At 40.4% G+C, this 64,667-nt stretch overlaps 3 protein-coding genes across 3 annotated transcripts; all 3 read right to left on the bottom strand.

Annotated features, from left to right (window-relative positions):
• Nucleotides 1–7,088: 7,088 nt before the first annotated feature.
• sdcbp2 (syndecan binding protein (syntenin) 2) lies at nucleotides 7,089–26,721 on the bottom strand. The gene is made up of 9 exons (XM_073469933.1): nucleotides 26,590–26,721; nucleotides 21,939–21,990; nucleotides 20,972–21,068; nucleotides 16,737–16,837; nucleotides 14,453–14,617; nucleotides 12,366–12,541; nucleotides 11,208–11,379; nucleotides 10,153–10,244; nucleotides 7,089–8,716 (listed from the first exon to the last, which is right to left on the bottom strand). Exons 2-9 carry the CDS (start codon nucleotides 21,987–21,989, stop codon nucleotides 8,662–8,664), a joined length of 909 nt encoding a protein of 302 aa, XP_073326034.1. The 5' UTR covers nucleotide 21,990; nucleotides 26,590–26,721; the 3' UTR covers nucleotides 7,089–8,661.
• A 5,597-nt stretch (nucleotides 26,722–32,318) lies between these two features.
• On the bottom strand, nucleotides 32,319–41,026 carry fkbp1ab (FKBP prolyl isomerase 1Ab). Its single transcript, XM_073470826.1, has 5 exons — nucleotides 40,904–41,026; nucleotides 40,709–40,756; nucleotides 36,893–37,005; nucleotides 34,650–34,805; nucleotides 32,319–33,713 (listed from the first exon to the last, which is right to left on the bottom strand). Exons 1-4 carry the CDS (start codon nucleotides 40,938–40,940, stop codon nucleotides 34,677–34,679), a joined length of 327 nt encoding a protein of 108 aa, XP_073326927.1. The 5' UTR covers nucleotides 40,941–41,026; the 3' UTR covers nucleotides 32,319–33,713; nucleotides 34,650–34,676.
• Nucleotides 41,027–44,762: 3,736 nt separating this feature from the next.
• nsfl1c (NSFL1 (p97) cofactor (p47)) lies at nucleotides 44,763–56,344 on the bottom strand. Its single transcript, XM_073470798.1, has 9 exons — nucleotides 56,203–56,344; nucleotides 54,625–54,725; nucleotides 54,377–54,454; nucleotides 52,602–52,767; nucleotides 52,404–52,499; nucleotides 51,585–51,694; nucleotides 51,270–51,407; nucleotides 50,029–50,199; nucleotides 44,763–45,983 (listed from the first exon to the last, which is right to left on the bottom strand). Exons 1-9 carry the CDS (start codon nucleotides 56,302–56,304, stop codon nucleotides 45,821–45,823), a joined length of 1,125 nt encoding a protein of 374 aa, XP_073326899.1. The 5' UTR covers nucleotides 56,305–56,344; the 3' UTR covers nucleotides 44,763–45,820.
• Between the last annotated feature and the right edge of the window lie 8,323 nt (nucleotides 56,345–64,667).

Here is a 64,667-nt window from a genome sequence, read left to right as displayed (position 1 = left end):
TTTCATACCAGGAAGTCAAGCTTTTTTGTCTTCAAAACGTCACTGAGCAGCTTTCAGAGGAATGAATGGGACTCTGCCTCCAACACCGTCCAGGTTTAATGTAATGTCCTTGGCCACTACATCCAAAGATAGCTACAGCAAGCAGCAGTTAGTGGCTATGTGGCTCCCTATAGTTTCGGAGCTACATTAGAATTCTGGCCACAAGTTACAGCTTTAAGAACACCACTCAGACATGTTGATTGTGTTGTCTCTTTTTCCATATCTTTCAACATGGACATTATGTTTTAGGGTGGACTTTACTCTTGTACTCCGAAGCTTCCATTTGAAGCAAACTCAGCCTAAACGTAAAGGTAAACATTTGTTTATACTTCATTTTACAACGACAGGGTTGTAAAACGAATAGTCCCTTTATGCTACAGAACAGCTATATGCAAGAAAGCTATATCAACTATTGAATTATTGGAAATAATTAATAACTAAATTTGGGCTACTTTCATGTCACATAACACACATAGGAAATCTCTTCAAGTCATCTGATCTATTAGGAAAGTCATATACTGATCAGACGCTTGTTTGTAGATACTCACTGGCTCAGTTTGACACTTTGATGCAGATCTGAATGAAGTGAGTTGTGCTCAGTCTGTGCTCTGTGCTGTATATTTCTGCTAACTTAATGCTCTCGTGGTGTAGTTTAACTGTCACTCTGGTAGTGTGTATTTCAAGTCCACTGTACAAGAGTTAGTCAGTCACTGCAAAAAACTATTTGTTCAACAGATCATTCTGTAAAGCATTTCTAGACATGGAGTACTACATGTTAGTTGACACTCAAAATGTAAATGGATAAGTTATCTGGGTTGTAATCACATTTAGGATCAGGGTGTTTTCTTTGCTTGAATGTGCTTTTCAAGAGGACTTTAATGAAAGTGGCATCTAATGGCAATTTCTTCTGTTTGCTGATCTTGTGCAGATGTTAAACTTTATGTGTAATAAGGGCAAAAAGCAGCCTGCAACTGTAGAATTGTCTGACTGTCAGAGACACATGAGCCAAACGTGGATCAAGAAACACCCCGACACGACCAGCAAAAATCGTCCAACACCAACTGAGTTGTTCAGTTCTTCGGTGGAGAAATAAGCAGCATGAATCTTTTTTTTTTTTTTTACTATTTGGTTGACATCTTTTGCACTATTGTTCACTTTATGAATTTGAAGCAATTACTTGAAGTTGAGATTGTATCCAAAGTGTTGTATGTCCACTGAGTTCTGATTGATTGTTCTGTTGGTCTGCATCATCAGTTAAGTTTGACGTAGTGCTGGTGATGAAATGAAACAGGTGAAGAGTGGTTTGCAGAAATTTCAGGTAGATCCTTGAAAATACAACTATAATACATGTTATTATGTCTGTGAATACTGTAAAGCAGTCACCTTCATCCATAAGAGCTGTTGCTTTATGCTCTTTACATTTGACCAACATATGTATCTACAGGTCAAACAAAATAATGGAGATTTAAGTCAGTGCTGTTGTCAAACCACACACTGGCAGAGAATGGGCGGTGTTCATGTTGCGTGGTCAAATGGTGTAATCGTCAGACATCAGCGACAATCAGGACGATCCTTGTTTGTGTTTGATTTTCACTACATCGATCTGAAGGGTCCACATCAACAGTGGCCATTATCGATAGATTAAGATCCATGAAAAAAATTGAATGAAGCCTTAGAGACACGTAGGACCGTCTCTTCTCCACCTACACTTCACCACATTTGCTCCTTCTTAATCTTTCCTTATAATCATGAGTTGTGCACTAGCGCCCATCTCCTGACTGTGTGAACCGCTTGGCTAAAATGAATTAGGAGGCCTAAACAATGTCATGTTTGACTAAAAAGCCATATGATCCTGTGAGGGAACAGGTGTGAGAATGTGGGAGGCGTCCTCCTCCTCTCAATATTAATGTATTGTGAAAAAAAAATGTCTCATGATGAAAGTTAACGACTGTATGTCAGCACTGTACTTTGATTTCAGTCAATCACACTGTCGTGCTGTCATAAAACACAGGCTGATAGAGGGGAGGAAAGGCAGGATTTAGTGAACTAGTGATGCTGTAGTAGTTCAGGCAGCACTCATCTCAACCCCCTACATTTACCTCTATGCACAACACTCATGTAGGTGAGTTTCTGAGCTTGTTATTGAAATGTAGTGCATCGTTATTGTTGTGTTACGGAGACCTCCAAAGTCCTGAAAGATTTTTTTATTATATTTTAACTGGAGGCATAATGTTTTCAGATTGACTGTCACATTCTTGTGAACATGATATCTCAGGAATGCCAGCAGGAAATTTCTACACTTGGACTCAAGATTGAACTGTTTGAATTTGTTAGTCAAAGATCAAGTTGACAGTGGACATAACTCAAGACCTTCTATGCTAATTATGACAGAATTTCACACAAATTGTCTAATAGGATAAAATGATGAAGTGATGATGAGTTTATATCCAAAAGGTCAAAGGTCAACTTCACTACAACATATGAGTCTGGACAGACACGGATGTAAACTGCAACTCGACTGGTTCATCTTGTGTTGGATCTTGTTCACAAGTCATTGTCCTACTCACACAAAATAACAACTTGTTCACACAAGTTATTGTGTGAAGGTGCACTCTGTAGTTTTGGGGAAGACATTTTAATGAAGAGAAAGATCTTCACTGACTGATTTTTTTTCTGCCTAAACAAACTAAATGAACAAACTCTCTTTGTTTTCATGACTGAATAAACAAACTGACCTTAAAGGACAACACAATTTATACTGTTTTACTTTGTTTATATGTGGCGGACCCTGCCACCTTTCTAGCTTCAAACAGTGTTCTGGGGACCTTATTTTTCTCTGAGAACAGCTTGTTTATTCACTTATGGAAAAAAAAAAAATCTAAGTTTGTATTGTTACCTCATTAATATGTAAATATTAAAATTCTGAGGGTGAATTTCTTCTCATAAACTACATAGTGCCCCTTTAATAATTTGTCCTCAAAAGTTGTTTTCTTGTATGCAGAAGATATCCTGTTCACACAAGACATATACTCTACCTTGTGAGTACAAGTTATGTATCTTTTGAGTTATGTTCTCATACACACAAGATACACAACTTATAATTTGAGACATTGTGCATACAAGTTATTGTCTTGTCTTGTACAGATATACAAGATATTTGTATTTGTGCTAAGTTAACTTGCTGTGTTACAAATTTTGTCTTCACAAGTTTTTATTTAAACCTACTACAAGGAACTTTTAACTAGTTATGAAGCTATCTCTATTTTATACTGAAGCCTTGATATGACCTACATAAGCAAACAGGACCATCACCAAGGAGATCGGTTCTTTCTGTATAATTATCATTGTTCTTCTTAATGCCTGTCACATTCGGATTAAATTAAAATCATTTTTATGTTGCGTGCTGAGGATGACCTTAGAAGTCTCACAGCCTGAGGAAAGAATCAGCTCTGTAGTCTGGTGGATTGGCACAGTGTTTACTTTGCTTCACCATTGTCATCTTTTGTCCACAGGGGGTCGCCAGATTCAACAAAAAACATAACGTTCCTTGTAGCTTTAAATTCACAAATTTTTTTCAAGAAAAATACAAATTGATCCACATCACTGTAAATGTACCATTGTTAGCCAAAGGCTATCTTGTACACACAATTTCTTAACTTGTTCACACATGTTGTAAGAATAATAATCTGTGGGCACAAGAAAGGAATGAATAGTGAAGTTCTTTTCTTCTGCACACAAGATTACATTTGAATTCTTTCAGGACTTTGTATTGAAAGGCTTTTTGTCTTTTGCTTTGATATGTTGAACATATTCTGGTGTTTCTAGAATATGACATTACACTTATGTCTTCACTTATTATGTCCTGATAGGGTTTGGTGATTGTAATCACATCCTTGGAGCCATTGTGTCTCCTACATTTTCCTGTTCAGTGGGTAATAAATGTTACGGCCTGCAGCAGCAGCCTTGTTTAGGATTCTGACAGCTGACTCGTTAAACGCTTCAGTTCCAGTAGAGGCTCGAGACTCATCAGGGTGTGATTTATTCATTAAAAGTTAAATCTGACTTTCGTCCAATCAATCTTCACCATACAGCACTTTATCATAACCCAGTCCAAGATTATTGCAATGCCATGGAGGCCATTATCCCAAGAGTGTCACACTCTACAAGAACGTTGTCGTGCCTGGTGACCCGGTTTTCTCTTTCTGTCACATTATACTCCTGAACTTCCTGCTGTAGTGTGAGGTTGTGCCAGTGTACAGTATGTGGGTGGAGGCGGGTGACTGAGTGATTATATACTACGTATATCGTTAGACACATAATGCTGAATATCTCTGGGGGAAGACAGGAGGAGGTGGGGGGTGTTTGGCTTTTTTTTTTTTTTTTGGTCAATATTTGAATGTGTATTGTCATTATATGCTTTGTCTGATTGTCCGTGTGTTCCATAGCCTATGTAATGATAATTAATGTATACAGAGGTTATACCAAGTTCTTTAACATCCTATCATACAGGACATTCAATGCCTTGTATAGGAATTCAGCTGACATCATTGATATCTACAGATAACATCATGTAAATTAACTATTTTAATGGCAATAGTAGTGTGTACAGTAAAATACATCAGTAGGCTACTTCTCCATTCACACTCCCACCACACTGTATAAAGAAAGACCAAAAGCCCCTATATTAAACAGCATGGAGGAAACGTTTCTGTCGTCTTCATCTGTGTGTGTGTGTGTGTGTGTGTGTGTGTGTGTCTGAATCTTATATCTCTATGTTTTCTTGCTTAATATTGTGACTGTTTGTGGATTGACTTGTTGCATTTGTTCCCAATTATGTTGGTTCTAAAGAAAATGTAAGAATCAGAATCAGAAATACTTAATTATCCCCGAGGGGAAATTGTTTGTGCTACAGCTGCTCCCATTCAAAGTTCAGAATATGCAGAAATAATAATAATAGTAATAATAATAATAATATCAATATCAACAAAAACAAAACAAAAATACAAGAAATGTACATATATAGCAGTAATGCCACACTCAGAGCGAGGAGTTGAACAGTTTGATGGCCACAGGCAGGAATGATTTCCTGTGGCACTCTTCGGGTGCATCTTGGTGGGATCAGTCTAGTGCTGAATGTACTCCTGTGGCTGAACACCACGTCATGGAGTGGATGAGAGCCACTGTCCAAGATGACATGTAACTTGGACAGCATCCTCCTCTCTGACACCACCATCAGAGAGTCCAGCTCCACTCCCACAACGTCACTGGCCTTGCGGATCAGTCTGTTCAAACTTTTTGCGTCCGCTACCCTCAGCCTGCTGCCCTAGCACACAACAGCATAGAGTATCCTGAGCATAGTCTGGCAGATGTTGAATAACCTCAATCGTCTCAGAAAATAGAGACGACTCTGTCCCTTCCTGTAGAGGGCATTTGTGTTCTTAACCCAGTCCAGTTTATTATCAATGTGGACTCCCAAATACTTATAATCCTCCACAATGTCCACACTGACCCCCTGGATGGAAACAGGGGTCAACGGCACCTTGGTCCTCCTCAGGTCCACAACCAGTTCCTTGGTCTTTGTCACATTGAGCTGTAGATGGTACTTTTGTAAGAATATGCCTCCTCCACAACCGTCTGATGCAGATGTCATCCATTAATTCCTGATTATGGACATCTCGTCAGACATTAACCCACATTATACCATGATGACTTACCAATGAAAAAATCTAAGAGCATTCATTTTGATTTTCATGTGTTTTCGTGATCACGATCTCAAGTTTTTCGCAAGCAATACATTTGTTACCCTCAGGGGCGTGTCCAAAAGGGGGTCCTGAAATCTGATTGGCCACTCCAAGTGCCACCCTCATATTTGTAAAGTACAATTGGCTATCTGCCAAGTGAAAAGTGGGACCTTAGTTCGAACCAACTATTATTTTGCATCGTCTTCCTATATGTAGCCTTCTTTTAAAGGTATAATTTATTTTTATAGTTACTAGGACTTTTTATCTTTTACATTTCTTAAATGTTCTCATTGTAAGTCACTCTGGATAACAGCATCAGCTAAATGAATGTTAGAAACTGTAAGACACTGTAATACAAGTAAAGGCCCCGCTTGGGCCACCCCAGCCAGAAATAGCCAGACATGCCCCAGGTTTCCCTGGCAACGCCCGAGGGTTTGACCAATAGCTGGTACGCTCATTACCATCCAATAAGGTTCTGATGCAATGGAGACGTTGTTCATTTCTCCAGTAAATAGACAAAACCCTAGATATGACTTGCCAACGGGAGATAAGTTAGTCCACTAAACTCAGCGATTAGCCAGAAAGCTAACGTTTTGCTAGCACGATCAAAGTCAATAACATTGCGTATGGTCGACAAACAGTAAAGATAATCTGACGGTGTGTTTAACAGCGAGCCTAGGTAGCCTGCCATGTCATTATCTTCAAATCAATATCAAGATTTTCACAAATGATAGTCCACGGGAACTGTTGGCAGCAGCCTGAAGTACTGAGCTGAAGGATCGCACTGCGGTTCTTCCTGCTAAGGCCCGCCCTCCTCTGCCTCTGAGTGGTGGCCTTTGTTGGTTGGGTCTGTTAGTTGTAGGCATGAGAAGTGAGACCGGTTAGGGTTAGGTCGAGTATATCGGGGAAGCCAATCAGAGTCAGGGTAGGGCGAAAGCAATGAGCACTAACCAATAAGAGGCAGAATAAGGCAGGGCTTAGAAGAACAGCAGTGGGATTCATTATAAGTCATAGCAGTATGTTCATAGGACAGTGAAGGCTACATGTTGGAGCTTGTGTGTTACAGGTGCCATCCTGTGGTGTTCAGAGGACAATGCACTGAAGGAGACCTGATGGGCTGCAGGGTGTCAGTTAATTCTTGATATACTGACACCTATGGAACTACTCACCTATGAATTAAAGGTACCTCTGCTGTCCATCAGGAATTAAGTGACACCCTGCAGCCAATCAGGATCAAGTATTCATCCAGACCATGGTATAATATACTGTGTATTAGTGTGAAAAGAAGAAAACACCACCAAGCTGATGTGAACAGAAAGACTGTTTATTTGTTTTACAATATTATCTTGGTTACATTCGTATATAAACTTTTAGATTTTTTCTAGCATTTTCTTACAGAATGACAGTGATGTTTATCAGATTGCATACCTAGAAAATTAAAGGAATACATGCATCCAAACATGAACAGCATTAAAAGGAGCAACTTTATATAACAAGTAGAAATTCACAACTGAGAGCACTGCTCATTCTCACTGTGTTCTTCAGTCAAGGAAGGAATATTACAGAGGGACGTCCTGTAACAACACTTAGCAGAGGAGAGCGAGTTCATTGGCTGAACCCAGAATGTGGAATGGGAATGCCTTCAATTTGAGCGGATGATCGTCAGCATCAAATTTAAGCAGTTTCTTATCATACAAGTCTGTTTTCATGAGTTCTCTCATTAACATGAGGCACCACAAACACAATAATTAAAAAAAAGCACAACTGTTGAACTTCACTGCTGAAATGGATACAGGAAAGACAACCTCTTTAAAAGGTAGTGGAAAGTGCACTTAGTGGGTCTGCCCAGCACAGACCCTGTCCAAACAAATACCCTCGAATATTTGTTTTTTAAACACGAGACCATATCCAACAAACACTCTTCAACTGAACGCCAATCACATACAGCACTGTGATCTTACTTCCTTGTGCCTCATAGCTCTTACAGTGTTCGTGGACAGGCTAAGTCCCAGCTGCATAGGACAACAAACACCTACTGCTGCCCCTTTCCCTACACTTTCCCCTGGAGTGTGCACACAGTGTTCCCAAGTACCTACAAATTCAACACATGAGAGTCTCATCATGACTTTTGCCCACAGCGACATGAAATGTGGTAACTCACTTTTATGTTGGACCCCAGGGACCATTAGTGTGGGTGATCCACAAAAAGAAAACATGATCTCATTTTCACCTAAATATGGCATCAACTAAAATCAACTCTTTTGCTAAAACCTATTAGCTTTACTGGCCAAGTAAAAATGACTGTACACTGGAATCTAGAATTAAGTCAGCAAGTGTTTTAACATGAGGCCCCAGATGTTAATTCAACTCAAATTATTAACATACACATATCAGGGGCCAAGTGCAGGGACTGGGAGCACAGCTGTAATCTACATGGAAGGGCTCTGATGACTGACGGGTGGCTTTTACAGCATTTTGACAAGATGAAACGTCACGTGCCAATGATTCATCTCCACAATGAGGAGGAAGCTCTGGACTCATGATAGTGTGCATGGCTTTAAAAAAACATTTTGTACTGTCCAAATACAAAACAGGAAAATAAACATGTAATACTTAGACTACGAGGTTAACATATAAAAAAATCATAGACAAGTCGTCAGAGAAGAAGAAAATGTAGAAAAGGTAAAGAATGTACTGAACAACTGAAGAGTAGAAAGAAGGCATTTTAAGATTATGTTAGGGTGAGAAATGGCGCCAATGATGATTGTGACGCAGGAGGAGGTTTGGTATGAAGAGAGAGAGACAGAGAGAGAGAGAGAGAGAGAGGGACAGATCTGTATAATGAAGACATCCTGACAGTTTTCACTCCTCCTCCTGATCTTCACACCTCTGGGACAGAGTGATCCATGGCTGACCGCAGAAGGCCGGTGGACATCCTGGAAAAATAAATAAAATACCACATCCATGAGCATGTCAGTGAGTCAGAGTCATGAAAAATCTATTTTCTCACTGGGTTCATCCAAGGTCGCTTTCACACCCGTCAGTCTGGACCATGAAATAAAATGATATACTGTTGCCTTTAACTTCCTGTCTTCCTATTCACACTGACTTAATACTAATGAACCAATGGATCCATGTGTGGAAGTGAAATTCTGGTGACTGGCAGCAGCACTTCAGTTCACTGTAAATGTAGTTGCATCAATCGACAAGCCAGAGCCCGGAATCGGCCAGTCTTCAGCATGATCGGCCGTGACGGTGTCTGACCGATCAGTGTCAGATATGTCCCATTCTGTGCCTGTCAAATTTACACACATGCAGCTCGCCGGCCTGAAGTACAGGAAACTAAATGTTTTATGTTGCTCACCTAATTAATGTGCACTCGTTTCAATTTAGCTTAGCGTGAGAGTCATTTACAGTTGCTCTTTCTAAAAGCTTTCTCTCTTGTTCTCTGTTGCCTGTCGTTGTTTTTCCCAGCACTTGCAGAGTCCACTCAAACACAGAGCGGAGCAGAGAGAAGGACGTTAGATAGATCCCTCGCACCGGTTTTTTTTTTTTTGGCAAAGTAAAACACTGCAGCTAAGGGTGAGGAATTACTCCTCTACTTTGAGGATAACATACTTAAAATAAGCTTCAAACAGTGTTCTGGGACCTTTTTTTCCTCTGAGAACAATTTGTTTATTCACTTATGGAAATAGTGAACTTTTCTAAGTTCGTATTATTACCTCATTAATATAGTAAATATAAAAATTCTGAGTTTGAATTTCTTTTCCAAAACTACACAGTGCTCCTTTAATAATGAGTGTTTTATTATAAACATACAATAGATTTTTCCCATTAAAAGAAAAGTTACAAAAATGTTTGCGTATGCTTTCAATTATAGTTCTTAGATAAAAATAATAATAATCAGAATCGATTTTTTAAAAAAAGGAAATTGTAATCAGTGAAAATTGCAATTGGTGCATCTCTAGTTAATATTTTTGAAAGTACCAAAAGTCATCCTGACAATATTGTCGCAGTATTGATATCGAGGTATTTGGTCAAAAATATTGTGATGTTTGATGACCTAGCATTTATGAAAGAGAACATTGTTTTCTATTTAGGATAATTTAAAATTTGAGCTATATAATCATAACGAGAAAATTATTAGATTAAACATTAAGTCATATGAACTGACGGGAAACTCATTGATAGGACAGTTCTGGTGATGTCGTCCTGTATCATCAGCGCTACATTGAGCCACATGGAAAATGAAATTCTGTTGACTGACAGCAGGCACACACAGCACTATAATGTACTGTATGTGTAGTTACAGTGCCATCAGCTCATCTTATGTGATTATGTCACAAGGTTAACTAAAATGTTGAAGTCCTACCTCTTAATCATGTGTTCATAGATGAACTTTGGCATGATGGTGATGGTCATGGCGGTTGGAGAGGTGGTCAGAATGTCCTTGATCTGAGAATCCTGAAATTTTCACACAAACAGTGACATGTGAGGACCTTGTTTGATTAATGAAATGCCATCAAATATTAGGTTTAAAGAGCTAGCAAACCAAAACATAAAGGGACATTTCACCCCAAAATCAGAAATACATATTTTCCTTTTACCAGTTGTGCCATTTATCCATCTAGATTGTTCTGATGCGAGTCGCAGAGTTTTGGAGAGATCTGCCGTAGAAAAGTCTGTCTTCTTTCAAATATAATGTAAATGGAACTCGGGTTGTGGAGCTCAAAGTGAGCTGAAAAACTCAACAGCAATGTCTCTTTCCAGAAAACATGACCTGGTTACTCAAGATAATCCACAGACCGTATTGTGAGCAGTTTCATGTAGGTATTATTTTGTTTCTACAAAACTACACCCACCTGCATCTACTCATGGACGAGACATCTCTACGTCAGATATCCCCATATCTCTGCATTTCACACCAAAACGGATAAATAGCACCATAGGTAAGAAGAAAAATACGTGTTTGACTGTGAGGTGTCCCTTTAACATTTAGGCCTAAGACTAATTCAAAGTTCTCATCACAGGGCAGGATGAAACTACACACGTACCAAGGAAAACACTGGACTAAAAGCAAATTGCAGCTACATTACTGACAGGAGCTAAACACCTTTTCACTTCACATCTGTACAGAGCTGGAGCTGGTGAATGCTGCACTTACTTAAAAATACTGCACTTTCCCGCATGACACTACACACTGCCAGGGTGTAAGCAGACATCCCAGTGCAAAATTCAAATTAGATGCCACACATTTCATAAGCATCACGGATGTTTTGTATTTATTCAAATGTTTTAGTTTTCCATGAAGTACATCTTGCCTTATTTCCTATGTTAATGACCACTAAAGTAAACAGTGAACAGGTCATATACATCAATGACCTAACTACTTCATGTAAGACGCGTATGGAGGAACAAGTATCTGACCTTGAGTCCGATAATGTTTTGTCCGTTGATTTCACAGATGTAATGTTCAGTCAACAAGCCGTTGCGGGCAGCAGAGCCGTCCTTGACCAGTGAGGTGATTTTACCAGACTTGTAGATGAAGCCCACATGGCCTGAGCTGTCTTTGTGCATGGTGATCGTGCGCTGAAATGGCCTGGAGACACACAGAAAGGATTAAGAATCCACTGGTATAGAAAACTACAATGTGCCAGTATGCATGTAAAACAAACTCAGAAACAAATGAGAGAATACGAGGTGACATGAAACTGTTTGATAATGTTGATAAAAACAAAACTACAAGGAGAGCTGAGCAGAGTGCACATGATGGAACAGCCAACAGAGGGCGCCAAATATTTCAGCTTGTAATGAAATGCTGTGAAACTATTTAGGAAACATGACAGGCAGAAAACCTGTTAAATACCAAGATACGTGATTATATACGAACTTAGACGCCAAGTTTGAATGCAGATTGGTGAAGCCCACGCTTATATGGGAGTCATGAGCACCCAGTTATCTTTTTTCCAGTAACTCAAAGCTGGGAAGGTCCAGTAATTAACCAACCATTTCCTTTGAAATTAAGATGCTGTTACTGCTGTAAGTTCGAAAGAGATGTATAAAATTCTGACAATTAGATTTTCATATAAAAGTCAAGATAAGAACATACACAGTAAAGCTATTTGTACATTAGACACATGGATGATGAGTAGTTTACGGAGCAGTGTTAAACCAAAGATGCTCCACATCATGTTGCAGATAGAACCACAGTAACTATTCTAACACTGACACTGAGAAAAACAGCTCCAACTTTTTTTGACTGTCCAACCAAATACATTCTAAGTAGAACAGCAGTTGTGTGCTTATTAAATATGTAGTCTGTGAGTCATTTTTCATGGCTTTAAAATCATGACCAGTTATTTGACCTATGACTCTAAAGATGCAGATAGAAGAGTCACTGGCAGATAGTCTACATACAGTATCTTCTTCAAAAGTTTACTGAGCTGCCTGTCCCGCACTAATAAGCTGTAGCTTGCACTTTGTCTCTGCCCATAATGTTACCTAACATTATAACTTCTTGGAAGGAAATGAAGCATAGGAAACAAGGACATTTTGTCCTACTCCTGTGTACTAAAAACTCCTCACCTGTCCCTGACCACAAGCTCAATGCGGGTCTCGGCCGCAGCCTTCAGGGCCTTGTGGGACTTGTCTACGCTCCAGCCAGCACAGTTCTGCCCGTTGATCTGAAGGACCTGGTCCCCAAAACGCAGGCCGGCCAGGGCCGCAGGGGAGTTAGCCTGCACCAGCTGGACAAACACTCCCTGAGAGATGAAAGAGGAAACGGATACAACATTCAAAATGAGTCCAAGGAATGGAGGAAGAGAAGAAGACAGATGCTGGGAGTGGGGAGAAAACAAAGGAGCAGCTCAAGAGGAAGGAGGCAAGGACAGAAAGAGAAAAGAGGACCTCAAATGTTCATAAAAGAGAGAGAAGACATTAGAATAGCTCTTACTAGATATTTGAAGTATTTAACCAAACAGAACAAGCAGAAGGCTTGTATTTAAATAACCCTTTAAAAAGAATTAGTTACACTGTTTTACTAGATGTCCATGCATTAATGAAATTATTTGATTGGAATGATGTCCTTAATTCTGAGAATTCAGTCCCCTGTTAAGTCACTGTGCTGTGCCATCTCTCCACTGTTAATACACTGAAACTTCTATTTTTCCTCAACCTACTTCAGTCATTCCAAAGGCTGCCCCCTGTATTAATGCAGCTGAGAACAAACTGAATAATTAACTATGTCCAAGAGCCTATTAGCACTCACAAGCTGCCTGAGGACAGAAAAAGACTAAACACAAACTTTTGGCTGTATTCTGTACGGCAGAACCATGGCTCTTTGCTCTTAGTACTGACAATAAACACCATCCAGCCCATGCTTTAGTCACTAACCTTAGCAAGTTACCTTAATTATAGCTAATGTGTCCCAGGAATATCAACATGACTATAAAAACAGGTCTGTTGTGCGTCTTCGATCATTTTACTCTCAGGTTGTAACATTATCAGAAGTGGGCGTGTGTGTGTTAAACAGCTCTATACTACTCAGCACTGTGGCCAGTAGTCGTATATCTTTTTATTAGATTATTCTAGTTAACATCATCAGATTTACACTGGTTTCGGTGTGTAAAAAAAAAATAAACTCATCCTTGTGTGATCATTCATACCAACACAGCACTTCCTCCAAGTGTTTAATCATAAATATATTTTAACTGTGAAACGTCAAGAAAATGAATGTTGAATAATAACTGTTTCACCTGTCAAACTTTTTGTATTTTGTAAAACTAATTAGTTCATTAGTTTTGGTGAAACTGCTGGTGATCAACATGTTGGATCACCTGATACTGAGAAAAATGGTTAAACATTGAATGTTAACACCAGGTGAAGCACAGTTTGATCAAGCAGCAACCTGTAAACATGTTTATAGCCTGGTGCAAAGAACGGTTTTGGTCTCTATAGATCATTTCCCTGCTCATGACAACTGTGTGGGGGCTGGATTTTTATATAACTAACTTATATAATTAAGGGCGTGGCCATTTCAACTGACAGCAGGCTGCAAGCTGTCTGCTGGGCTTCACCTCAGCTAATTCAAAACATCCCGAGTCGAGGAAAGCACAGGGTTGTTTATTTAAACTTTTGGATTAAAACGTGGATTATCTTCACTCTCACTTCTCATCCTCTCTTCAGCAACAAGCCATGGGGCTGCCAAAATCTACTGTAATGTACTGTAATTCCTTCTTAATTGACTTCTTAAATGTAATGTTTACTTCATGAACGTACAGAGAGGAGATGGTAAAAAGAAAAGACAAGACAGGATAACAGAAAGAACAGAAACTAATGTTAAACTAAACACAAACACAGACACACATACCCTAGTAGGTTTCTGGCTGCTTGTGGTGAAATAACACGTTTAAACTCATGCGAATAACTCAAACAAACACCAATAATCCTACTCCTCTTCAGGAACCTATGGGTGAGGTCACAGTGGCTCTGTCCACTGTTTTTACAGTCAGTGAGTTTGACCCAGATCTCAACCCTGATCTTGTGGGGAAGAGCAGAGGAGCTGGGGTGTGGATTTCCCAAGTAACCAGTGTAACTGGGGGTGTTGATCACAGTAGACCTGGGTTGAATAATTAATGTGAGAACAGTGTAAAGAGTTTGTGATGCTGACTCACGTTGTCGATGGCCCTGAGCCGGAGTCCCACCTTCCCGTCCTGGTCCTTACAGAGGATAATCTCCCGCAGCCCTGGGCGGATCTCTGCCCTCCTGATGCCGACGTCTGCCCCCGTGACGGGCCGCACCATTGCCCCGACACCTGAGCTGGTAGGCAGTGCCACTTGCTGAGGAGGGGGAAGGAGGGCAGACAGCAAGGGAGGTGAGAAAATGAAAAGGCAGGTTAAGAAAGAACAAGAGGGGAAGGATTAAAGAGGCATGTTACATTCAGCTGGAGATAAAAAGGAATGCTACATCAAATAGAGGTATGGGGGTGGATTCAATTTCATCTCCTCCACCAGTGAATGAGATCAGGAATGCTTTAGGCACAGCTTTTGAAATCTTCAATAATCATTAATATGTTCTGCACCAACAAGGATGGAATCAAAAAACATTAGAAGAATAACAGTAGAGGTGAAGCAAATGGCAGAGAACACAGATGGTTAAATGCCAACTGACAAACTAGGGTGCTGTGAGAGCCTTGACATCTGCAGGATCCACACATACACACAAACACGCAATTGGAGGGTAGTGAAGAGCTCACACCCTCCTACACAGACACACTGCTCCAGGCCTGTGGTGAGTCACTCAGTAATGTGGATCTCCAGGAACAGAAAACTGTAGCGCTCTGATATGCCTACTAAAAATCACAGCTGTTGGTCTAATGTGAGAGGCTTTAATGTGACCTGAAACTTAAGATGTCATCTCTAATGACTCGTTTTTTTTGGTCCAGTTTATAAACAACAATTTTTTTTAAAAATATAATAAAAATATCAAAGGGAATATTTCATTTTAGACATTTAAGTCTGTGTGCTGTGTGAGGTCTGATAAGGGTCGTTCCACGCCAAGTCAACCAGAAGCACAACTCTTCCCAGTTCATGTCATGGATTTACTTGGAGAAAAAAAATCATGTTTAAACTATTAAATTCAGGGGATCTTGCAATCTGAACTTGGGATCTGTACTCCAAATACTTTTTCAGTTGTGATTTTTTAAGTTTTGCCCTCAGAGCTATATTTCATCATTTTTGTGATTCTCTCCATGTGTATTCTAAGTAAAAACTAACTAACTAACTAAAAAACCCACTTTTTAACATATGTTGACCGTATATTTTCCCAAGTAGGATTACTTTAATTATCCTGAAGTGATAATATTCATTGCGTGTATATGAAAAAAAAATTAAAAGATGTTATATTACTCCCAATTCATTTCATAACTTTTGTAAAATAGCCAGTTTTTTTATGCTTTTCATGACGTCCCAAGTTTTAACATGAATTATTTCAAGAAAATAAATGACATGAACTGAGAGGGCCAAGTTGAGTTGGCATGGAATAACCCATAAATGTCCTCAAGTGATGTTACTTGAGTCAGCGTCTGTTTGGGCTGAAGACTACAAGTTTGAAAATAAATTTAATCTGGGGGTTAGAAAAAGGCAAGATCACCAGACCTCTGTAGCTGCTCCTCATCTGCTGCAGACTAGAGGCTCAAAGCTACATTGGCCGCTACAAGCATAACATACCTGAATATCCAACTGAACTGTTGGCAGTTGGGTTGCATTGTGGGTCATGTAAGAGGAGGGTATTGACATGGAAGCCTTTAGCTTTCTTTTTAAACTGTCCATCATGAGTGCAATGCTAAATCAGCTGAGTGCTCTTTTCATAATGCATCCAGGCCTGGGCGATAAAACAATAGCAATATGTATCAGCTCTGCCTGCCACTGCTCTGCCACCCGGCCTGTTTGCTCTACCTACACACCCAAAGACACACTGCAGCTGCGACAGCCAAAAGTGGTCGGTGTGACCACCGAGGAAAGTACGGCTTACAATCCCCTGCACCAGCTCCACCGCTGGCTGAATGATTTACAAACCAAACATGAGGAAAAACTCAAGCACATTACCACCAGAGTGAGAAAATGAGTGCTGACGGAGAGGAAATTGTGAATAGGAAAAGGAAGGTCAACATGCTTGTATGGCAGTATTTTTATTTATTTGCATGTTTTTCATTGTTGTGTTAACATAATTATAACCTGTGTGCCTTGTCAAAGTGGTTAAATTCAAAATATAAAGGTTAAATTCAACCTTTTTCCTGGTCTTTAAAAAAAAAAAAAAAAAAGGACAGGACAGGACATTAAAAATGAACAGTAATTATCGATATGGGCCGATATGAAACTACACTGTTACATGTTTACATGCATTGACACACATCCCTAAGACACAGACAGACAGACGGACAGACACAGACACACTTACATTGTCAGCCACAGGCACCAGGGCCAGGTTCCTCTGGACTTCATCACTGTTGAGGGCCAAACCCATGTAGTCTCCCAGCTCCTCCAGGTTTGGGTACAAGCCTGGGAGAACAGAGAGAGGAGACTGAGTAAATGACTGAGTACATACACACTGTATAAATGTCTACCAATACCTCTACTTCCTGCTCAGGAACTAGAGGTATGGGTTTCTATTAGCATTTCCATTAAACTGCAGCACTGAAGACAGGACATTTAGTCCATCTGAGTGTACATTTTGTAATGTTTGGAATTTGAACTCAGAGGTGTGCAAACATAGTTATATAACATTGTTATATTAGCTGCACCTAGGTAAGCTTTTCAGCCGAGTCCTTTCCTTCCTTATATTTTATTCATGCCATCCATCACAGTCAGGTCATGCTTGAGCTAAATTGAGCCGTTCATTGAAAGAATACTAATAATGAGCACTCAGTGTCGCAGTGCACTAACACTTTCCTGGAATCTGCATTCAATTCCCTGCTATGACGGAAAGGCCACTATTATCTCTGAGTGTTAGCTACAGTCTGTGTGTGTCCACCCCCATTTGTCTTACTGTTGTATCCATCTTAAAGACATATAAATGTACATACAAAGTGTTGACGCCTTCTAGTGTACGAGTCATGAGGCACTCAGCTGGTCAGGTAGCAGCTTCTTATCTTTTCCTCAGCAAAAACCAAAATCTGGGGAATACTTTCATCCCCATTTATTAACTGTGCCTCTCCTTTGAATCCTTACACCCTATCACATATGCAAGACAGGGTTAGGATTAGGGATGCACCAGTTCTGAAATTCTGGGCCAATGCCAATGTTTAAAATAGTAATTTGGCCAATTAGGTTATGAAACAACCTTTAATATAACCTTCTTTCACAGGAAATGAACCTTTTTTTGAAAAGCGACTCCTTCAAATGCCTTTTAGCATGCTAGACAACTACCTGCTCAATGAGAGGAATTTTTCAGTACTTACAAAGCCTTACAAGGTGATGGCAGGGATGTCACAAGCCGATAGCTCATGAATGTGCCAGCACAAAATTGATGTGACATAACAGATAAACATCGGCCACTGCCATCATGTGATTGCCTTATTTGCATATAGGCCGATAACAGTCAACAAGGTGAAACCTGCCCAATACTGATGCTTCGGCCTCCTATTTCACTGTTTCTCTGCTCTGTCGTCTTCTTCTACATTCCTGTTTGACAATGTGTACCTGTCTGTCCCTCTTCCTGTCTGCCTGCATTACTGCATCACTTTTCTGGCAATAACAGCCTGTCATTGCCTTTGCAGCAGAGCCAGGATTACTGCATTTATCCTGGCAGTGGTAAAAGAAAGGACATGTAAGGCAGTTAGTGAAAAGTAGGAAAATAAGCATAATCTCAGGCAGCCTGTGGCTTCAAAGTGGCATACATGAATATGCATGCTAGCCTGTTATTTATAGTTTGCTAGCCATTTACACTGTTATGTGCTTGGAAAGTATGTGGGAACCTTCATATATGTCAGTGCCAAGAAGAATGGCAGCTGGGCAAAGGCCAAAGAGTCCTGTGTTTGAGAATTGCACTATTTTCCACCAGCAAACAGGAAGCGCCCCTCTGCTTTATTTTGTCTTTTAACTTCCTGTCTATACCAGAGGTGGTGGGAGTGTGCCACATTGTGAAGGTTGATATCTGATCCTTGGTGCCAACCTGCACCTGCATTTTACAATAGTTCACATAAATATACTGGTATAACTGAAAGCAAATGAAAAACCTTCTTCTGACAGTCTTACAAACATTAAAGGTGTCATTTGTAAGAAATATAGCATTTCGAAGGTAGCTCCAAAACTAAAGGGGGCAGCATAACCGCTAACTGCTGCTAACTATACTCTTTGCTGTGGCTATCTTTGGCTGCAGTGACTGGCTGCTGTCAGCAAGTAGTTCAGTTAGCCGTGAAGCTAGGTGGCCTTATCAGCTGACTGGAGACTGTCTGGGTCGTGACCTTGTACCACGGGGGGAGTCCCCGCAGGCAACTGGGCTCAGCTGCATCCCAGTGAACACAGCTGGACACCAGACTGGGACTAAACACAGCGCCTGGGACTGACAGAGGTTTGTTTAAAGACAGGATACAGTATGGAGGTGTTACAGCTGCTCTGAACAGGACTATGACTCCAGGGACAAGAAGACATGGCAGTCGGGTACAAGAGAGGCGTGAAGGGGCACAGGACAGAGAGAGTATCATCAGAGGGCGTAAAAGGCGCATAGAGCCAGAATATTTTCACATCTCACTCGGTCAAAGTAGGTGTAAATATCTCCTTTCTTGACATTTTGTGAGTTAATTTTGTTTAGACTTGTTTCTTCACACTCTGTTGATAATGTTAATTCATTTATTAAGTGTATTAAATGATGACGCGTGGCATAAATGAAATACCATTGAAGTGTACTGCTTCCTCAACACTCCACTATGAACAGTTTATTAATCTGACTTTATCATTATTTATGAATTAGTCTGTATAGTTTTTGTTGTTTGTTTGTGTGTGTGGCTTACGGAAGTTCAAACAGAAATTTCATTCAGGAAACTTAAATCAAGCTTGAATCGATATATTATTCAGTGATGTTCTTTGTTTCAACAACAATGACTCTGCAATGATGATATCAGGTGGCGACAAGCCTAAAGTCAACATGGTTTGAGTAAGTCACTCCAACCACATACACACTCCACCCAAGCACACAGAGATCAGCCACTGTACAGTTACAGGTGACTGCTCAGGTTGTTGGCCAAACATGATAAGTAGATAAACACAGAAAAAGTAAATATAGCTTTATAAAGATGCAGGTCATGACTCATCCTGTCCTCCCACACTACAATCTTAATAAAAACACTCAATGCCTTTCATTATTTCAGAAAACTGAGAACGCCTCATCTTAACAGTTGCCCTCTATTTTTTCCTCATTTATGTTTTGGTGATCTCCTGTTTTATCGCCTTCTCTTTCATTGAAACATCTCACACACACCTTGCATCTGGTATCTAACCACATACGCAAATCCGAAAAAAAGAAAAAAATCTTGTTGGTTGGGGAGAAACTCTGCTCTTTTATTCAATTTAATACTATTCATTGTTCTTGCAATTTACCCTCGCCTGGGTCATTCTTCTCAAAAGTCCATCTTTAAAAACAGCCCTTTAACTCAAATCCCTATTGCCCAAATTTGGCAGTAAATGCAGATCTGGATTCATGTCTCCTGAGAATGTCCACTGGCTGACTCTGAATCTTGCCATAAAGTGCAAAAGTGTCTAATTGAAGCTTTAAGGTAAGGCAGAACCAAATCACCTTTTAAATTATTTTTGTATTTGGCTGGCCTTTAATCCAGTGTTGATGTCAATCAGGCCATCTCCTCTTACCTCCCTCTGTTTCTCTACTCCAAACGCCTCCCATTTCTCCTCCAGTTCACCCTCACACCCATGGGTCTCTCCCTCCTCCCTCCCACTGTCCTTTTCAAATCCACTCCTCCTCCTCTCCTTTTCTCCCATCATGCCCTGTCCCAGCACAACTGCCAGAGCCAGTCTCCATGGTGACTCATAGCTAGCTCTGCTGAGGTAAAAACAAAAGACCAAAAGCCCACAGGACTTTGCATCTAAACAGAGAAAAGAGAAACTGAGTGAGTGGGAGAATGGGAGAAAGGGGGAGAAGTGAGTGAAAATCAGCAGAAAAGTTGTGTTCTGTGATCTCACCGTTTACCCACGTTTAATCTTTTGTGGATGCCTCCTTTCTCTCCCTGGCTTACTGCACAGTTCATGTCTACTTTCACAAAAACGCTGAAAAACTTAAACCCCCGAGCAGAAATACAATGAGACACTGATGGAAACAGAGAGAAATCATAGCCAGTGTAGGGGGCCCATTTACTCCCGTTATTGTCCAAAGACCGCATATCTACTCCTCCCATCCCAGTCCTCTCACTCCACCCTTCTTTATCCTTTCCTAATACTACAGAACTGTTCTCCTCCAAAGAACAGCACAGGCTCAGAAGCACAGACCCCCCACATAGAGACACCAACACATATCCAGCATAAGAAACAAGGAAAAACAGAATCTAGCTACCAGTGAAAGTCTGTCTGTTACAACTTAGAGAAAGAAGGTTATTTTTCCTGAGTGTAGAAAGTGCAGTACTTTGAAAGTTTTTAGAGTAGTATTTAATCCCTTCGTTGAGTTACAATGTTATATGTGAGACTCACTCGATCCGGGCATCCCAGCAGTGGCAAGCTGAGGCTGGTAGGTTCCCTCAGTGATGGCTGGCATGGGGGTGGTTGTCTGGGCAAACTGGGCCTGGGCCTAGAAAGCAATCAGACACAGCAGTCAACTGGAAGTGTACTTAGACAAAGAATGGTAAATACTGTATGAAAGGAAACTGTCAAATGTACAACACAAATGAGAAGAGAAAGGAGAAATGATTGAAGTAGGAAACATGAATTTTCCAGTAGAAATACATGTCCTTTAAAAAAAAAAATATATATATATATATATATATATATATATATATACATATATATATATATAACAGTCAAACTGTGCTGGAGGTACCCTGGGTTTAAGCAATACAAGCAATGATAATCACATTAAATTCAAGGAGAGACACTACAGGTAAATAGGGTACCATTTTTAACTATTACGTATCAGTTGATTACATACATTAAGACAAATATTTTTTGTGTTATACTTTTTCTAAAATCGTATGTTTAAATATGAAAATTAGGCATTATTAAAAATGCACTAATTTGCAATAATGTCCAGGACAGATATGTCAACACTGGACATAGCCAATTTCAAAATTGTTTCAGTTTATTGATATATTAGAGTTAAAGGTTTTTAAGAGGGAATTATGCATATCTCTTCTGACCCCTTTACACCGAAAAATGTTACAATTTTGAGTAATCCATGTGTATTTTTAATCTCGCTGCAATTTTGCTATATTTGCCACATTTCTCAGCTTTACAGGTTGTAGTCATATTTGGTTTCTGCAAACATCGTGCTCACTGCAGAGATTATCACCAAGTACAAGTTATTTCTGTAATCTAGACAAAAATGAAAAAAATAAAATAAAATAAATAAATAAAAATGGAACAGACTTCTACAGACTGCAGAACTAATTATCTCCCCTGATAGATGTCTCTGTCTAAAATCGATTCACCCTAGCACACTTACCTTGATAACCTTGTCGACCTTAAGGTCCTCGAGGGATGGATACAGAGACATCCTGAAGAGAAAACACAAACAGCTATGAGTGGAGGGCCTTGAGAAGGGGGGGTGACATATCTGTATGAGATAACAAACGAGCCAGACAAGCCTCACCACAACGGGATAACCTTATATTACCTTACTGTCATCCATTACCTTTGAACTCCATTAATCCATTAAGTTATATTTCATTTATTAACATTAAGTCAAACCACTCCCTGTGATGTGAAAGGGTTGCCAGAGCAGAGTCCTGAGAACTAAAACCAACTGTGCAGCTGTGCGCAGCATTCAGCCACATCCTGTTTACTGCAGTGGTTTCTGGACAGACAAAACCTAATCAACCAGTAGAGCTGGACTATTTATTTACTTTATTGATTACCATCTGTGATAACAAGAATTACAGTTTAACTGGGGGTGGGCAATAAAATCCACTATCCACATTATCATGATGTAATGAATTTCCTTAAACCTCCAGAAAATGTTGTTAGGCAGATTTCTGTCATCTCACAGTACATATCATATAAACATTACAATGTTGTAGGGCAACACGACTGTTTTCATTATCTGATGATTATTTTCACAAGTGAATGTTTAGTCCATAAAATGTCACTGTCAATGTCAAGACTTGTGAAAAATGCTCCCAGAGCCAAAAGAGATGTCTTCAAACTGCTTATTTTGTCCAACCAAAAGCCCAAGAGCCAAAGACTAGAGATTAAACAATTATAAAATAGTTGACTACTAATTTTTCTTCAGACTGACAAAGCGATTAATCGTCTAATCTTTGCAGCTCAACAATGCTACATTCCTCAATAGCATTTGGGTGAGTATTAAGTGACAAATACATCTATCCTTAAGATAGAGCTCCAGAAATAGAAGAGCAGTGAAAAATGCCTCATCATGTCAGCTAATGGACGGGTGCACACATTATACTGTCAGTATGTGTAAAGGACAATGGAAATAATAGGTGCAATTATTCCGATACGTGTCATGAATTTGTGACGTCACTTTACCCTGGCACAGCATCTTATCATCTTCTCACACTGGGTGTGTGTGTTGACTTCGACTTTGTCTTATTACTGTGAATGACTATCATGTGGACAGTGCCACGCAGGAGGAGGACAGAGAGTAAGAAGTAGCACAAGGTGTCAGAAGTAGGAACATTTAACATATTTCTATGTTATTTATCTACTCTCAAGCTCAACTGCATTGTGCCACTGCTCTTTGGCTCTGTTTTCATGATAAAGCCTTCTGTTGGGGAAACACTTGGGCCTGTACATACTGTATAGGTGTGAAGTACAAGCCGCCACAAAACATAAAAGATGAGTAAACATGGGTGGAGGGGAATAGACATGAGAGCAAAAAGCACAGACAATGGTCAATGGCTCTCAGGGTCCCATGATGTTGTAAGCCATTATGATAATAATGGTGATCTTCGCTGAACTCAGAAGAAGTCATTACCACAGCACATAAACAAAATAGCAGCCTGAAGCAGGAAGAGGAAATGACAGACAGAATCAGTCATCTGACTGAGATTATTCCCACCGCACAGCAGAACAGGCTGAGACACGCAGTAGCACCATAACAGGTTTAAACACAAGTATGTTTGAGTCTGACACCTGTGTTTGTAAATCCAACCCATTCTTCCATTTGCCTTTATATACACTAATGTTCACATTTCTCTAGTGTGTCTACACTTTACCACTGTACAGTGATTTGGAAAGAAACAGAAAGTAGTGGCAGCTTCTCAAGCACCCCACCCCCCCTTTGTTGGTCTTATCTTCTTTAAATAACATCTGTGTAATAATTTCCACACGACTGTACTCTGTATTTGTGCAAATTCCAAATAATGTTATATGAACTTTAAAATCCATTACCTCACTGCATGGAACTTATTTTAATGTTTAATACAGGCTACATGAGGCCACACTGAGCTGGCCACACACCATGACAGATCAAATCAACTGATGGATGAAACACTGACTTTAATAAGGATAATGATGGAAAAACTGTGTTTAATGCAGATTGGTCTCTTCAAGGCCAAATGCCAAATCTTAAAAAACAAGCTAACTGCACTTTAGACTTTCCAATCCTTTTACTTTAACATAAAAACAGTCAATATTGGCAGAAGTTTCAATGATCTCTTACAATTTTTTTCAATATGCTTTAACCACTGTGTGTCACAATAACAAGTCATGTGGACACATCTGTTTCTCAATAAGTAACAGGAAACAGAGTAAGAAAGATGACATTATGAAATAATTCATGTGACCTACAGGTCGACATGATACACAGAGAAGACAGCACTATGAAAAATCAAATACAGGTCAAGTAACAAACACAGATTCACAAATACTATTCACTTCATATTTTATAATCCCATCACGTATAATTAAAAAGGTATTATACCATAATCATTGACTTTAAAAATAGTGGACAGAGCCAATGTGACATCACCCAAAGCTTTCTGAAGAGACAAAATAAAACTTGGTTGCAGGTTTTTCTGCCCAAAACAGCCAGACTACCTTACTCTAATAAGCTGCAAGATGGCAAGTAACAACTGGTGCTGTGTGGGTGTGTGTGTTTTTGCGTTCAGGTTTTTCTTTGTGAGAAAACACTGAGCACTCACCAGAAGCCAAGTTTCTTTTTGTTAACCTTTCATGAAGTAAATAAAACCACTTTTTAATCCAAAAAGTTGAAAAGACAACCTCTGTGATCTCCCTAACTCCCGTAGTTTATTCCTCCAGCAGCTTCTGGCTCTGCCCACAGCTGTCTCCTCCGGAGCTCGCCAGCTAAAGTTGGCTATTTTAACATGGGGTTTCGTACAGGGAGTGAGTCACTTTGAGAGGAAGCCTCAAGTGGCCATTCAAGGAATTTCAATTTTCAGTACTTCCACGTTGGCTTCATTTTTCATCCCCGGAGGTTACCTCTTGATCATAATGTGCCAAAAGACCATCACAAACTCTATTCAAATAGAGTACATATAGATATATGAGTCTACACTGATCAGTCATGTGCACACAGTGGTAGGATATGTGCTTGAACATTCATTTTCACACGAGTCAGGGGAAAATGCATTGACTCCCTAAAATAAACAAATCATTTTGACCACAATCACATTACTGCCACATCTCACTCTCCAGCTACTCCAGCCAATACTCTAGTCTGTTATTCTCAGTCCTCACAGACAAGTGCATCATTGTGTGCGAGGACACAGAGAGGCATTTTAATACCTTCTAGTGTTTACTTTTCAGCTGTGGTTGGTTGCTCGCTTTATATTCCTCCCTCATTCAGACCAGCCGGCCAGAGGTATAAGTGAATAAGCCTGGAAAAAATGAGTGTTTGGGCAGCTCCTGTAATGACATAACCTAATCCTTACTGCAGTGCAACTGAAATGGACAAGTGACATTCTTTGAAAAGTAAAAGAATGTACATTTCCTAAATTGTCAATTAATTGTATAAAGCGCTTTTCTACCTTTAAAAGGAGGATTTTGCCTCTCAATAACCCTGTCACAGACTCAGGGTCAACTTGGGGTTCAGTGTCTTGCTCAAGGACACTTTGACATAAAAACAATCGGAGCCGGGAATCGAACCGCCAACTCTGTGAATAATGGGTGACGCTCTTTTTTTCACAAATCTGTATTATAAACAGGCAAACAGGTAAGAGAAATAGGGGCTGTCCTGTAAAAGCAGAACTGAGAGCAGTTCAGGCGAGGCTTCACATCACTGTTGTCCTCAATGCTACTCGGCATGACAGTATGTAGCTAGCAAAGCGAAATCTTTGGTGGAAACTGAAAAGGAAAGAGGGGGTAACTTCAGTAAGCCCGAACGAATTGCTTATATACAAGAATGTGGTCTTCTTGGCAGCTTATTCCGGTCTATTGACATGGCTGGGAAAGAGACAGGGCGAGTGGGAAGCAGGAGGAGGAGGAGGAGGAGGAGTGACAACGGTAAAAGGAAACACGTCTGTACTGCTTTGAATTGACCCACACCCTTTCCACTGTAGGCTTTAAATAGACCATGTTGTATTATTTTGGTTCATACAGAAAACACAGATTATATACATATACTTTATACACAGGCATCATGAGCTATTGTATCAACGCTTAACACACGAACTGCTTTTGTCTCAGAGATAAAACGTAGGTAAGTTGGGACCTCACAGACGTTAGCCTAATCATAATAGATTAGGTATTTCCATTATGTTCTAATGTGGAGAAAAACGCCAATAATTTCTAAAAGGGGACTCCTGTCGTCTTCTTTAATATGACTGATCAAGTTCCGACATGAAATGCTGCAAATCAACCTTGGCTAACGTTACGGTGCCTCAAGGCACAGTCATTAATAATTAACCAACCAATTCACTGCTAGCTAGTTGAAGCACACAGACTAATAATTAGTAGTTAGATGAAATGCGAACATATTGAAAAGAAAAGGTATGAAAACAAAGTGGTGCCCTTAGCTGAATCCTTAAGCACACCGTCTTTGTTCCGATATACACAGCAGGGAAGCAAAGAGCTAGCCGTAACGCTAGCTTGATAGGTAAACGAAACCTGGATGTAACACTTCCCGCTACGGAGGGTTTGGTAACGACACAACGCTTTTGTAAAGACAGGCTCACCTTTAATGCCTTGCTTGTAAATTCAGCTGAAACACGTTGGAATCTCAGACAGCAGCAAACTCCTTTATTTTTCTGTTTCTCTCCTCGGCGCTGAGACGGCACTGAAGGGGATTTCTGGAAAGTGATGTCACTGCTGGCTTCCTGGTCGTGCTAACCACGTCAATCAGTGTTGACGTCGTAAGCCACGCCCCCTATCGGTCACATGAACCTTGACTCATGATGACTATTTTATAGCCGTTTATACCATCATGACCTACCTAAACCTAGTGGGGGTAATTTTGCCTCAGCTAAACGCCATTTTGTGTCTTGTGCTTTGTTTTGCTCCTCTGTGTGTTCTGTCGTCGCACTCTGTCAGGGGTCAAGTAACGGTAGGATGCATCAGCCCAAATCTATGTGACAGCTTTGTCTCTACTCAGCATGAAAATGGGCAACTGTAGGCCCAGACCACACTTTACAATGCCCTAAAGATTTAACCACAAAGCTTTTCCACAGGAACACTTGATACAATGTTCTGACTGCAGAAACTGGGACTGTTTCCCCAAGTTCAACCAACTCCCAATGGTTATTTTTCTTTATTGATTGATTGGTTAATTGATTTAAGTGCCCAGCACATGGTACCTAGCCCGTATTGTAAAAAGCAGCCGATATCACATTAAAATATTAGGCTTAGGTAAAATTGTCAAAAGTCACCCATAATAATAGTACTTGAGGAAAAGTCTCTGTGGTATCAAATGTAGCCTATAGGCCTAATTAAGTATCAAAAGCACAAGTAAAAGTCAATTCTATGTCAATGTATATACACTGCTCAAATAAATGAGGGTAACAACTTAATCACACAGATCTTGATGAATTAATTATTCAAGTTGAAAATCTTTACTGATGTACACTGTATAATTTGTTGAGAACAAAATGACGCATTAACGGTCAATGGAAACCAAAATCATCAACCCAATGAGTTCATAAAAAAAAAAAATTAAAGTTAAAAATTTAAATCAGAGGCTGATCCAACTCATAATGTGACTCAGTATTGTGTATTGCCTGTATGCACTCCCGTCAACATCTGGGCATGCTCCTGATGAGTCAGCGGATGGTATCCTGGGGGATCTCCTCTCAGACCTGGATCAGGGCATCAGTGAGCTCCTGGACAGTCTGTGGCAGTACTTGGCAGTGTCAGATGCACCGATACATAACGTTCCATTGGTGCTCAATTGGATTTATGTCAGGGGAACGAGAGGGCCAGTCAATGGCATCAATGTCTTTGTCATCCAGGAACTGCCTACACACTCTGGCCACATGAAGCCAGGCATTGTCCTGCACCAGGAGGAACCTAGGGCCCACTGCAGCAGTGTAAGGTCTGACAATCACTCTGATGATTTCATCCTGGTATCTAACAGCAGTCAGGGTACCGTTGGCTATGGCACGGAGGTCTGTGCGACCCTCCAAGGATATGTATGTCATGCTGGATGATGTTACTGGCAGCACAATGTTCACCACGACGTCTCCAGACTCTTTCAAGCCTGTCACATGCTCGGTGTGAACCTGCTCTCATCTGTAAAGATACGTCGGGCCCTCGTGCCTCCCTCATGGAGTCTGTTTCTGACAGTTTGGTCAGAAACATGCACAGCAGCAGCCTGCTGGAGGTCATTTTGTAGGTCTCTAGCAGTGCTCCTCCTATTCCTCCTCGCACAAAGGAGCAGATGCCGGTCCTGGGTTGAAGCCCTTCTATGGCCCTTTCCAGCTCCCCTCGTGTAACAGACAGTCTCCTGGTATCTCCTCCATGCTCTTGAGACTGTGCTAAAAGACTGTGCTCTAAACAGACAGATTGATATCCCTGAAGTTTAACTGACTTGGTGTTATACTGTGACAATTAAGTGCTCCCTTAATTTTTTTGACCAGTGTGTATACACGGGTGGACTCGGACAGCAGCGATTGTCCCTCATGTCTGCGAAAGTGCCCTCTTGGATGCCCTTCCAATGGACAATACCTGCACACTGGTGCCCCACCGCAGACAGCTGGTCATTTTTTTGCCCCTGCCCAAGTTCGACACTATAAATAAGCTTATGCAATGTCACAACATTTATTTCTGTCCAGAGTTGCATTCATTTTTCACCAAGATCATCCAGCACATCCCAAAGATTCTCAATGAGGTTCAGGTCTGGACTCTGTGGTGGCAAATCCATGTGTGAAAATGATGTCTCATGCTCCCTCAACCACTCTTTCACAGTTTGAGCCCGATGAATCGTGGCATTGTCATCTTGGAATATGCCTGTACCATCAGCGAAGAAAAAATCCACTGATGGCTGCTGAACCTAGACCTGACAACTGAAGCCACCCCTGATCCTAACACTGCCACCACAGGCTTGTACGTAGGCACTAGGCATGATGGGTGCATCACTTCATCTGCTTCTCTTCTTACCCTGATGCGCCCATCACTCTGGAACAGGGTAAATCTGGACTCATCAGACCACATGACCTTTTTCCATTGCTCCAGAGTCCAATCTTTATGCTCCCTAGCAAATTGAAGCCTTTGTTTCTGATTAGACTCACTGATTTTCTGAGTTTTCTTAATGCTAAACTGCTGTTTAGTCCCAATCCTGTGAGTCCTCTTCACATTGTGTGTGGAAATGCTCTTACTTTCACTATTAAACAGCCTTGTCTTCTGTTGATTTTCTACGATTTGATTTCACCAAACCTTTAAGTTATCTCTGATCACAATCATTCAAGATTTTTTCCGACCACATTTCTATCTCAAAGATGATGGTTCACCACTATCCTTCCAGGTTTTAATAATGCGTTGCACAGTTCTTAAACCAATTTTAGTAGTTTCAGTAATCTCCTTAGTTGTTTTCTTTGCTTGATGCAGGCTGATAATTTGACTCTTCTGAAACAGAGTAACATCTTTTCCACGACCACAGGATATGTCTTCTGACATGGTTGTTTAAGAAATGAGAAGCTCCTCACTGCATCAGTTGGGTTTAAATAACCTGTGTCGCCAGCTGAAACATATTAATCCTTGCAGACTTTTTTATGCCAGGCAGTATACTGTATGCTATGGGCTGATTAGTTATCAGCCTCGCCAGTAATTGGATTTGATATTCAGCATTTTTCAGATTATCTGAATAAAAAAATAAAATTATATAATAATTTCTGCTAAAATCAATACGTCTAAAAATATGTCACTTTGGCTCTGATGCAGCATGCAATCTGCAAAGATACTACTAACTAAAGTTATTAAATGAATGTAGTGGACTAAAAAGTTACATTTTTGCGTCCAAAATGTAGTACAGAAGAAGTATAAAGAAGCAGAAAAATAGAAATACTCAAATAAAGTGCAAGCAACATTGAACTACAGCACTTGAGTAAATGTACTTGGTTACATTCCATCACTGTGCCCTGCCCATATTGGTTTACACGAGACTTTACATCTACAATCGTGGGTAGAACCTATTTACTCAAGTACTGTACTTGAGTAACATTTTGAAGCACATATACTCTAGTTCACTTAGAGCTACCAGATTTGTAACTGATGACACCAGATCTGTACAACACAGGAAGGCACATTTACACAAGTGCAAATTTCAAGTCCTTCTCCATTATGGAAATCATGTAGACTGCAAGAGGACTAGGACTTTTAATTTTGTTGTTCATTTGAACTGAAATCTCAAAACTTTAAATGGGGCATTCAAACAATTCAGTTATGCACTTCTATGAAGTTGTGCAACTCACAGGATACAGATTTTTTAAAAAGAAATGGTCATTACCAAAAGCCACAGAGGGGCTATGATTTAGTCGCCATACCTGTAGTAAAGCTCATGTTCCAAAAAAATACTAGGTACTGCATTTCCCATGATGCAACCAATATCTGATGACATCTCAGTGTTATTTTCTCAGATTTGAAAAAAGCTCCACAGAGGACATTATGTGATGATTGTTTACTGTTTTGTTAACCACATAAGATTATAGATTTAACTTGATTTAACAGTGGTCATTGCCAAGGACATACAGCCTTATTTATAGTGTAAATGCAAGGAGCATGGCTGCAAATCCTGCCTCCTGTGGTCATTTAAGAGTCAGCACAGCACTGAATAAGGTAAAGGTTCATTTATTTGTCATTTTATAACACCAGGGCTTTAAAATTGAACTGAGTTTAGTCCTGTATGCTACATAACAGAGAAAAACAACTGTTATATATAGTGGAGTGTTGATGATTTGAGGAGTCTCCCAGTCTGAGGAGAGAAGCTGCTGGTACAGCAGGGAGTCATTCTGTATACGTTGTCAGATGGCAGCAGGGTGAACAGACTGTGGCTGGGTGGCTGTTGTCTTTTAGAATCTTTAGGCTCTGTGCAGACATCTCACTTCACTGATGTCACTGATGCTCTATAGATGGTACCAGTGATGTTCTGGGCGGCTTAAATCACCCACTGTAGAGCCGTCCTGTCCTGGGCAGTGCACCAACCATTCAGTTCTGTGATGTTTCCAGTCAGGATGCTTTCTATTGCTCCTCTGTAAAAGTTGAAAAGAACTTGGCACCAGAACTTAGTCTTCCTAAGTTACCTTAATAAGTAGAGCCTTTTCTGTACCTTTATTTGTACCAGGTTAGTGAGATGTGAAGGCCAAGATCAGTTCTCTGTGATGTTGATTCCCAGGAACCTAAAACTGCTCCACCTCAGCTCCACTGATGTAGGGCTGTCCTGCCCCCGACCCCACCTTTTTCCCCCCCCCTAAAATCAACAATCAGCTCCTTGGTTTTGTTGATGTTGAGCGGTCGATATATTTTCATTCCTCTTTTTGTTGCCCATTAAAATATCAAATAATGAATTACTTTGTAATTTAGTCTATAAATAAATTAGTAAACCATTTTGACGGTTTAATGCATATTTTTATTGCATTATTAGTGCATAATTTAATTAATGAAATGCTGCATTACTATTTCTGTGACTCTCGTCACCTCCATAGTATTATATTTTAAACTTGATTTCTGCATGATAATTGGTAACATAAGCTGTCAGGTACATGTTATGGAGTAAAAAGTACAATATTTCCCCTTGAAATTTAAAGTATAAAGAACAATGAAAAAAATAATTTGCCTAAAACAGTGAGTATTTTAATTACATGTAAAATTGTCACGTCACATTTAATGCAAAGTTGTTCTATCGTGTTGATTCAAATTGAATAACTTAACTTAGTCTGATTAAATTAAATCATCAGACATATATATCTATATATATATATATATATATATATATATATATATAAATATATATATATACATATATATATATATATATATATATATATATATATATATATATATATAAATATATATATATACATATATATATATATATACATATAGATATAAACCTTATGTGTTTCATTATTACATATAGCATTAAGGGCATCTTCAACATACACATGTATTTGTATATGTATTTTTCAAATGTTTATTATTCAATATTATACATAAAAGTAATGCACTTCAAATTGATTATTGTCTCCTGTAATAAGTCACCCGTCTAGTTTTTTAATTCATAGACATTAACTCAACATGATGCTATTTTCCACTACTGTTAATTAGATTGTGGCATGGCTGCTTTTGCTGTCTTGTTTAAAGACCCAAACATCCACCACGAGTCTATTATTGTAAAATATCAGAACCATAAATAACGATTTTTAATAAATCACTACAGTGTGGCAGTACTGAGAAAATAGACAAAAAAACTCCATAGGAAAGTGGAGAGCACTTCTTTTATTTTAAATATGTCATCATTGGTTTAGCCTGCATACAGTAACGTATCAGCAAATAACTACACAGTACAGAGGTGGACTGCTGCCACACCAGTTGCAGCTTGACCAATATGTAACATCGATAGCCACGGTCAATATCTGACAGCCAGGCCAGCAAATTCCTTCATTTAAACTCCGTTTAAAACTTTTTTATTTGAGATACAAAACCACTAGGATGCCTGTGTGTCAGCATTTGTATTCTACCACAACACAGACTTCATTAGGCAGTGTGGTACTTCACTGACACTGGCAAAAACAAAAAAGAAAAACATTATCTATCATCATAGGTTACACATTAGTCTGTTAAGATAGGAAGTTGGCATCTGAAAAATACATGATTGTAGTTGTTAGACAAAATAAGGTCGGGGGAGGTCACAATCTGATTGATTCCTCAACCCCCTTTTGTAAATTTCAAGCATTTCCCTTTTCTTCTAAGAAAAAAAACAGCAATCCAATTGATGTGCGTCAACGCAAATCCTGTCTTTGCACTGTTCAACCTTTGTATGGCTTTAAATGGGGTTTAAAGACTTCGCGAGATGTGAAGGTAATAATAACGCAAATGGGATGCAAAGCTTTCAACATGTACATACTAGGGTTTCCATCGGGCATAGAAACATGCAGACAGGGCAAAGTAGCAACCATGTGTCTGGTGAGAATATTGAGGCACGCATTAAAGAACTATCTACAACTCTGATTGGTTGTCCTTTGCGCCAATTACCCGTCTCTAGAAAACACAGTGGTACTCTATAGTAATGGGCATTTTCTAAAGCAAACTCATTTCCTGTATTGCACCATTAAGGGCTCCCCCACCTTCATATTTCACTACAGGTAGCCACTAAACTCAACACTAGGCCTCATCTCGCTAACGGAAACTCACTTAATTTGTTCTGTTTAAAGCTCGACAGGGATACAAATGTGTGCTTTTCATCTTCTTTTCTACTTTTTTTTCCTGTAATATAACAAGCACCAGCTCTCAAACAGTATAATACTAGTATGCATTGACTCATAAAGAATGAATGTCGCTGCTAGTGGTTCATTGGTATTTTGTACTTCTCAGCGTAACCATGCACAACCAATACTTCAAAAACACAAAGAAAAGTAAAGAGCGATTCAAAAGAATTCAAGATTAAGAACATGGAGGTTTGTAAGGTTATGGCCCATAGTTTTTAGGAAGAGCAATATGATGGAAGAATATAATTCACTCAGTCACAGAGACAAAATAACATAAACTGTCATAGTTTGATGAAATAAGTGTTGGAACTATAGACTCAAGCCTCTTATAGAATCAAGTGCAGACTCTCCTAGCTCCTCTCCAGGTCACCCAGGTAGGAAGTCACCTGTGAAGACAACAAGAAGGAGCATTCAGGATTAAGAACAAATAACACGATGCATCAGGTAGACCTCATCAGTGACCTTAAGAAAGACAGTGATACCAGCAGGTCTGAGGCAGTCCTGAAAAACAGGTTTGTTTAGCAGACAGTTTGCATTTAATGCATACATGTGAAACTATTGACAATTTAATCAAACTATTTTCTTATTGCTATCGATGATGTGTCTATCGTCCATACGTTATTATGGATCCCACTCATGTTCTCGCAAGACCTGCCCTATTTCATCTCTGATTGGTTGGCTTTATTGGTTGCATCCTCTATGCTTGACTCAAACTGTTTACTTACACAGTAGCTCTGGTAATGTCTGTTTTCAATGTCTCATAAGCTGTAGTTTTGCAGGTAAACACACAACCTCTTTGGGCCCCTCTACCAGTCTGCTCCTGTCCGGGTCACTCATCCTCTGGAGCCGCTTTTCCCTGTCAGGGTGTCTCTAAGGTCGTTAGGTAGAGTGGACTGACAGGCTGCCACCAGGCTGCCCTGCAGCTGCTCCGCCACCCAGCCTGTCTGCTTCACCTAACGAGCCCAGAGACACTGCAGCTGGGACAAACGGTTCGCTGCATCAGCTCGACTGCTGGCTGGTTGTTTTACAAACCAACCGCGAGAAAAACACAAGCCCAACTCATTAATACCAGACAGCCACTGAACATACAGCTCAAAAACCACTGAAAACAGACATTACCAGGTTATTTGAGTAGGGCGGGTCTTGCAAGAGTGGGATCCGTAATAATGCATCATTGATACATATTGCTACCATTTTATGGCTGAGGCCTATTTAAACCTATCCCCCAGAATGATGAGCCATCATGATATAATAATAATAATATATATATATAATAATTAATAATTAATTAAAATAAGATCTTCTTAGTGTAGGTTACTTACACAAACAAAAAAAACGGTGAATTTGTTTCATTCCAAACCCAGCAGCTCAACGTCAAAGATGAGGGTGGCGTTAGGAGGAATGATGCCTGGGTGGCCTTTATTTCCATAAGCATAGTCAGGTGAGCAGGTCAGCTTGGCCCTTTGGCCAACACTCATCTGGAGGGACGAGGAGACAGATGATGCAAACACAGGAGAGAGAGAGAGAGAGAGAGAGAGAGAGAGACAAAAGGGTCTGTCAGTTCACACCTGACATTAGAATGCGTCTCGAGTGACCACCGCTCTGTTTGCAAATAAACAGGTACATCACTAGGACACACAAAGATTATATTTTTTACACAAAGAATGAAAGTACTTAATGTATAATATATGCTGAATTTACAAGAAGACCCAAATCATTAAGAATTTGTCATAGACAGTGTTCAACAACATTTATAAAGTTTATCCTAACTCAGCAACTCACAAAATAGAGCGGTTTGTTTAGGGAGTCTGGGCACTTTCTCCATGGACAACAGTGAAGTAGACTATATTAGTTACTGTTAACTGTATTTGTGTAATGTGACATGTTTACCATCAATAAAATGTTGTCTTCTTTCATAAATGTGATGTAAATGGTGAAATCAGTTGCAACAGCTGCTAAATGTTGGCAGGTAAAACACACTTTAGACATCAAAGCAGAGTGATGATGTGACATACTGACACTTTTTACAAAGAAAGAAACGACTTAATGTATTGCATTTAATGCTGAATTTACAAGAAGGCACAAATGATTTAGAATCATCCGTAGCTGTTTTGCAAAGTTTTTAAGTTTCTCCTCAATCAACAACTTTCAAAATGGTGCGATTTGTTAAGGGATTCCGGGGATGTTGCAGTTACTTATTGAACGGTTGGATGTGATGCTAACATTGTCTGCTGTTGTGGCTTATTCTTGTGGTCGGGCGGAGGGACAGTTGAGAAGGTGGTCCTTCAGTGTGGCCCGAGACCACCTCTGAATATGGTCAGAGCATTTACAACTGTACTTTGAGCTGTGATTGGATCACTCAGGAACGATGTTAATTACCAGGTCTGAACAGGGCCTGATTTGGATAGTAAACCACTGAGGATGGTTAAATAAATGGTTATGTTACAATCATCAAATGCTTTTTTGCCAGCTGCCTTATTAAGATATAAATAGACTGCTGTTGTAAACACAGCATATAGAGAACAAGCAGCTACAGGATGTGCACACAAGCAGCACCATTCACTAACTACCTCATCTAAATGCTGCAGGGCCGAGCGTGTGAGGTACAGAGCTGCGTCCGTTAAAGGAAACCTCGGTCAGTAAAAACTTGGGAATGGAAGCATGTCAGTACATGAATGCATTTCAGGAGTTGAACAGACGACTCTAGCAGTAGTTTCTTTGTTGCAATCCAAATCTTTTCTGCCTCTGACTCGTGATTGTTAGAGCTGCTTAGTCACATGATGTTTTTCTAGAATCCGTCTGTTCCAGTGGGATTAGTAAGTACACTGCGGCATGTCTCTGTGGGGATGAGTGCCACCTGCAGAATTTCTATCAAAGCTAACATTTAGATTCATCAAAAATCTGACTTAAAGGAACAGTTCACCAAAAATTACAACTCAGTCATTATTTACTCACTACCATGCTGATGGAAAGTCAGGTGTCAAGTTTCATAGACCACAACACATTTCTGAAGCTTCACAGCAGAACAGAGTTGCAGCGTTCTCCTAAACAACTGAAGTAGCTGGAGACTTGTTTTAAAATGTAAAAAAAAACAACCAAAATATGTTTATAAAATGGCTTCATACAGCTTGTCCAATGTAATCCAAGTCTCTGTAAGATCCCAAACTGATTTGAAAAGACATTACTTATACTCTTGAGTCACGGACAAACTTGTTCACGAACTTCAGATGGTTTTAGTTTAGCATCTACCGTGAAGATTTCAGCTTTAAGAAGAGTGTATATAATGTTTTTCAAAACAACTTGGGGTGTTGTGGCTTCCGGACACTTGATTTACGATGGGCGGGCCGTTTTTTTTTTTCTTTTTTTCTGGCCTTTCTTTACATTTTAAACCAAGTCCCCATCTACTTCAGTTGTTTAGGAGAATGCTGCAACGCTGTTTTACTGTAAAGCTCCAGAAATGTTTTGTGGACTGTGAAAACTTCCCCTGCCTTGCCATAATTTCCTTTTTTGGGTGAACTTCTCCTTTAGTTGTGCCTTTAGTTGTGCTTCCGGCTCTCCAGCCTACCTGCACTACACCCTCTTCCCAGCCCCGGATCACTTCCTGCTTGCCAATCTTGAACCTAAAAGGCTTGTCTCTATCACGAGATGAGTCAAACTTCCGTCCGTCCGTTAGGGAGCCTGCCAACGAGAAGAAGAACAGAAGCACAGAGTCAGACAGAAAGTGGAGCAGCTGCCAATGTGTCCTGTGGGCGACAAATCCAGCCATTACCTCTGAACATGCACAGCGTTACAGGACTCATCACTGAGAGAACTCCTGCTGCAGAAACTGTTTTGTGCACAGATCAGATAATGATAAAAATGACTGACTCTCTGCGCAGCTACATTCAGAATAAAGAAGCTGTATTTATAACATTTGAACAAATACATCTTCCAGACTTGTCTGACATCCATCTTCCCTGCTGTGTGTATATTAGGAGCGCAAATGAAGAGATTCCAGGGATCTCAGAAATAGCCGCTGCAGCTGTCTGCAGGGTGGGTTTCAGTGTGACAGTCAGGAAAACGCAAGCGTCAATCTGCAGAATAGCACCCCTCCAAGACTATTTATGCCAGCGCTATTACTGTTATTAGCACCGGCAAGGCTGCATGTGTGTGTGTGTGATGGTTTGGTGTGCTGTGGTGTGACTGTGTGTGTGTGTGTGTGTGTGTGTGCACGTGTGTGTTTGTCGTGTGGGAGAAGGTGCAACACTGCGTATGTTGCTGGGCACATCAGGGGGCGGCTGGCAAGATGCAGGCTGTAATGCAGGCTGTGGAGTGGGTGTCCTGTCCTCCTCTGGACATCTAGAAAGCAGCTTCATGAAATTATGTGTGAGAGCTGAAAGGCCCAAGTATCAAAGCCAGAAGACTGCATTTCCCATCACACCACCAAACAACACAGGGCTGGCATTTTCACACGGTGACCATTTCCTGCAGACAGAGCCTCTCCAAAAACTGCAGCAAATCCCATGTTTTGATCTGCACTTGGGACGTCTACATTTAAAAAGGCTTGTGTGATGGAATATCCTGTTTCATGTCATAGTTCAAGGCTGCTTCGTAGGCTGACGGGAAGAAAGGAAATCCTGTTTGCGGGATATATTTCAAAAGAAATACCTACAAAGATGAAGAAATACTTCATTGTGCAAGGCCCAAATCGGGTCTTACTTCAGGTTACATAATCTTGAAGCAAGCAGGCTTGTATTACAGGCTGAGTTATGTCTGTCCCACCAGGCAAGACGACTGAGACGGGCTTTGCCAAACTAAGAACAGGTGCAGACAGATATACATTCTAGTGCGCTGGTGAAATCACATTTTGCTGCTGATGCTACGTTTTTTTTTTTTACTGTATTTATTTCCACCTAACGCCATGATCAGGTCAAAACTTTAATTATTCTAATGCTTTGGTTTATGAGCAAAATGAATAGCATTCCCATCAGCCTCAGTGAGACATGGTTGTATCTTTCCTTTCAACATTTTACCTGCAGGACTGTTCTGCTTTCTGGCTGTTCAGCCTTTTGCTAGTTTATGGCTGTTTTACATTGGAATGATGGCACACATGGACATGGACTGTGTGTGTGACAAAGAGACACTAAGCCAAGACTCCAGCCATGTTTTTATACGTTTCATTTCAGTTAATGTCAAATTTTGTCAAACTGACACCACAGTGCAGTGAATACATACATAATATCTGCACTTTGGGTCCGTTTAACGTTTATCCCAAGGATGTGATCCTTGAATGCAGCCTTGACAGTTGGTAAGACAAGCGGCTCCAGCCAGCCAATCAGACGCAAGATGAGTCGGGCTTTAGAACCAGCCCCTCTCAGACAACCCAAAACACCAACAGAAATAAAATGTTCCATTTTTCTATCCAATATTCCACAAATAGGAAATTAAAATCTTAATTATACAATGATCTGACGAAGAAAAAATACAATTTTAGAACATTTAATAAAATCTTCCAATTTTGTATTTTTCATTTTGCAAATGGAAAACTGAACTGATAATTACACTGACCACTTTGCCTTTTAGGGTTATTTGTGTCTTCAGTCACACAGATACTGATACTATCGTAATTGTGGGCGACATACCATGATTCATATTGTGAGTTACTCCATGATTCGTAAATGCATGCTAACACTAAAATGTGAACATGCTAAACATTACACCCGCTGAGCATTATCATTGTGAGCATGTTAGCATCCTAATGTTAGCATTTAGCTCGAAGCACCACAGTCCAGCCTCACAGAGCTGCTGGCATGACTGTACACTCCTAGTGTCGTTATTACAGAAGTAAGGCTGAAATGATTAGCCGACTAAACGCACAGTATGTCTTTTTTTTTTTGCCACTAGGAGTCTCTCAATCAAAACAAATCACAAGTTGTAAGTAGTGTGGGATCATGGGAGTTGTTGTCTTCAGAAAGTTACAAATGTTCCTGGACAAGGTAACTTTTAAAAGTTTGAAAGTAACGTCCTACATTGGTCCACAACACAATGTTCTCTGCGGGATGGGACCAGGCGTAACTGATGTTCGTTCGATGAGCGTTTGGTTCTGGTAAAACGTTGATAATAAACCTGCAGGAACGTTCTCATTTGGTCTTTCAAAGACATTTTGGTCCCTCTTAATGTTAAAATTGGGACGTTAACGGGACATTCCTGGGACATTTATCGTTTAATAACAGTGCTGTGTATACACACACAAATCTAAGTACACAAATCAACAGTATATGACAAAGGTCTGGTTGTTTAAAATGTTAAAGCAGAAGTGTTCCATATTTATATCTTTAATTGACTAGCGGATTGATTAACAGACTCATTTGATATTGGATTGTTTCAATTATTTTGTCAACAGAAATTCACAGATTTCATCTTGGGAAATGTGAATATTTTCCGCTTGTGTGGACTTTTAGGACAATGACCTGAATATTTGGGTTTGGGACTTTTGGTCTGACAAAACAAGACAATCATCCTATTGAGCAAATGATCGATTGATTAATGGAGACAGGCTTTATCCTGATCAATAATGAAAATACTCATGAGTTGCAGCCCTGGATATAAAAGAGCCTGCTGTAGATTAAAAATATTACAGGCATAATACAGTGAGTGTGCCATTATTGCAGTCGCCCAGACGTTATAATCCGCTCAACCCCCCCTCCAAACTCCAACAAAGACAGAAAAGCGCTGGAAAATCAGACAGGATTTAAACCCCGCTGTCTGCCCTCTGTCTGTCTGTCTGTCTGTCTGTCTGGGCCTCTGAGTGAACCCTACGGCGGAATCCGTCTGCGTCTCCTTTTTTTTTTTTAATTAACTCTCCAGACAAGACAGATGACCACATTACCCTCTGGTCTTGATGAGACTCTAACGGACCGCTCGGCCCGAACCGGAGCGCGCATGATTTTTACGCAGCGGTGAATCCAGCGCGCTGTCCCCGGGACCTGCTGTGGACACGCTCACATCGGACACACAAATGTGCTTCCAGGAGAGTGAAAATGTGGGGAAGGGGTTAAATTTTCATGCAGCCCTGTCGGTGACTGACAGTCATGCCTCTTTGCCCTACTGAGAAATCACTGCCTGGGAGGTTTGAGGGTGAAAATGTCTGCTGTGCGTAGTTTCTGTCACTCCACGGCATTTTATTAAAGTGCTCTGTGATCACGCTCCTGTGAGGATTTACAGTTTTTGCAGTGACTGTTGCAGGATTAACATGCTGGGATATTTTTTCATACGGGTGTAGAGTGGACAGTTGCCCACAACCGTCACTCCACTTGCACGGCCTCCATGAGTGCAAATAACCCAGTGGAGCCGCTGAATGTGCACAATATGCAGAGTAATAAGTTTCTTATTACAAACTCACCAACATAATGCACCACACACGTCTGTCCTTTTTTGGGGAAAGTCCTTCCTGTGGAGAGAGACCAGAGGCGCTCAGTATAGCGGGCACACTACGCAATTAAGGCGGTGTTTCTGCGGCTGGATCACATTATGCAAAGAGATAAGTGCAAATGTGCACCAAACACCAACACGTTTGCTCCCCGTGCAGCCTCCTTACCGTCTCCCGGGGTTATAGTCTCGATCTCGACTCCCATTTTTTAGCGACGTGTTTGTAGAGCTGCACCCGGCAACACTCTGCCCGCAGTCTGTCTGTCTGCTCCTCCGGCGGATGTTCTCAGCTGTCTGTCTCGCTCTCCGGCTCCGCTCTCTGCAGGCACGCCAGCGTCAATCACTCACACTGCACAGCGACACTTCCGCCCGCAGCCTCCAAAGTAAGAGCCGTACAGAGCGCGTTCATGGCCCCCTGGTGGTCGCAGGAGAGGTCCACAATAACATGAATGTTCAGGTTAAAGGAAGAGTTCAGACAAAAATTAAAAATTCAGTCATTACCTGCTCACCCCCATGCTGATGGAAAGTCAGGTGAAGTTTTATAGTCCATAAAACATTTCTGGAGCTTCACAGTGAAACAGCGTCACAGTGTTCTCCTTAACAACTGAAGTAGATGAGGGATTAAAGGGGCACTATGTAGTTTTGTAGAAAAAATTCAAACTCTGAATTTTAATATTTACATAATAATGAGGCAATAATACAAACTCAGAATTTTTTTTTTTTCCATAAGTGAATAAACAAGCTGTTCTCAGAGGAAAATAAGGTCCCAGAACACTGTTTGAAGCTAGAAAGGTGGCAGGGTCCGCCACATATATACAAAATTTAAAAAAATGTGAAATTGTGTTGTCCTTTAAGGTCAGTTTGGTTCTCATTTCTCATTATTTTTCAATCACTTACTGACATGCTTTTTAGATATTTTAGATAGGTCCGTCACATCCTCTGCAGTTGGCCTTGTAGTTGTTCCTACAATTATAACAAAAATGCATGGAATCAGCCTTTGGCCACTGTGGGCCCAGTTTCTGGACCAAGTCTGTCTGAGGATCTGAGAAACACATTTGAAGGTGCACTGTGTAGTTTTGGGGAAGACATTTTTATGAGAAGACTGAGATTTCTATGGCTAAACAAACTAAATAAATAAACTCTCTTTGTTTTCATGACTGAATAAACTGAATAAACAAACTGACCTTGAAGGACAACACAATTTATACTGTTTTACTTTGTTTATATGTGGCGGACCCTGCCACCTTTCTAGCTTCAAACAGTGTTCTGGGACCTTATTTTCCTCTGAGAACAGCTTGACAGCCCACTTTTGGAATGTTTGTATTATTACCTCATTAATATTGTAAATGTTAAAATTCTGAGTTCGAATTTCTTCTCCAAAATACATTGTGCTTCTTTAAGGTACCTCGTCTTTTATTGCTTTAGTTTTGAAGTCTTGATCATTGGTGTTCACATTATTGTGTTTAATTATTTTATTTCATAATCCTTTTATTCATTTTTAGCATTTTATTGTTGTAATTCTTAAGCATGGCAGATTGCATTTACTGTTGTTTTTTTGTTTGTTTTTTACTTTTTCCTGTGCTATTGGAGTTGATCAAATGCTTTTATTTTGAAGGCACAGTAAGTATGCTGTATTTTTTGTATTTGTGACTAACTTGACATTACTGTGCTAACTGTGTGTATGTTTTGCTTTTTTTTGCTGCTCTGCTCTTAGTATAATTCATTTAAAATACCAATCTCTAATCTCACTGATTCATCATCCTACATCAGCATCATGTTCATAAAATGCTGAAAAACAGGCTAGAAACAGTGCACTGACTGCAGTTTACTACAGAACACTGCAGTGTGAAACTAATGGACAGAGAGCCAGCGAGGCAGAGGCAGTGAGAGATGTGGCTAATTTAGGTGAACAGCTCTGAGTCAAAGCTTCCTCTCGTCCCAGCAGACACTCTGATACTCTGCTCACATCTCCACAGCACATTTGCATCCATAGCAACGGCTGCATCTTCCTTCCTGTGGAAAACAACAGCAATAAAATAAAGTGCTTCTCATATCCACAGAAACAATTACAATGTAGTGAGGAATTAAACTAGATCATTAATGATCTCTATTTATGAGTCACGTTTGAGCTGGAGGAGGGCATATTCACTTGATTTTCTAACTTTCTTCATGGCTCGTTAAACTGCAGCTCAGTTGTTTTCGGGGGTGTGATGCTGCTGAGGTCACAAAAACATATAACTGGCGAGTCATGGAGTGTCCATGTGGGTGTGCACAGCTCCGGGATACATGCTGGTTTAAAATACAATAAAGAACTCCAGATTATCTTTGTTTTATATCTTTTGTCCGTGTTTTGAAGATCAAGTGAGGTGATCTCAGACTTACTGGATACAGACACAGCGCACTGAGTCACTGTTAGTGTGATGGAGTGGAGACAACAAAAGGAGGACCAATGACAATATGTGTGACCAATACTCACAGATTACACAAAGTTGGACAGGAAACACACTTGTCAGTCATAAGTAATGTGTAAGTCAAGATGTGTTTTGCATTCAGAGCTGTCCATAGGCTAGCTATTGTACTACATGTGCTGTAACTATGCTTCAGTATGTTTGTGCCAGATGTTTTTCATCAAAGCATGCTGCCATCAGATTCCTGACATGTGCATTATGGTCACGTTTGAGTTGCTTTGAACACATCTTTATGCAACATATGAATAATTTTGTATTTCATCACAGGGGCTACCAGAATCAACAAAAAAGCAAAGGTCCTTGTAGCAGCTTTAAGTGATGAAACATTGTGAAATACAAGGTTACATTTATGTATCTTTTAACAACGCCAAGGTTGCTTATGAGGAAGTCCAATATCCAATTAGAGAGTGTGGTACTCAGGCCCAGAGTTGGTTTTTCCAATCATTTTTATGGGTGAGATTGTATTAACTGCTGAGCTGAAGTCAACACACAGCATCCTGATGTAGCTGTTTAAATTTAAAGGTGTGTGAAGACTGAGTGGAGGGCAGTTGATATGGCATCCTTTGTGGATCTGTTGGTTCAGTACTAAATACTTCATTACAACAGCTTCTTTTTTTTGTTTCAACATATGATATGAAGTAAATGTTGATAACACAATATCATGGTTATAGAATAATTAAACCATCAGTGTTTACATTGGTTTCCTATAAACCTTGCTATCACTATACACTTTTGTTGGCTAACGGGCATGCGCTCACCTGGGAAAATGAAGGTCCATCTGTATTACAGACTAAATGATTTAATTAATTTTTTTGTCCCGTGTTGTTCTTAGTTGTGACTCTGAGGAATCTGGTGCCAGTTTAACTAAAAGTATAATCAGGAAAATGTACTTTAAGTATTCCCCTGTGATTGTCTTTCTATTAAACTGTATATTTTATCATTATATTATTAGTATTATTATTATTATTAATCATGCAATCATTATGATTGAGCAACATTTTACTGTTGTAGTTGGGTGAGGTGAAGCTCATTCTGAACTATTTCAGGACTGCAACTAATGATTATTTCATTATGAATTAATCTTCCCATTAGTTTCTCCAAAAGTGAAAAATTGAGTCCAAAGCGACACCTTCACAATGTTTGATTGATTGAATGACTAGTACAAAACACAAAATTAATTGGGGCTTGATAAATAATCACCAGTTATGTGGATATAATGACTAAGTATTAGAACAAGTAGAATAGTCTGGTAAGTTCAGAAAGCTACATTACTTAACTCTAATAAAGCCTTTAAATCCAGAAAAAGACGACATCTCACGATATAACCACATCCAGAATCTAAGACAAAAATTTGTCTCATATCACAGTAATAATATGTTATCAATATATCGCCCAGACCTGGTGTAATACTGACACCAAGACATTTGGACAGAACCACAATCTCACATTCAGGAAACAATCCAAAAAGTTGTCATTGTCAGTTGAATTCATGTTTCTCTCACGTTATGAAAGTGATAAATGTCCATTTCCCCACCTATAATAAAAACACAAGACAACAGGTTCTTTATACATCAACCATAAAATGGATTTATTTTACCAGAGGTCCAAACATAATTGTGTGTTGCCCCAGGATGCATAGAAGATGTCAGTGTGTCATAGGAATTCCACTTCCACTACTACAAACCAGTGTTTACAATCCTTATGTTCTTATGCTCAAGCAGTGGTTTGATAATAAAGCCATGTGTAACTGTTTGTCATGCCACACAGTATCAAAATGCCACTGTCTAACTGGGACAATCCTACAATCTGTAAAGGAAAAGAAAGTCAGAGGGAAAAAAGGCAGTTTAAAAAAATAACTCCATCTTAGTTTGAACAAAGGGACGGGTGTAGTTCTGCAGGTGAGCGTAAGGCTACTGGTATAGGTTGGTTTGGAGAAAGAAAACCTTTTGTTTTGCAACATCATTACTCTTCTCTCTCCAAAAGGACTATGTGGAGAGAAATGGAAACGTGTACAAAACCACACTATCAATATGACCTTTTACTTTAAGACTAGTATTCTTTATGTGGTTCTGGTTTTGTGCTGTTGAGACTGAGTCAAACTAGGAGTCTGCCGCTGCATGAATCTGGCGAGGCCCCAGCACCTGACAGTACAGCTGAAGGGTCAAATGAAGGTTAATAGAAGAGGAAAAGTGTGGAGGGAGTTAATGGAAAAGAGAGCCAGGTCTAGTGAACATCGCTGCAACCAAACCACTCTGCAGAAAGCTCCACTGCTGCTGGGTTAATTAAACCACACTGCTGTCAGGTAAACACATCCCCATCAAAAACACTATTCAACAGCATCTGTCGGCTTTCCAACAGCTCTTAAATCAACTCTGTTCCATTCTGGAAGATTTTTAGTTCCCCCCTCATCACTGCCCATCACAGACCACAGAGAGGGGAGGGTGAGAGTGGGGGGTCTGGGGAGCAGAATGTTATGTATCACTTTAGAAAAAAAAATCAGAAATTAGAAGTCCATACATAAGTCCATGTTTTCTCCTCCCTCAGAAGGGGCAGCAGGTTTCACAGGGCTGCAGTTACTCAGCCACACCACCGCGGGGGGTCGTTCCTACTCTCCCCCCTCACTTTAGCCGCTGGACAATGACAGCGTTGAGGAGGTCGGCCTGCTGCAGCGTCTTGCTCTCGTCCGTCAGCTCCATGTTGGGGAAGGTGGTCATGAGAACAAACTCTCTGGCAGCCATGGCGGGCCGGGCGGCCACCACAAACTGCCGCAGGTCAGACACCCTGAGGGACACAAGACACGACAGGAAATATGGCTTTTAGTACAGTTTATGTAACAGGATGAAATGCAGTCAACATGATCTTCATTGACTAAACAAACTCTCTTTGTTTTCATGACTGAATAAACAAACTGAAAGGACAACACAATTTATACTGTTTTACTTTGTTTATATGTGGCGGACCCTGCCACCTTTCTAGCTTCAAACAGTGTTCTGGGACCTTAAATGTTGATCAAAAATATGCTAAGAGTGCTATACAACAAAGGTAATGTTAATGAACTTTGTCAATCCTGCCATTATTCTTTGTCTTCTTCTCAGGGGATAACCATTACGTTTTGGACCTACAGTTCTCAATGCCAGAGGAATGTAAACAGAAAGTAGATTGTACAATACAGTAAATGTAAAGTAATGTTGCCATAGAGTCAGTTCGTTAGCTGCGGGCTACAACTCAACCTTCTGTTTTAGCCTCTATTTGTTTACATTTTGGCAAGGAAGCATCAGTAAAACTATGCTGAGTTAGCTATTAGCAGTTCCTGTTTCTAATGTACACATGGACGTACAGACGACTGTCACTGGATTACTTTGATACTGAAGAAAACTAAAAAATGTAATTATTGGCTAGTTCTGGATTGTGAGGGAGCATCTTGTTTCTGTGACTTCTAAACACATTTATGAACATTTGTTCTCTGTTGCTGTTGTAGTGTTGTCAGGAAACTGGAATGTCTAATACCTTGAAAAATATCAATGTTCAATAGCATGGGGAAATATTGTCACAACACAGAGGGCCTAAAATTTAAAATTTTTACCAAAAGAAAAACATAACAAATCTTGTTTACTGTGCATTAAGCACAACAGCATCCAAGTTAATTTATTTCCGGTGGAGGTGGGGCTATGTGGGTGCAGGGGTCAACTCGCTGCATTGGAGGAGAGTCAAAAAGCAGCTAGGACTGGTGTATCTATACTGCATAATATGAGAATTGAAACCGTTTCATATATTCAGAACTGATATGTATTGATAGATCAATATTTTTGACAACACTACTCCATCAACATGAGATATAATGCTATCCACGGGTACTGTACGTCACCCTGAATCTATAAATGTGTGTTTTCTGTGACTGAGAGAAGGATTTCTGATGCAAACTGCAGCAAACAGGTGCTGAGTGTTTGATTGCCTCCATGAATTACATCTCTCTCACCTCACACACAGTCTTGTTGCCTGGTTTGGACAATTTAACCAACTTGAATATACCAGTTTGGGCTTTTCACCTTTAATAAAAGGTGTCTACTATATTTTAACTATGTTGTTATGTAATCATAGTTTAAGTTGTAAACAATTCCATACAATCACATTTTTTCTTTCTGCTCATGGACCAAACTAATCATTGTTGCATTCTTTGTAATTCCTCGATTTTAATATATCAATAATAAAGTGACAATTAATGTAAATTACGAGTTAGTCTTTGTTATGTTCTCTCTTCTGTTTTCTTTGACTCTGTATGTTCCCTGATTGTTTCAATGTAGCTGATCCCTTTATGGGGCTGTTGCTTGTCAGTTAACTGCAGTTGAAAATGGCTTCAGATAAAAAATTAAATTCCCAACGGTGAAGGTTACCGTTTAAGTTTTAATTACCATGGTAACCGACGCGGTCGATAACCACGGTGTGGAAAACTCGCAAGATACTTTATCCAAGTCTCCCTACGCAGGCGCAGCGTGCAACGTGAGCTTGTTATGTAGTGAAGAAGACATGGCGGAGGGAGGACGTGATAGTAGCGGCCCTCAAGGCATTTTTCTGCCTTCAAAGAGAACCAAATCTGAAGTCTGGGCGTATTTTGGTTATTATGATAATGCTCAGGGACAGCTGGTCGAGGATGGCAGCCCTATCTGCAGGAGCTGCAAGAAGAAAGTTGTTGCGAGGGGCGGCAACACATCCAATTTACTTACTCATTTGCACGACCATCACCCTCAACTGTTAAGTGAATGCAAGGTAAATTAACCTTAAGCTCAGGTGCATGATGTGTGTGTATGTCGAGTTTTCTCTGTCTAATTTGCTGTTGTCACTAATGCAAACTGACCAGATAGTGGTATAACTGAACGAAGTTGATCCGTGATTTGGCACGTTATCTGAACCGCTTATTAATTGTAGATTTCACTTTTTAAAGTCGACCTAATAATTCCCCAAATATTGATGCAGAGCTGCAGTGAGGAGGATTTGAGACAAACACGTACTGGCTGGACTGAGTTAGTGAATGCAAACTGACTGAGATGATTGACTTTCATCTCAGCTCCGTTCACCGGAGCAGCGTCTACCTGTGGCTCAGCAGCCATTTGACCAATCAGATTGACCGAGTCCATTGACAACAGACGAGCAAGCAGACAGAGACAGACAGCCAATATATATATAAGTAATATCAGAAATATATAATACCTGTGGATTATTTGTAGAATAGACTATATGTAAAGAATAATATAAAATGGTGAATATAACAAGTGTCTAGATAGAGATAAGAGCCAAAATAGAGTATTCATAATTAATTTAACAATAATCCTTTTTGTTTTGATCTAAAAGATTATCCAACCTGTTTCTCACAAAAGTGATATGATCTAGATTGTGAGTTTTGTGATCTGTTGGTTGCACCCTTAGTATTAAGTAACAATGACAGTAATAATTAATAGTGACATTTTCTATTCATTTTTTTCACAGAGAGGGTCTGCTGGCCAATCGAGTGCTACTGTCAGTACATCTCATTCTACCTCTGTAACACAGACATTACAGGACGCGTTTCAAAAACAGGCTGCTTATACCCTAAGCCTTTTAATATATAATAAATCTATTTAAATATAAATCTTGGTAAAATTATTTCAATTTATCAGTGTATCAGTGTTTTTTTAACATTTTGAAGACATTTTAAAAATACCGCGGTATACCGATAACCGTGATAATTTTGGTCACTATTACCGTGGTGTGAAATTTTCATACCGTTACATCCCTAGTTGAGCTGCATGCTAAGCTGGACCACATTGCCAACAAAACAGGTACAGGTTCAGCTCAACTGAATGGAACACTTTATAATGTCTCCCCTACTTAGGTGACTCAGAAGTATGCTAATTTAGAGAATGGTGATTAAGGAGAATGGTTTCAGATAATAGCTCTGTTATTTTTCTGCTCAGCAACCTATCACTAACTGCTGAGGAGGAAATTCAGACCAACATACAGTCTATCTTTTCATTTTGTCTAGTTACAATTTTGATTAACAATAACTAAAAAAAATGAAATGATCCGTTTCTGTCAGATTACTGACAAAACCTTTTGGTGCATGTGTTCAGCAGATCATATACGACATCAGACTGCGTCCAGAAGATGTTAAACTTGTTTTAAAAAGTCTTAATCAATAATATTCAGAATTAGACACGTCGTTTTTTTCCAATTGTGGCTACTGCAGGGTCAACTGACCCGGGAGTAAATCCCAATAATATACCTTCACATTGCACACAAAAGCCAGATGTTAGCAGAGTGTTAGTGGGTTTTTTGGTCACTGTGAAAGGGGTATAAGCAAACAACAGTACCAACGTCATCAGGTCACATCATCTACCCAACTCAATGTTTTTGATGAAATGCCTGACATAATCAAATGCTTGCAGGCCAATGATAATACTGCTTGGTTCTGCGACCATTGACCACTCCCGTTTTATATCTGAGCAGTCCTTTAACATCAGAAAAAGACACATATGTAGTGAGCCTCCGTTATTGATTAAACAATGCTTAACTGAAATATCCACTTGTTTTCCACATTTGATGCCCCTGCGCAAAAAACCAACACAAGCATTTAAATAAAGTTAAGTCAGGTCAGTAAAATGAACTCTTCATATTAAGTTCTGTGAAACTGAGAAACACACATCAGATGTAGTTTGTCACTCTAAACATATGTCGGTCTGCTGTCTCAAATAGGCCAGGAAACACTACCACAGACCTGCAGAAACATACTGTAAGTGGAGCTGCCTGACCTTTGTACCTGCCAGCTTCGAGCTGAAAAGACTGAATCAATCACCTGTGGGTATGGTTGAACTTTTGGACCAGCCTGCCGCCGTCAGCCAGTCGGATCTGAATGTTAGTCACAGGTTGGGAGGGGTCGAGGGTCACAGAGGAGATGGCTTGGGCCTCATTGGCAGCCTGGTCCTGCTGGGAGGTGGCCGGAGCTGTAGTCAACTCTGGGGTGGCACTAGAGAGGAGGAGAATGGAAAAAGATTAATTTATTGTGAACTGTGGTCATGATGACGGTGGAAAATACAAGAGAATAGCTCGCACCGATACTGTTTGCAATTACTTTTCCATGTATCTTCCATGCTGAGATAACATCAAGCAAGATGCTTAAAAAAGCCTGGTTATCTCCAACAACAACCTATCCAACTAGATAATTACATGAAGATGTCGATGCCTCGTTGTTCCACGTAGGAGGGTTCAACTCTCTGTGAACTAGCGCTGCGCTGGCTGAAGGCGTGCTTACATCAACAGCAGCTGCAGCAGGGGACCTGGGTTCCAGATCAAACACGCTACACTCTTCAGCTTTCAGATGAATGTAATGTTTGACCAAGTGTTTCATCAGGTTAGACGTGCTGCTCTGGTCAGCTTTGTATTTTGCATTACAAATGGCGTTGCCCTGACTCACTGTGACTTGTTGCAGGGGGGACGTGTCCCTCTCTTTCGCTTTATAGCAATAAAAATGTGCCCTCAAGTACCAAAATTTTGCACAGTGAATTTAACCTGAATCGGTACTAGGTGGCACCAATGTAATTTGGTGGTACACTTAAAAGTACTGAGTTTGGTACATAACTCTAGCATTAAGTCTATTATTAGGTAAGCTTATTGTAATTATCAAATATTTTATATTTCAATTTATTGGAAAAAAATGTAATTTGGAGAAATATGTCTTTCACTGGACATTGACAATTTGACATTTATAGTGTTTTGCTTTTATGATTTGGGCTCTTCTCAGTGTTGTTACAGTCCCCTGATTTGACTTAAGGACTAGATACAACTCTGTCCCTGAGATTTGAATGAGCACCAACAGATTGATTAGAAACATTCAGTCATTTATCTGGAATGAGCCCTTGCAGAAAGCCATGTCCCACACTGAAGATGATTCATTACAACAAGTAAGACTGGTTTACCAGCCTTTGTTTACACTTTGCATTGTGTTCAGCTGCTGCTCTGTCTGTCATATTTTGCTGAGGAGAAACAATATAGAAGAAATATCAAATCAAACAACAAGACTGCTCATAAAAATCTCACCTTCCCAACTTCTGTCCTTCACCTCCAAAGGCCCTGAAGGCAACCTTTGGTTTGCTGAAATCCTCATCCCTGTGGTCCTCCATGTCTAAGTTGACCTGACCTCCTCGAGACCGCTGCCTCAACTCCAGGGGAATCTCCCTACAGGGGGACAATCAACAGGTGAACTGAGGCCTTAATCACATGCCATCAGTGCTCTTAATGTGTGCCCAGAGAACAATCACTGAAATCAGCACACAACACTTGTATCCATATAAAGGACACATTGTGTCATCATGATGAACCTTTCTGTGAATTAGGACAACTTAATAATCTCACCCCCTTCTGATTGCCTCAAGGAAGTTGGCATTGCCAGGATCACTGTAGTTTCTGAGTTCACCATTATCCAGACTGAAACCTGTCTTCCACAGCTTCAGCACCACGTGTACCTAACACACACACACACACACACACACACACACACACAGGTTATTCTTCAATATGAATGAATGATATTTGGAATAATGATTAGAGGGTCTCCTGGAAAATGATTCACGAGACTCCATCGGATGTAATCAACAGAAAAACTAAGAAGCAATGCAAATGAGAAGTCATGTGTTCAAAGAGGGATGCTGTATTGTAGTTGACATGCTTGTCAACTACAATACAATACAACTAACAATATTAAATATTTTATTTTGACTATGGCATGCTCCAGAACCAACTTGAGTATGATTGACAGACTTTCTGAGATCAATAACGCCCTCGCACAGCATTAGACACACAGAATCTGAATAAATATAATGAAGGGAGTTACAACAGTACACCACTGACTGCAGAGTAGCGGAAGCAAGATGCAGAGTTGAACTTGCAGAAAAAACGAGTGCCATAGGTGTTGATATAGACTGTCTACTTTAAAGACATAGGTATATATATATAAAACAGCAATATAAAGAACAGAATGACACCTGTGACTGTGACACATCCTAATGTGTACAGAAACACAAGTGACCAGCAGCAAAGTAGGTTGACTGATCACTTGCTCTATCGGCCAAAAAAACACCAAGAGGGCTCGACTAGTGTCTTTGATGCCAGAAAGAAAGCTTGGTCTGCACAAAAGCAAAAAAAAAAGAGGAGCCATCATGGTTTTGTACTCACATCCTGCTGGCTGTTAGAGGAATGTCTCTCTCCAGCCACATAGGCTGACTCCTCTTCAGGAGCTGCACCTAGCCTGTAGCCTCCACCAAGGAAGGGCTTAATGATGAGAGAAGACAATAAAAACAAAATGAGAGACTATACAATTGACAAACGCAGTGTAAAAGGAAAACAACATTGATCTTGTAAAATTCACTTTACCTTGGATTTGCTGGGCTCTCCTGGCCCTCTCCCAGTCCGGTCCAGAGGCACAGCTCCATGTTCCCTGGCCCCCTTGAACAAATCCTCCACCACCTCATTGGAGCTCTTCTTCTTGGGAGGCCCAACGATCTGCTGCCCACTACGCTCTGATCCCCCCGCAAAAAACCTGCCACGGTGTAAAAACAGATGAGATGGGTCTAATAAAAACAGAAGTGCGATCTCAATTCTGAGATTGCGTAGGGTCCATTAATACGCCAAAGGTGACGTGTGCCTCCTCAAAAATGTAACTACACGTCAGGGCTATGGCAGCTATTGAGATACTATGTGGTAGGGCTGCACAATATATCATTTTAGCATCGTCATCACAATGTGAGATCACAAGAACTGATTGGTCAGCTTGGACTGCTTACATTTCCCTCTATTGCCATTTTTAGAGCAAACTTAGTGTGTATATGCAGGTTAAATGTTGGATAAACCTTTCCCCTTTGCCACTGGCAGCAGATCATATACCTCATCCAGAAGATGTTAAACTTGTTTTAAAAGTCTTAATCAATAACATTCTAAATTAAACACATATTTTCTTTCGGAGCTGATGATGGAAGTTGATAAGGAGTGAGACTTCTCGCTTCTTTCTCATCTCTGTTTGGAGTTGCACATACACAGTACTGATCAGGCAGCTGGTTGATTCAGATGCTGACATGGAAGCCACTGACAATGTAACACTGGTTACTTTCTAATAACTAATTTCAGACTCTTGACGCTTTAAGTAGTGAAATCGATTATTTGCTGTTTCCCTCGGTCCATGTCCAGTATTTTATTTGATATCAGTGCTTTGTTATGTTACAGTGCTTACTGTCAGTTACCTGGCAGGACGAGATCTTAACACACAGAGAAATTCTGCCTCAATACAAAAACAAATATCAAAACCATCAAAGACTTTAAACTGATTCGGGGAATGTAAATTACAGATAGTATTATAAAAGACTTTAGATAACACAATTATTTGTAAGGAGCTTACGATACTGTCTGTAATAAAAATGATCTAAACAGACATTAGCCGGCCCGCACAGTCCACTCACAACCAGCCTGCTGCACTGCCCCAGCAGCAGAATCTGTTGATGCTGCAGAAAAGCACGACCAGCTCACAGTGAACGAGGTGAGACCAAAAATAGTTTGGTGCATTCTGGAATCACCCCACTAGGTGTGACTCTCTGCCATCCAAAAACTGTGAGGATGTGCAGCTCAGACACACAGCTGTGTCTACAGCCTTGAACAACTGTCACAGCCATTTAGGAGGACTAGAAAGACCTCCAAGAGCTAAATTTACAGCGTACAAACAACTGAGCAGTAACTTTATTGATTAACTTGCCTGTAAGTCCACATGTAATCTCCATATCTCACTGAAGCATCCCTGAGCATGACACATGATCGATCTATCCTAACTAATCTAAGATCCTGTATAGATCAGTTGAGGTTGCTTTTGCAGTCGGTTAAAATGGACCCTGGTCCATTTCCCAGTGAGTGTGGTTTGTATGGCCTAGTGTGAAAGCTGTCAACCAAAACCTGGTGAGGACCAAACAACCGGACCAACACCGCTTGAATGGTGGGTCTCGGGTGCGGCTTGTTTGTGGTGTGAATGCAAACAACCCAGGAACATCACGGTGCACTAATGATGCTGAACACCCTAAATCATTGCCTAAAAAGGGCAGATGGCTCTTGAAAACAACGTATTTGCCAACAAAAGATGAATGGACAACACTGGTAATGAAACCTACCTTTGGCCTTCCTCTTCATCGCTCTCCTCCTCTGCCTCATGCATCAGATCTCTGAAGGAGGTCACTCTGGGCTGAGAGCTGAAAATAACAAAAACATGGGGTTGACACACTGCAAAAAAAAAGTCTTTCAAGTTTACTGCATGTCATTATGGCCCAGGACTCTTTGTTATAACTGGACTTTGCTGGACAAAGAAGCAGCTTAAGTGTGCCAACAAATCAAGATGTGGTATTAATAAAAGCAGCATTACCTCGGCCCTGCAGACCGGGACACTGAAGAGCCTCCTTCAGGTTGAGGAAGTGTCACTATGTCGTCATCAGCTCCATCCTCAAAGAAACTGGCGAGCGCAAGCTGGAAGGGGGGACAAAATTTGTCTGTTAGATTTGTGGCCAACTTGATCCCAATGTCATGAACAAGTGAGCAACGATAATCTCACGAGATCAAGGCAACTGCAGTTTTTAGAACCAGGCGCTGCACCAACTGCAAGGCCCAGGGCTTGATGGGAAATGCCTGGCTGTCACCTGATCTAAAGGCTTCATTTAAAAAAATTTTTTTTTTTTTTTTCAACATTAATCTGATCTGAAACTTTTAATTTTTGTTGAATTAGAGGGATTTTGTCTGATTCTGGCTGATCGTGAGGTTTAGTAGTCAGAGACACTATGCAATCATATAAACTGCAGACAATGTATCATATGCAGTCTATATTAACATTGGACTGTACTGATTATGATTTTTGCAACACAGCATCATCACATCAGATAAATAATGAAAGCTATTGTCTTGTACTTTTTCTTCTCAGAGTTTTACTATTACTGTTTTGAATGTATTTAAGTAGTTTGAGAGAAACGTGTCTATCTGGCCGATATATATACAGCAGCAAACAGATATGAAGCTGATTTACATATGAATTTATGTAAAATGGACCGTGAGCTGAAATCACAGATCGCCTGTATAGCATTTTAATGGGCTATTCGGTTAAAATTAAAACAACTGCAGACTCCGTACAAACTTAAATATGAGTGAGATCATTTTAATACATTGAAATCAGATATAAAAGGGGTTGTGCGTGATATTGTAACTTCCTGGACAGACTGCTTGACAAACGCTTCTACTTACCAAGCGAGTGTCCTGTGTTATTGGTGACTATTATTGAGTTCATCTGAAAGCTAGATAACTTTTGTGTTTATACTTCTATACTGGAGGTCTTGACCCTTCTCGGGCCCAAGAAGACAGCAGATACAAACATTTAAAAATAGTAGCCCAGCTAAGCTAATACATCAGTTTCATTTTTTTCTATTGTCACTGAGCAGGTGCTTCAAATCACAACAATCATTCAGTTTCGTTTTCACTATGTACTAGAAGTGCTGAGGTTCGTGTTTATTTTCTTACTTAACGCTGCTAATCATCACGATAACACTCCACCGGGACAAATGACAATGCAGCATCACAGGCTAACCAATGTTAATTGCTAGATTAAGTTAACATGTACTTAGCTTTACGCTAACGCTAGCTAGGGTGGCTCAATGGAGTCACGGCAGATTAGCGTTAGCCAAAACTTAATGGCAAACTGCTTTGTAATAAGACAACAGGAATGAACCGTCATGTAACAGTGGCTGTGTCAGTGAACTAAGTGTACAATAGCCTTGCAGCTGGTGACAGAGAGCGGCCAGGCCATTGTCAAAGGGTGACTTGCACAAATTACCGGCAACACAGGCTAACGTTAGCCGGCGAGCTATTCGTCTGACACATGTTATCTCACCGCTGTTTCCTTCTCATTTCCCGTCGGATTCTCCACCACAACGGCAGAGAAAATGCACAAAGGGCGTACCTGCAAGTTCCAGCCAGCGGACTCCAGGAAAAACCGGGCCCGCTCTTCATCCACATCAGTAACAGCAACGAACTCCCGAACAGACTCTTCTTGGCTCGCCATTTTGATTTGCTCCTTCGACGACTCGTCCGCCTCCACCTGAGGAAACAAGCAACAGATGGTGGTTCCTATCCGGTTTGAGCAATGGACCGTAACAAAGGGGACGTGGACAAACATATTACACTGAAAAAAATGCCTTAAATGTGGTTTAAAATACACTTGTATTTTGTAAAAGAAATATGAGAGACTCTTTTAATTTTATTCGTCCATAGTCTCTTTTTGGTAATCACGATTTGCTGCACTGCTAACATTATTCTGGCCGCCAGGTGGCAGTGTATCCACAGGTTACACAACACTACATTATCTCTATGAGCACTCTGATCAGAACAAAGCTCTCTTGACCCAGGTGACAGAGGAAAACGTGCCAGTGTGCCTGGATGCATATGACTGCATAAAACTTACTTTTCTATATGTTTGACAAGAGATAGAGAAGGACCAGTAGATACACATAACATTTTATTAAATCATACTATGTAACAAATGATTACACTGGTTTAGGCTTTATATATGCTTAGACTATGTTCAATTGTTATAACTACTTTTCAAATCTTATTCACTTTATTTATAGTTAATCTTCCACTTTCACCATCCACTGGGTCCGCTTTCTTTAATGCATTTTGATTTCTAGGTTATTATAAATGCATCTGATCCTGCACAGACATCCATCAGCTCATCTCGTTTCATTAATCCGATCATCGAGACGTGACACCTCAGTGTGAGACCACAGAGCTTCTAATACAGCGATCAGATCCTAATCTGCATCTTATCACACTTTTCAGCTCCTTTCTCTTCCTCTTGTGCGAGATAACCAGGAAACAGATGCTGATTGACAGAACTGTTTCAGTGAACATGTGCCTCTTTCAGTATGAATAGCAGATGGAGGGAATGTTCCCGTGGGAGATACCTTTGTGCCCCTGCGAAGGTGTCTGACGGCAGGCTGGTCAGATGGCACAAAGTAATAAGTACCAGACAGATCGGGAGCATCTTAATCGTTTCATCGGGGGGAAGGGTTGATGCAGTTTTCATGCGTTGGCTGTTGGTTGTTTGATCTTCAGGGCTAATTAATCCGTAGCAATGTGAGAAAACCATGTTGTCACCTCACTTCATGAAGCACAACCCCCATCTCTTCTCAGATGTGCACAAAGAACAAGATAAAAACAGACATACAGTGCATTACACCGGGGAGGTTTAAGCGTGGTGGTTAGACATTGTTTCCCCTGAAGATGTTTTTAGCTTCAGGGTCTGTGTAATGAGGCAACAGCACCCAGATACAGGGCAAGAGAAGGATGGAGACAAAGAAGACTTTGGTGAGAAGAGAAAGATGTTTAAACTGACAGACTGACACATTAGGAGCAAGAAGAAAGTGTATGTGAGAGAAATTGAGAAAGAAACAACACAAATAAAGCACTCAAGACAACAGTGATAATCCAGAAATAGGTATGGTGCAGTACTGTGTACCTGAAGCCTGTCACACACTAATGTGAGGAGAAAGGACACAACGCAATGATCACAGTCAGCCATAACACAAGTGATGGGTTGACAGCGGTGAATGTAGCCTCAGGAAACCCTGAAGGCGTGTGTGTGTTGATGTATGTGTACATATGTGCTTAATCTTCCCATGAGATCTGATGCTGATGTTGTCATAGTGTTATGTTACCACCAGTATATAGTTACGAAAGGTTAGAAGCAGAGAGCGGACACTGACGGTCTGAGGCTCTGAGACACAAAACCATTACACACTTTAAAGACAATGCCAGGAACTGATTCAGTAAACATCATGGAAAGAACATGACAGTGTATGAATGTGATTAAATGTAGTCCCCAGGGGATTACGAGAAATAAGTTATCGGACAAGATCTGAATGGTTCAGTTTATTGGTTGAGACTGATAAGCACAGGCTTTTTGCACATATGACAAACTGAAACAATGTTCAAACCCAGAGAAATCAATAAGTTTACTCAAAGTAGAGGTGCGTTTCATTTGGTCGCCTGTCACTGTAAGGTCCAGGAGAGAGTCAGAGAGTGAGGAAGGAAGTCGAGGAATGAGACTAAATATAACATGGATAAAACTTTAAACATTACCTCATCTATGAATATTTGTGCCTGAGTCACGTCAGCAATGGTGGTTCCTTAATGCTGTTTCATTGTGTTACTTGTGCGAGTTTAACAAAGGGATCATCCAAGTTTGTTTGTCACAAACGGCCAGACTACTTTACTGTACATTAGCTGTAAGCTAGCGAGCAACGGCACTCACTGAGAGTGTGTGTGTCCGTATGTATGAATGCAGGTCAACCTCACACTCAGTGCAGCACTCACCAGAGACTCTGGTTCTCTTTCTTCTTTTTCCCCCTCATATCTGTGACATTACATTCAGAAGGCTAAGTGAATTTCTCCTCCAGCTCCAGTTGGCTTCAACATTACAGAACATAAACACCTGACAATGGAGGTCACCTTCTGAGCAGAACATGGCATAGTGGCTACACTGGCCCAAAAAGCATTTTTCCCATACTGTCACTAGGGTCGGCTGTAGCTCAGGGGGTAGAGCGGGTTGTCTAGTAGTGTAGTATTAGTGCAGTTGGCACCTTGCATGTCACATCAGTGTATGAATGTGTGTGTGAATAGGTGAATGTGACAAGTGTTGTAAAGCGCTATGAGCGGTCTGTAGACTGGGAAAGCGCTATAGAAATGCAAGAGCATACACGATCAGGGCAAAAGGAATCAGAATCTGATTCGTTCAACCCAATAACATTATGAAAGACTAGTCTGACTGGCTGCTAATTGGTCAGGTTTACTTACCGCAGTTGCCAAATCCAGCAAGAATGTAACTGAATGTGCAACACTGAATTTGTCATTTTCACTTTTAAGTGTGTGTACGAAGGAAACAAATTAGATAGAAGATGTTAATTAGTGAGCTATACAGGTGTTTGTCAGCATATTTATGAACTTGATTGAACCAGGTCAGCTGTTTCTCCCCGCTTCCAGTCTTAATGCTAAGCTAAGTTAAGGTAAACACCTCCTGGCTCCAGCTTCATGGTTAGTGCAACTATTCTTTAACCCTCCTGTTACCCTCAAATTTTACTTAGACCGTTTATCCTTGGGGTCAATTTGACCCCAGCAATTGAAACATCCAGAAAATTATCATAATCAAAGTTGTTTCTCAAGTTTATATGTCAGATACTCTATGTGTATTTGTTGACTACCTAAATAGCATTTTATATTAAACACAGCACCCCAAACACCTTCTTATACATCCAGAATACCTATAACGTAACTTGAGAAATATGCGGAAAAAAAACGAAATATCTTACCGGTTGACCTAAAATTGGATCAAGGGATGTTTTTTTGTGTGTTTTAAGTAGGTCTGTTTCAAATCCTTTTTGCAAAACAGTTACATCATGGCTAAAGACTATTTGAAAAGCCAAGTTATTTTCAAAGAAAGACCAGCACAACCGTCTTGTGAGAGTATTCAGATATTCTGACCTCTTGCACCTTGCCATAAGAAGAAAAACACACTCCTGTAGTAGGTTCTAGTTTAACCTTGAGCAACCTGCAGGAGGTCAGTAACCAGCAGAGCATCGTGAAAGTCAGGTGAAATGGCAGCTCATAAAAGTGAAGCTGTTGCAGGAGGTTGATTAGGACTAGCATCCATAAACCCACAGACCCAAGAACATTCCTCCACCTCCCTGTCCCCCACCCCTCTAAATCACATACACACAAGTTGTGCAATTACCCTGCTCTTCTTTCCTTCCTCAGGCAATAGCATCGTGTCATAAAGAGAACCACAGCATCGTTTATGACTCCTGACAGTTGGTTAGTGAAGGCTGGTGCTCACCCCACCCTGATCACAGCCTGTCAGTCTCAGGAAAGCACCTAACCTTTTGACCCAGGGGCACTTTGGAATAACACTTTATGTAAAGCAAAGGGGAAGAGAAACTGCATACAAACCTCTTCAGAATAAAACAATCTTATCTCTGTCTTATAAAATGTAATGTGTGGAGTTTTTGAGCATGCTCACTACACCTGTTGACTGATACTGACCTGGAGAAAAAGTGTGTTTTGTACACCACTTAGACATACAACTACATCACTATAATTTGTTTTCTTCCTCCTGCTTCAGGAGTGTCAGGCAGAACGATATATCTGCCTTACCTCAGGCAGGCAGTAGCTAATGGTGACAATGCTGTCTGAGGGGTCAAGGCCTTGTGTTAACCTAACGACCCTGCTAAAGGTCAGCAGTGTCACAAGCCATTGGTTCTTTAGAGACAAATCTCCAAACAAGACTGCACATGATGTATGAGCAGCAGACATGGGTGTCGCTGAGAGAAACGTGGATTAGAAAAAAACATGTTTGGCAATAAATCCTGATCCAATTGATTCTCTTTGTTGCCACACACAATATGTAATTACTGCCACTAGTCGCTTAATCGAAACAAAAGGCATTTGCTGAGTGTTGTGTGGGGAGAGCTGGCAGATCTTCTGGAGGAATAAACACCCAGTCATCAGATTCTGCTTTTATCTAGAGCCATTTACCAACGGGAGGAGAGCTCTGAGATTACTTATATGTACTGTAATGTTGACTGCTGACTGGAGCAGGAGGAGAAATAGTATACTTCATGAACGTAACATTACGGAAAGAGAAAGAGAACCAGATTCTCTGGTCAGTGCTGAGTTTAGTCAGAGGTTGACGTGAATTTAAACACAAACACACACACCCTCAGTGAATGCCGTTGGGTGCTAGCTTACGGCTAATGTACAGTGAGGTAACCTGAATGTTTGGGGTGAATATAGACTCACGAGGAACATTATTATTTATGCCATGTCATTCACTAACTTCCTTTCTTACTCTCTGACTCGCTTCTGAAGGTTATGGCAACAGGCTACCAAATGAAATGCTCCGTTACCTTGAGGAAACTTGTTGATTTCTCTGGGTTTGAACATTGTTGGAAACATTTAGGAGAATGTAAGTACACAACAAAATATATATCAAATGTCTCGCTGTCTTTAGACATTTTAATGCAGAATTCTTGAAAATTATATTTTTAAGACCTTAGTCTATATTGTGATTTTCCTTGCAACACAGCTTTGTGAATTTCCCTCTAAAGGTTGATCATCATATTCATTCTTTCAGTGTAACACTGAATCCATAGCCATCAGGCTGCTATGATCTCTTTGTTATGTTTTGTCACAAGGAGCCACAGGATTTTTGGACCCCGCGCTATGATACTCATTCTGCTTGTATCAATGTCATCACCAACGGTGGTTTAGTCTGTTGAAACCACTCACAATGCTACATTGGTATTTCCCTTTGGGTGAACTTTATAGACAACCATCATAGAAGTCCAGGTGAAGTAAGCTCCAACAATGGCTGCCCTGAGGGTCGTTGTCAACGTGGGGCTTTGTTCCCACCCATCAACAGCCTAAGCATAATTACAAGCTGTCAGACCCATTTCTTAGGATCCGGCTGACATAATACCACTGGGACATACCTTACATCATTCTGTAATGTGTTAAACATGTGGAAAGTAATTGAGTATTAGTGACTAAGGGGCCCCAGAAGAAACATTTGTGGTGGTTCACCATTCATTAGATGCTATGTACCAATGATATCTGCAGTAACAAAATGAATGCCATCATACAGAAAGGAGATGAGAGAACCAAAGAGCTGCATGGCGTGATGTTTTATTGACTAAGATTAATTCCTGATGCCTAAACTGATACACAAACCTTAGTAGATGAGCAGTGGTTATTCCCATCATCTCCAAAGACATCAACATACAGTGGTGGAAGACAACCCTTTATTTAAGTGAAAGTATCAATTCCACAGTGCAGTCCTGTGTTCAAAATGTAATGTACAGATACAAGCAAATTTATGTTCAGTGCTTTTCACCAAAACACAATTTGCGTATCCTTTAGATCAAATAGATGTACTCACTGCATGTCCTTCCTCATAAAACACTTGCATTGTTTGCATTCATGTTTGCTAGCTTGTAGTGTTCTTCGTCCTTGCCTTTGTTGGCACAGTGCTGTGCGTCTTTGTGATACTACCATCAACTGTCAGTCAGTGAAATACTGTGAAACAATGGGCAGGAATGTGTATCGCACGCATTGATCAAAACTGGGATCCAATGATAAAAACACTAGTGGACAAAAAATCCATGGGGTACCTTCAAGAAATAGAGATATAGAAATAGTTATTTCTTACTAGTTCTTCACTAGCAGCATGGTACTAGCAGTGTGGCTACACAAGTGGCAATGTCAGTTTGTCGGTTGGTCAACACTTTGGTCCAGAATGACATATCTACAACTATCAGATAAACTGCCATGATATTTCATGCAGGGGAGGCAACCGCCATTCCGACATACCGCCATTCCGACATTAGGCCCTAATTGTCAGAATGGCAACACTTAAACCTTTAATTAAACGTCCCATCATTCCGACATTTTTTGCCTCCTAAGGTCGGAATGGTGGTATTTATTTCTTTTTTAAACGTGTTGCCATTCCGACACATCTTTTAAAAGGGTTAAGGTTAGGGTTATGGTTACGGGTTGCAGGTTAGCCTTGTCGGAATGCCGGGACGAAACTTTGTCGGAATGCCGGGATGTTCGCATGTCGGAATAGTGGTATGTCAGAATGGTGACATGTCTGAATAGTACAATGTCGGAATGGCCGTCTGTCAGAATGGCAGCATGTAACCTTCATGCAGATATCGACGGTGCCCAGAGGATGAATTGTAACAGCTGTGGCAATTCTCTATTTTTCATCTTGTGCCATCATCGGTTAAATGTTTTTAATTTGTCCGACACTTTGCACACGTTTGCTTTGTGACCAAATACATATCCTATGAAAGTAATGACATTCTTATCGGCCTTAGCTGTACTTTGTGTTTGGAAATTATGTTGTGTTTGTGTTGAAACGTGCTGTAACAACAACTTTGTAGTCGCCATTTTCACTTCCATTTAGTTGATTTATGCTTGATAGAAGTCCCTCGGTACAAGCTTACTCCTCCCGTCTCTTTTTTACGTACACTAATCTATTAAACTGAAGGTCAGAGACTTACCATACACACATCCTCTTGCAAGGGGCATCCATGTTTTCCCAAGCAGATGCACTGGGTTGCATTTGGATTGGAAGTCAGGAATACCGTCTTGGAAACACGGACCTCCGACTTGCAATGGATTACAGCGTAATTATCACATGCTAGCGTGCTAACATTCTAAACTATGATGGTGAAAATTGTCCGCTAATCACCAGCATGTTAACATTGTTACTGTGAGCATGTTAGCATTTTGACATTAGCATTCAGTTCAGAGCATGCTGAGCCTATGTACAACCTCACAGAGCTGCTAGCATGCCTGTGGGCAGCAGAAGTCATGATTTATCGATTCCTTATTTTCTTGATTGCCACGGTTAAAGAAACCGCAATAAAAGCACATTATCTGTACTTCTGTTGCCCTTGTACTGTTCATTACTGTGTTGGATTAGTGGCCTCTTCATTTTAAGTTTCTTGGAATTTGAATTCATAATCAAATTCAGATGATTTTCCACTCTCATCAGTCATTTAGCAAATAGTCAGTGAACACAGTGGAACATTTAGCAGCTAAGGAGCCAGATATTTTCCCCGGGAGTTGGTGGAGACCAAAAACAGAGCTAAAAGTAGAGTGAACTCACATTTGTAAGGTGGACACAGTCACAACTAAATTTATTCTAATGTTGCTCTGTATCTGCTAGATGTGTAATTGACGACGGTTCGCTAACATGTTTGCCATATTCACTGAAAAGGTCCCGAAGAGTTGCAAATAATATGCAAGTGTAAGTACAGTAGTTGTTTTATATCATCAGTAAATGTACTAATTACTCTCCACCACTGTCAAAATCTTGCAGAGAAGTAACTCAACGCTGCTGTAGGCAAATGATATTTACAGAGTTTTCCCTTGAGTAACAGATATCCAGACAAAGTCCTGTTTAGTTATCTCTGCGTTTTCCTTTCGCCCATAAGGCTGTACATGTGAGGAAGAGAAACAGTCTGGTATCAACAGGAAGAAGGGAAGAGGAAGGGGCTTATCATCTCTGCAGCCATTATACTGTTTAGCTAACTCATTAGATTTGGCTGCATCTCTCTTCTTCTCTGCACGTGCACATACTTGAAAACTGTCTGTCTGTCTGCTTGTCTCTCTCTCCAAAAAACCGAACCCAGAGCCAGCTCCGTTTCTATCTCCATGGCAGCAGACAATTATTTGATACAGTTGGCAGTTGGCAGAACCGGGTCTGTGGGGAGCAGACAGGAGCCACTGACCTACATATGACAAGAGTACATCCACTGTAAATCACATTGGATTAAATTGTCTGCATATTGTAGCAGATCATAG

This window comes from Pagrus major, chromosome 7 (genome assembly GCF_040436345.1).
Source record: "Pagrus major chromosome 7, Pma_NU_1.0".
NCBI lineage: Eukaryota > Metazoa > Chordata > Actinopteri > Spariformes > Sparidae > Pagrus > Pagrus major.
Note: the sequence above shows the minus strand (reverse complement) of the source record. Positions and strands in the feature narration are given on the sequence as shown.

Coding starts and splice junctions, on each gene's coding strand:
- sdcbp2 (XM_073469933.1), bottom strand. CDS start 21,989: ATGTCTCTGTATCCATCCCTCGAGGACCTTAAGGTCGACAAGGTTATC. Junction 21,069..21,938: donor AGGTCGACAAGGTTATCAAG/GTAAGTGTGCTA, acceptor ATTGCTTTCTAG/GCCCAGGCCCAGTTTGCCCA. Junction 10,245..11,207: donor AAAACATTATCGGACTCAAG/GTCAGATACTTG, acceptor TGAAAATTTCAG/GATTCTCAGATCAAGGACAT.
- fkbp1ab (XM_073470826.1), bottom strand. CDS start 40,940: ATGGGAGTCGAGATCGAGACTATAACCCCGGGAGACG. Junction 37,006..40,708: donor GTGTGTGGTGCATTATGTTG/GTGAGTTTGTAA, acceptor TCTCGTTGGCAG/GCTCCCTAACGGACGGACGG. Junction 34,806..36,892: donor GGGAAGAGGGTGTAGTGCAG/GTAGGCTGGAGA, acceptor TCGTCCCTCCAG/ATGAGTGTTGGCCAAAGGGC.
- nsfl1c (XM_073470798.1), bottom strand. CDS start 56,304: ATGGCGAGCCAAGAAGAGTCTGTTCGGGAGTTCGTTGCTGTTACTGAT. Junction 54,455..54,624: donor TCCCGGTCTGCAGGGCCGAG/GTAATGCTGCTT, acceptor TGTTATTTTCAG/CTCTCAGCCCAGAGTGACCT. Junction 51,408..51,584: donor CTTGAGGCAATCAGAAGGGG/GTGAGATTATTA, acceptor GTCCCCCTGTAG/GGAGATTCCCCTGGAGTTGA.